The sequence below is a fragment of the Theobroma cacao genome, chromosome 8 (assembly GCF_053813885.1).
Source record: "Theobroma cacao isolate CCN51 chromosome 8, ASM5381388v1, whole genome shotgun sequence".
NCBI lineage: Eukaryota > Viridiplantae > Streptophyta > Magnoliopsida > Malvales > Malvaceae > Theobroma > Theobroma cacao.
In genome coordinates this window covers 28,878,014-28,950,102 of record NC_142646.1, presented here as the reverse complement: position 1 = coordinate 28,950,102, position 72,089 = coordinate 28,878,014, and the positions used below count along the sequence as shown (strand labels likewise).

Genomic DNA, 72,089 nt, shown 5'->3' with positions numbered 1-72,089 from the left:
CATATGATGTATACTATATTGCTATGTATATGACGTTGTCACATACTATATGAGTTGAGAGTGAGCACATGATGTATGCTATGTTACTGTGTATGTGATATTGTTTCCACATATTATGTGAGATGAGGATAACCATATGATGTAAGATATGTGTGAAACGTACGTGATGATGATTCCACATGTAATATGACAACGTATGAGTATATGCATAAAATGCTACACATATGAAAAATTTTGAATAAGAGTGATGAATTACATGACGAGTATGTAATGATTGATAGACTTTCATAAGATGAAAAGTTGCCCAAGCTAAAGGGGGGTATACCATTGACAACTATAAGTCCTAGGGTAATGGGGGCTATATCATTACCATTTCTTTATGAGAACAGGAGTGAGATGGTGATTCCATTCCCTTGTGTGCCATGTATGCCTAGGATAATGGGGGTTATACCATTATCAATTTCATGGGTAATGGAGGACATACCATTACAGATATATGCCTTATAGGAGATGGACATTCTCATAGTCATCGGCTAGAGTTTAACTTGTTTGTTGACTTGATGAGTGTGTAAGATGTTTATATGTTCTAATACTTGATATGTTAAAAATACTTAGAATGAGGTATCTAAGTCAATCATGAATAAAAGTTAAGGTGTAAGACTAATCTTAAGTAGAGATAGTCAAATGAGATGAATAATAGCTGAAATGATAACTCTATGAAATAAAGTTATTTTATCTCATTTTAAGCATTGAAATTGGCTAAATCTTTGAGATTTAATTAGGAATTCTTTATTTCTAGTTTGTTTCTTAAGTTTAGTTTTAATTATTTTAACTAGTTTAATTTTAGTGATTTTGGTTAAGTTTTGTGTTAATTAAGTTCACTTTCTTATGTGAGTAACTTAGTTTGAATGATTTTTTTAAGGTGCCGATGAAATGGAGTGCCAAATCATGAAGAAAAGTGAAGAAGAGCACAAATCAGAATGTCTGACGGTGCAGCTAAGGGAATTCTAGCATCATAGTGCTAGCATTGTAGCACTAGTGCTACATAGGACAACAAACAGGGCGCCGTGTTGCCAAAGGAGCAAGGTTGCGATGCCAATAAGTGATGAGGCAGCCATGCATTAGAGAGTTAGGTGCCGCAGCGCTGAAAAGTTGAGGCCTTGGAGCTCGCACGCTATCTTGTTCCAAAATTGATTCAAATTAGGTTTTTTGGTAGATTATAAAAGGCACCTTTGGTGCAATTTAAAGGTACTTTTAAACTAGGGTTTCTCTAAAGGAAAAGTAGCCACTAAGCATACAAAAAGGCAAGAAAGACTTTGAAAGATTGAAGATTGAAGATCTTACAAATCTCTAGTTTTCTTTTTTTCTTAGATATTCTTGTCATTGATAGTTGTACTTCATTGGATTATGTTTTCAATATTTAAGATGAGCTAAATTTATTTTTCTAGGATTGCAATTGAACTCAACATGTAGTTTGAAATTTTAATATTATTTCTTTCTTATAATTAATGGTGGTTGAGTTATTTATTCCAATTCTATGTTTAATGCGTCTCATTGAGTGATCTTCATGAAAATTGTATCTTTTAGCTTTCCAATAGTCTAAGAATCACATCATTTGGATATCTGAGTGAGAGTTATGATTAAAATCTTTAGCATGTCCGAACAAGGTCATGGTTCTGTGATCACCTTTCTTCACCAATTTGAAACTTTATTCCTTAAAATCCTATAAAAGCATAAAAACTAATAAATAGTAATAACGTTAAAGTAAATAAACCTAAAAATAGCATAAAATAAAATAACTTAGTAAAAGTAAACTAATTGGAGAAATAACTAAAAATAACTAAATCCTAATCTAAACTTAAGAACTTAGTTAACTTTTAATAACAAAATGAGATAAAATAATTCTATAAAATAGAATTATCACCTGTCTTCTTACAGTGTTCACAATTTGTTCTCCTGTTTGGATCTTGATTCCTTTCTCTAGCATATACTTTGAATGTTGTTGCCTCCATAATTGGCTTTGCCATTGTCTCACCTTTTCTGAACTCAATAAAGAATAAATAGTTGTTAAAGATAGTAATGGATTCTTACAAATAATATTCAATCTTACAACAACATAGGAATCATTCAATCTCATTAGAAACTGATGCAATTTTTGTTTTTTTCCTTCACCAAGACTCCATACGTATAACTCACACATCCTCATCTATGAGACTTGAAAAAACTTTCAAGTTGATCTCAAAATCCCTTCATTTTCGTATAATAAGTTGAGATTGTCAATTCACCTTGTCTAGCATTGCCTAATTTCTCTTTTTAGTTCTTGAATGCGAGGTCCACTTTCTTGTGAAAACCTTTTTCTCCAAATCTCTCCAAATGTTAGTGTCATAATATATAACACTATTATGTAACTTATTATTGAGTGAGTTTAACAACCATGCTAATATCATAGCATTACAAATAATCTAATAATTTTCTTTTGGATCTTCTTTTTTTGGTTTCAGTAATTTTCCATCCACGAATACCAACTTATGTTTTGATCTAGTGCATTGACAACAACTCTCCTCCATGTTGAATACTTGGACCCTTTTAGTGCATGAGATATCAAAAAACCACTTGATCTATCAGAATTACTCAAACGATAATATGGAGTGACTTATCATTCATGATTTTGATAGAAAATTTTATTTGAGTTTTTGTTGATTTTTGTACCATAAAAAAAATGTTCACAAGAGTGAACAACTTATCTTTGATACAATATAAAAAATACCAATGAATCGATTTTAGAATTAAAAAAACCCCTTTTTTCATTAACAAGATATATATATATAATTTGTACAAATTTTGTCATTTCCAAATATCTACTAAAATTTCTAAAAATATTTTAAAAATAAATATAAAAATAGTTAAATAATTTATCAAATATTGTTACTTAAAACACAAAAAATATTATTGTTAGAATAATGAAAATATTCTGCTCCTTTATTTAAGGATAATTAACAAATTCTACTCTAATTCGGGTATACCTTTATATTTCAAAATAGTTATAAAACCCAACCGTTTAAGACTAAATCTTTACAAACTACAACCATCTCATAAACAACTTACAACTAAAATTAAACAACTACGTATGTTATAAGAGTAAACTATCTATATTTCTATGGCATCAACAGTTGATGTTTAGGTGCTGGCCAAGGTAAACAAGATGCCAGGTGAGAGCCATTAGAGTGAGAACATTAAGAAGTGATGAATTTGTATTTAGCTTCTTGAGCCTCTCATTCAGCCTAGCCATTCTTGACTTAACCACTTCCGGTTCTGAACTGGTGGGTGCTGCTGAAAAGAGAGCCTCCTAGTTTTTGTAGCCGTTGGTTCAATAACACTTGGTGGTGGCTTAGTGGCCCTACTTCCCTTAGCAACAAAGTCATGATCTCTTCCACTACTTTTTTCCTTCTCCAATTTCATCTTCTCAAACATAACCTGCAACATATCACATCTAATATATAATGTAAAAAAGAAGCAGAATTGGTTAGGATAAATTACTACTATTGTTTAAATTGATAATATCAAGCAATATATATGCAATCATGAGCATGAGAAAGCAAGGTGCCTTTGTGGCTTTAGGCTCTAAATATAGTGCATTGACCAAAACCATTAAAAGGGATGACAACAGATTGTAAGCTTGAAACATCTCTGGCTTACTTGAGAACAATATTTTCCTTTGCCCTAAAATGTGCCCCAACAGAGCCAACCCAATACTATAAGCCATAGCCTTGAAGTAAATAAGATATATTTTGCTCTGCACCACCCTAAACTGCTATCTTAGCAACAGTCTTACCAAAATAGAGCTCGAAATGAACGTAACCCACACATTCATCCCATAAGCTGTAACTAACCCCAACAAGTTAGCCATGCCCATCACTGAATTCAACACTTCCATTAAGGTCATGTACTTCAGCCCATCAAAGAACTTGTTTGCACTAGTTTTCACCTTATTTTCCTTTCTAGCTTCCGCCATGGCCTTTTGCCTCACCTTTTCTGCTTGCTCTGTTATATTTCCCACTATATGCTCCCTAACTATCTTGGTTGTGTCTTTGGCTATTTTTGCAGTGTCTTTGGCCTTATCAATGGACTATTTTGTGTTCTCTTTAACATCTTGGCCCTTTTGTACAACTCCCTCTTTTGCTTTGCCTAAAACATTACCCACAGCCTTCTTAGTTTGATATGCTGTTCTTGCGACCTTGTCTTTGGCTTCATGTGACATCCACTTCTTTGGAGTAGCTAACTTTTCCTTGGCTCCATGTGCAATCTCTGAAACCTTCTCTTCAGCTTCACGTGCGGTCTCTGAAACCTTTTTTTTAGCTTCATGTGTTGTTTTCAAAACCTTTTCTTTAACCTTCTTTTTAGCTTCTTATGCGATATCTGAAACCTTGTCTTTAGCTTTACCAAAGGCAGTGGCGATCTTATTAGTACATTTCCCGAAAGCATCACAAATAAGCTCTTAAGAGTGTTTTCTGACGTTAGCTTTTCCTTGTGGTGAAATACCTTGGCCAAGGTTTGGCAACGCGGAGGTAGCTTTTTTGATAGTTTCCTTATCAAAATATTCCCTTGCTTCTTACTGCTGTTGCTGCTATGGCAGTAGGGCTGAGATTGAGACCTTGGTGTTACGTTTGCCATCTTCATTATATTCAACAACTATGATTGTATGGCCTTCTTTCATTATGAAATCTTCCCTCTGTAGGCTTATAGATGCCCAATTTTGGTTATACAGGAAAATTATATCAGGGATGTTTCAAGCATAGAAGAGCCTAGGGGCAATCTTGCTTAGGGTGTTCCAAGCTAGGGGTATTCCAAGTTGGAAGCGCCTAGGGGTGTTTTAACCGTGGAAATGCCTAGGGGCATTCCAAGCATAGAAGTGCCTAGGGCATTCCAAGTGCAAAAATGTTTAGGGGCGTTCTAACCACAGAAGCGCCCAGGGGCATTCTAAGCACAGAAGCGCCCAGGGGTATTCTACGCGCAGAAGCTCTCAGTGGTGTTCCAAGCATAGAAGCACCCAAAGAGCATTACAAGCACAAAAACACCCAAGAACAAGCATGGAACAACTATTTGTGTAGGGAAGTGAAAGTAACTCAGAACAAGTGGCAGGGTTCATGAGTTACCTTCACATTTGGGATGTTTTAGAGAATTTGGCTTGGTGGCTCAGATATGGAGATTGTTAAGAGGACTTCTTCTTAACATTTCCTTGAAGTACATGTGCTTTACCCTTTTTTCTTTCCTTAGTTCTTAAAAATACATGTGACGCACTATCGAATGCCACTATTTCATTTACTTAAAACTTATGCCCACCACTCAACTACATTGTCATCCTTTTAATATCCCATAAAATATTTTTCAATTGCTCTTCCATGATAAGCACGTTCTCCCATGATTAAACATGCTCTCCTAACTACTTATAAGAAAGTGCTCCTATTCAGTATAAATAGGAGGTTGGCAGGTAAGGAAAGAGGATTAGACACCTAGCAAAGATTACTCTAAAAGCTTTCTCTAGATTCTTTCAAGCATTCTTTCTCTTTAGCCTTTCCCATTTGCCGTTATTTGTCGCCTTTTCGATATTTTCCTATCCCTCACCACCTACCACCTAAAGCACTTACACTTCAAGAGCTGCTCCAGTCTTCCTTTCTACTGCCTCTAGCGCATCCCAATTCATTCATTACAACACGTCCTCTTTCCTTAACCAAAAAGAGCCCTCTATATTTTGGTAACTCCACTGCGGAGGTGTGATTGCAATAAATGAAAATTAGCTAGGAATTTTTATCTGAAGATATGGAGAGCTCTCTTGACAACTAAGAAATACCCATCCCTACTTATGTCCAAGAGCTCATGAAAATGCTTCAAGCCTCCCAAGAAAAGATGCCAGTCTTAGAAGAAAACAACAAGAGGATAATGGAGACCACTAACCAGTTTGCATCTTCAACTGCCACAACCTCTCAACCTCCACCTATGCCAGCAAAAAATGCCTCTAATGTGGTCAATAATAATGGAAACGGAGGAAATGGAAAGAGCAGTACTGACCCATTCCTCAATACCACTCATCCTTCTATTATAGGCAATCCCATCATGATAACTTTTGCCACTAGCGCACAAAGTTTTGTCATGAAAGAAGAACTGGAGAAACTGCTTGATCAAAAGAATACGAGTCTCAACTTATCAGAGTTTGATCTAAAACTACCCTATCCTGCTAAAGTAGCCGCTAAGCCATACCCTAAGGATTACACTAACCCAAAATTCAAGCAATTCAATGGCAAGATTGGTGATGCTAGAGAACATGTCATGAAGTTTGTAGAAACCTTGGGAGTTGCAAGCTTGAATGACAATTTAAAATTGAAGGAGTTCTCTAAGGCTCTTACTAAAAAAACTTATACCTGGTATATTAATTTCACTCTCAGCTTGGTTGACTCTTGGAACCAAATGTGTAGATTGTTCAGAGAAAAGTTTTTTTCCACTCAAGAAAATGTGGCCCTTATTGACTTGGGGAGAGACCATCAGAAGGTAAGAGAGGATCTTATGAAATACATCCAGCGGTTTAGGGAACGTGTACTAGATATACAAGATTCTCATGATGAGAAAGAGCTAGTCAAAGTATACATTTAAGGTATGTTTGATGAATATAGGGTGCATTTGGAAAACTTACCTTTTTCTACTTTTGCCACTTTAGTTGAAGTTGCACGACAGACCAATAATACGGTCCTTAGGCAAAAAAGAGTTAATCGTTTCAACAGGAGGAACACCTTGACTGTGAACCTAATCCAAGGAGGAAGTAGGGAAAGATGAGGACCTCGAGAAAACCTGAGTACAAGGCATCACAACTTTAAGAAAAGACAGGATGAAGAGATTGTTGCACTTTCTCCATTTTTAGCTCCTCTTGACAGAGTAAAGGCACTTTTTCAAGAATGGATTAGAGACGGGCAAATAAATTTGCCTTACGTATCAAGACCTCCAACGACAGAAGAGAAGTCCAATCCGCGTTATTGCGATTGCCATCACATGGTGGGTCATCCATTTGCAAAATGCAGAAACATGCACAAGATATTTCATAGAAGAACACAAGCAGGAGAAGTCTTGATTGGAAACAATAGAATTCAAAATAATCCACTCCCTACTCTTCAAAATGCTAGAAGACATGTAAGTGTAGTGATCGATATTCAGGAAGAGCCTACCCCACCTTCTAATCAAGAAGAAGATGCACGTGCAGCTACTATGGTTACCTTGTCCATTGCTAACTCACTCATGAAGACGCCTAACCGTAGACATTTATTTGATTAACTTGGCTTTTCAAATGAATCAAAGAAGAAGGCAGCCACAATGTTCGTACAAATAACTGGTTTATAGAATGGGGAATGCAACTTAATGGGACAACCTATGAAACAGATGACAAGTGGATATGAGAATGCCATAGTATTCACAAAAGCAGATATGTGCACACCACATCCCTATCACAATAAGCCACTCTATGTGGAGAGCAATGTCAATGGATACCCAATGCGAAGGACATTCATTGATGATGGTTCCTCGGTAAACCTCATGCTATTGTCTACTCTGAAAGCTATGAATTTAGACTTAAGGAGTTTACGCCGTCCTATGACTATCATTTCCTTCAACACCAAAAAAATTAAAACTTTGGGACAAGTCATGGTGAGTTTCAAGATGAGACCTATTCAAGACCAGATTTGCTTCCATGTTATTGAAGCTGATATGGCCTATCACCTCCTCATAGGAAGAAAGTTTATTCACACTCACAATATCATTCCTTCATTGCACCACAATATATCAAAGGTTACTGAAAAGCGAAGGAAATTTCCATTCCAGCAACCAAGGCATCATTTGAACGCCATGAGGTAAGTTACACTGAAGCTTCTTTTTTTGAGGAACTAGCAGAGGAAAGTGAAACTATCATAGCTAGACCTATAAGCATTCCATTTCCATGATGGGAAGACTACTCCCTGAAAGGGGAAAAAAACATCTCAAAGAAAAAGAACTGAGGAGAAAAGAGAAAACACTTTGAAAGAAAGAGAGAAAACTCCACTAGGATAAGTTCTTATGCTCGTGAAGATGGGATAATGGTTTACTATTTATGATGAGGCGCAGGGTCTGAAGAAGCATATTTTCTTGACCCTATATCACATGAACCACTTGATATACCACTATCTTACTTTCAAGTGGAAAAAGTAGAAGGGGAACATGAAAAATCACTTGTAACAGAATAGCTTCAAAAACAGCTAAAGTTGCACGGTAATGACCTAGAAGAGCTCAACTTAACTAGAGAAGGAGAGACTCCTAAACCACTATTCATGAGTAAGAACTTTTTGAAAGAGCAAAGAATATCAATGGTTCAATTGTTGAAAGAATTCCAAGATGTGTTCACTTGGACGTATGAGTAAATGCCCGGTTTAGATGAGAAACTTGTCACTCATGAGTTACACATCTCTTCTAGAACCAAGCCAATAACGCAGCATACACATGTATTTCACCATGAAATAGAAAATCGAATAAAGGAAGAAATTAACAAACTTCTTAAAGTTGGGTTCATTTAACCAATTTATCACCCAACTTGGCTAGCAAACATGGTACCTGTAAAGAAAAAGAACGGAGCAATCCGAGTGTGCGTGGATTTCAAAGATTTGAACAAAGCTTGTCCCAAGGATGATTTTCCTCTTCCAAACATTGATACTCTCGTGGATGCTACGGCGGGTCATAAAATGTTTTCCTTCATGGATGGATTTAGTGGATATAATCAAATAAAGATGGCACTTATTGATGCAGAAAAGACAGCTTTCAGAACCTCATTTGGTAACTTTTACCATACAGTTATGCCATTCGGGTTAAAGAACACAAGTGCAACCTATCAGCATTCCACGATAGTAATTTTTCATGACATGATGCACGATTGCTTGGAGGATTATGTGGACGACATAGTAGTAAATCCAAGAAAGCCCTGAATTATCTTGGGGACTTTTGAAGAGTGTTTAAGCGATGTCAAAAATACAAGCTACGCATGAATCCCTATAGAACTATTGTCCAATCACTATTACAGCAATTCCAAAAGGTGAGATGTGAACGTAGCTCAAGATCAACTAATAGACATGCTGATGCACTTATTACTCTAGCTTCCAAAATACAAATGCAAGAAGAAGATCAAAATACTATTTAAGTATTAAAGAGAGACTTCCATGTCCATCTAGTGAGCTGTTACAACCTCCCACTTATGAAGAAGAGGACTGGCATACACTAATAATAAGAGACTTGCTTATTCTAAGCTCCACTGCTATATCACGGTTAAAGTACTTCACTCTTATTCATGGTGTACTATACAACAAAGGAAGTAATGGAGTATTGGCTAGACGCATTTCCAAATGTGAAGTAGAGGAAAGATTAAAAGCAGTCCATGAACAATAGTGTGGAGAGGAAGGACCACCGTTGCATCGCTTACTCTAAAGAGCAAGGTATTTTTGGCCAACTATGTCCAAAGATGTGCTTCAGTTTCAACAATCTTGTCTTAAGTGTTCAGAACCTCTAGATGTGCATGAATGTCATTTTATAAGAAGTGCAGGCGATTAGCGAAGGCCTTACATTGACTTCTTTCAAAATAGACTCCTTCCAACAAATTTACAAGATACAAGACAAGTAAAGAGAAGAACCCAATGCTTCTTCTTGAAAGGAAATAAATTGTTATGAGTATCATTCGCGAGATGTTTTCTAAAGTGCATTTCTCCTGCTTATGTAAATCCCTAAATAAAAGAAGTTCATGCTGGAAGTAGTGGAGAGCATGAAGGAAGGAGAAAACTTTATAAAAAATTGTTAGATCTTGGATACTATTGGCCTATAATGGAAGCAGATGCAATGAATTGTGCAAGGAAATGCCATGAATGTCAAGTCCATGGCAATGCCATACATGCTCCAACTGTAGCACTCCATAGCATTATCACACCTTGGCCTTTCCACACTTGGCATTCGATTTGATTAGGCCTATCAATCCCCCTTCTAGGGGACATACATGGATACTTGCAGCAACAGAATGTTTCACTAAATGGGTAGAGGCTATTCCCTTGAAGAAAGCAACAACACCGACTGTGGCCAACTTCATTAAAGAAAACATCATATGCAGATTTGGAATACCCAAGCGTATTCTGTCAAACAATGGTACTCCATTTGTTAACTCTGATGTAAGGGAACTTTTAGCCCTTTATGATGTCTATCATGTGAAGTTAACCCTATATTACCCTAAAGGGAATGGTCAAGCTGACGCCACCAACAAAACTCTACTCAAAGTGTTGAGTAGAATGGTACATGACAATTCTAAGATGTGGCATGATGCTGTTCCTGTGACACTATGGGCGTATAGAACTTCCAAGTGAGCACCTACTAATGCTACTCCTTTTTCTTTAGTATACGGGATAGAAACTATTCTACTTGCAGAAATCCTAGTTCCATCAGCAAGATTGGCCTTGGATGCTAAGATGGACAATGATGCTTTACGAATGATGGAATTGAAAATGTTAGAGGAAAAAAGGGATAAAGCAAAGAAGAATTTCTTCACGTATTAAAGAAGGTTGGGTAAAGCATATGACAAGTTGGTAAGGAAAAAAAGCTTTGAAGAAAATGACTTAGTACTCCATGCAGCAGAACATATTAGAAGAGGAACATCAGCAACTAAGTTTAGTCTAAAGTGGGAAGGACCATACGTTGTCCATGAGATGAACGAGAGTGGATATTGCACGCTATTGAATCCAAAGACCAATGCTATTATAGCACCAGTCAATTTTCAATACATTAAGAAGTATCATGTATGACAATACTATCCACTATCTGTCTTCTTTAAGAATGATTTCTTAGAATAAGCTTTTGCCAATTGCCTTGTATTTCTTTTACTTTGAATGCATTATCAGCCGCAGCTTTATCGCTTTCATTTTGGCTGACTTGTGACATGTTAAAGTAAATTTATTCAAAGTAAATTCATTTTCAGTGGCAAGCTTTATCGCTTTTATTTTGGCTGCAATATTATTGTTTCACTTGGTCAAAAGTTTTCTGCTTAAAACTTTCACTTTATGATTCATATTTTAGCCACAAGCTTTAACACTCATAATTTGGCTTTATGTTATTGGCCGTAAGCTCTATCTCTCACTTTTTGGCCATGTCTGCTATTCACAAAAAGGCTGCAGCTTTAAACACTCACAAAATATGTCATTCTCCTTCTTATTAGGTTGAGGATTATTCTCCTTAATATAAAGTTGAGAATCCCTTTTGGTCGCACACAGCAATACTTGTGAAACACTCATATAATTGTAAAGAATGAAATACGAAACCAAGCAGCTCAATAAAATCATGAAGAAAACAAAGTAAATGTTCACTTTGGAGAACAAGTTTACAATATCAGAAAAAAAAAGAACAAAAAAAGGCTAGTTAAGTATGAAATTCAAAAGGCAGGAGGATTTATCATTCTCAAAATTGGAGAGGCTGTCTAATCTTCCTTGCAACTCCATCGTTCTTGCGTCAAGCTCTTTTATCTCAGCCTTTATGATGGGTTTGTCAACCTTTGTCATAATGTATTCTTTGGCCTTAGCCATGCAAGCATCAAGGCATTTAATGTGACAACCAGAGAGGAGAACATCTTCCATAAGGCCCACCATCTTCTATAATTCTTTGAGAAAAATGTTTGCCCATGGGGAAAAAGCAATCTCTAAAGCAGTACCCAAGCTATCTATGATGCCTTTATTCAAGAATTTGTGTTTAAAATGCCAAAATTCACCTTCTATTTTATAAACATGCTCCAATAGCTGCAAGTGTTGTGGCATGACTAGAATGCCATGAAAGTTTTCCAAATGAGTGTCAGAAGCATCATTTCTATGTTCTACCACTAAAAAAAAAAAGAAGATGGCATGCAGTGAGCAGTAAGAAAAAGGCATAATAATATTTAAACAAATGATATTTAAGTTATTCTAAATTCCTCTAAGAGAAGAGGAAGAATTGCGAGTAGAATCTGAAACACTCTCAGAAGAAGAACCATTGCAAGTAGTATTCAAAACACCCTCAAGAGAAGAAGCATCACGACTAACATTCGGAACACCCTCGAAAGAAAAAATGTTACGAGTAGCATTTATTCCAAAGTTGTTCTGAATACTGCGAGTAACTCCAAAAGTTTCCCTAGCAATGATATTTACATTGTTATGTTGAAATGTTCTAAAGCCAAACCCAAGAGCAATTTGATCATTTTGGTTAATGGCATTCACATCATCACCACTAACTCTAGTAGCATCTTCCACATCGTCATCACTAACTCCAGTAGTAGCATCCACATCACCATCACTGACTCCCGTAATGTCATTCACCTCATCTCCACCAACACTTTGTATAGTAGAGAGTAGGAAATCAGTCATATCTATCAGACCTCATTCTATAGCATTACCATCTACCTCTCCTCCCAAACTCTGATGTTCATGTCTGGGAAACCTCTCCTCAATTGACTCATCACTAGACTCATAGTTATTCGTGTGGTCACATGATTCTTTTTCACTTTCAGACTCTAAGATACCTTGTCCTTCCACTTTTGCATTTGGAATTGATTCGTCCTAAAAAAAAGAGAGAGTTCAAATATCTACATGAAAATGAAGTGAAAAGGGAGATAAAGAAAAACAAGAAATAAGCTTACTTGATAAGGGGTTTTGTTCCTCTTAAAGCGAATCAAACGAAGTGACACGTCATTATTATTGATGGAAGGAACATGCAATTGCACCTTAGGATCAGGTGCGACGAATAAAGTCCATTCTTTAAGATAATCTCCCCAATAAGCATACCAGCCAGCGGTATAGGCACCTATGCTGTCAAAGGCTAGAACAACACAGTTTTTGAATTTATCCACAATTCGATTGAGCGTATTAATAAGGAATACAAAAGTGCAAGAGGAGAAGTTTTCAACAAAAGGGGTTCTGGGGCTGGTTGATCATATCCAAATTGGCGCATTATTCTGTAAGAAGAATATACTTCGACAAACAATGAATCCCTATCAACACCTAAACTAGTCATCTTAATCATGGAAGGTAGTTGGGAAGAATGAACCCACACTAAGAAATTCAATCAGCGTGAGCTCCGTTTCCCAGTCTCAAATGGTCATATATCATAATAAATAGTTGGATCACTAAAACCATGGTTTGATCTCACATAAAACCTTGTTATAAATTGATCCGCCTCATCAAACACCTTAAGAATGTTGTCCTTGGAAATTTGGTCATGCCATGCTTGAGCTTTATAATTATATCTTAAAGTTATATTTGCCGGAGAAGACACAAGAGGCTGATATACATTAGAAGTGGAGGCACAACTATGAAATCTCTCGCATAAACACATCTAAATAAAAGATACATCCACATAAGTCAAGACTCTGTAGCGGCCAACTGATTTAATAGTCTTAGAATGATACAAGTCTAACCTCCTATACAAGGATCCTAGATATAATGGAGCAAAAGGAAAGCTCATACCCTTAGCAATTTTGATTGCATAAGAAATAATTGAGTAGGAGATTCCATCATCTAGACAACCTGGGAAGACATACCGAGCCAACCACATAATCAACAAAGCTACTAACTCATGAATGTGATCTGGATACTTAGGAGGACTACTTTCACCTTTAATGTTGAACTTCTTATAAAAGAGTCTTACCTAGTTAGAGAAGCGCACCACTTTGGAAGCCTTAACTTGGCTCTTAAATAAGTCGATAAAGAACTCCTTGACTTTTTTTCCCTCTTTAAAAGGTATAACAAAACGAAGGTCGTTTTTACCAATACAAGGAAGTTCCAAAAGAATGCGCACATCTTCAAGAGTGAAAGTAAATGCTCCCCAAGCAGTAACCATGGTATGTGAAAAGGTACTCCACCATGCAAGAATAGCGCGCCATACTTCAATTTTGGATTCCCTGTGACTGTAGAGTTTTGTGTTGACTCTTACAGCATTAAGGACTCTAGCATTGTTGAGAGCAGTCACACAAGTGGAATTCTTCAAGACTTTCTCTATCCATTCATCCTGACCTTGGACTCATAATGAGTTAGATATAAATTTAGAGATTGAAAGAGGGAATTCAGCACGTTCAAATATGAACTTTAGGACTGATGTTCTTAGAATGGAACACCTTCTATCTAAAACAACTTTGTTACAAATATGATCTTAATGATAGCCAGCAGATGCACATGGATGCTTATCTACCTATTGTGCATGCACTACTTCCCAAAAGTAGTCTTCTCCTCCTTCCTTGATGATACTATCATCCCAATTTTCTAGCACAAGAGGTACTTCACCAATTCTCCTTCCTTGCATTTTCTTAGAAAGAGAGGTTGTAGTAGTATTATTCATTTTCTTCCCCAAAACATCCCTACCAAGCTCACCATAGCAAACTTTTGCGGCAAAATGAGTTCTGGTCATAAGAAGAGGCAACAAAATTCCTACAAGCACAAATGATACAAAAACAACCAAATAAATACTCACGCATTACCATTCCTACTTATGCATTAATATCCCCTGTTTATTTATTTGTTCTTATTTGTGCATCATATTTTTTTTATTCCTTTATGCCAAACAAAACGAATAAAGACATATGTATATAAATCACTAAACAAAAAACAAGCAATAATAAATAAATAAATGCCCCTTATATGTTAAAATAAAATAAAATAACAAATTAGTATTCATTCTAATTTCCAAATCTTTCCTAACATTAAAGATGTTCATTTTCTGTGTAATTTTTTTTATATAATCTATAATCCATACATATATGCTAAAAAAACATTAGGGAAAAGCCTTAGAAGTTCATTGTGAGTTTTCACAATAAAGTTTTTCTTTAACTATAAAAAAGTATATATATATAATAAATAAGAAAAATAATAATAACGATATTATGCTCAATGATTACTAACTCAATATATAAGCATTGTCTTTCTTATTAGTATGAGCATCTTTTAATGCATAAAACTTCTTATAAGAATTTTTATGCAGGAGGCAAAATGTAGATACCCAATTCTAGTTATACAGAAAAATTACATTAAGGATGTTCTAAGCGTAGTAGAGCCTAGGGGTATTCCCGCTTAGGGTGTTCTAACTTATGGGCATTCCAAGCATAGAAGCGCCCAGGGCGTTCCAAACGCAGAAACACTCAAAGGTGTTCCAAGTACAGAAGTGCCTAGGCCTAGGGTGTTCCAAGCATAGAAGCGCCCAAGGGCATTCCAAACGCAGAAGCGCCTAGAGCGTTCCAAGTACAAAAGCGCTTAGTAGCATTCTAAGTGTAGAAGCACCCAGAAGCATTCCAAGCGTAAAAGCACCCAGCGGTGTTCCAAGTACGGAAGCACCCAGGGGCGTTCCAAGTGTAGAAGCACCCAAAGAGCGTTACAAGCATAAAAACACCCAAGAATAAGCATGGAACAACTATTTTCGCGAGGAAGTGAAAGTAACTTAGAACAAGTTGCAGGTTCATGAGTTACCTTCACATTTGGAATGTTCTAGAGAGTTTGGCTTAGTGGCTCAGATATGGAGAGAGTTAAGAGGACTTCCTCTTAACTTTTTCGTGAAATATATGTGCTTTACCCCTTTTTATTTCCTTACTCCTTAAAAATACATGTGACGCACTATCAAATTCCACTATTTCTTTTACTCAAAACTTATGCCCACTATTCAACTACATTGTCATCCTTTTAATATACCATTAAAATGTTAGCTTTAAAATTATTATAGTTTTGAATATGACAAAATGATGAAATTTGCTTGAATATTATTTGAGTAATCGTTGACAAATTCTTGAAATGATTTAACTCCCATGCATTTGTTTTTATATAAACACAAGCTTGACTCTTGAAGTTATTGAACTATATCTATAAGCTTGTATGACTTAAGTGTATGAGTGCTTATGATTCTCATTCATTAAAGTTTGATTTAAAGATTAAAAGAAAATCTTGATGCACTCATTAAGGATGAGTTTTGAATATCTTGTTTAATGATGAAAAAGAAAAAGGAGAGAAGAAAGACTAAATCAAATAGAGTTAAATAGGTCTTCATGTTTAATTAATGTGAGTGATGCTTAGCTAGGATTTTATTGAATATTATGTGCTAGTTATTATGGATATTCAATATATCTTGCTTAGCTACTGTGGGCATTGAATATCTTGTTTAACTGTTAAGGATATGATAAATAGTTTATTGCAAATCTTTAAAGAAAACTAGATGCATTGACTAAGGGGGAGCAACTCATTATGCATAAAGATTTAAAGCATTCATATTGAACATAGACATCGCACTTTGAATCTAGGAGTGTTTTGTCATCATAAAAAATAAAAGAAAGAGAATGTTGACTCTATATGTTTTTGATGATAGTAAAATATTCTCATTCATTTGTGTCTAATACCTTTACTTGAGTGTGCAGAAAATTAATATATGAAATTAATATATTAACTCTTCAAAGAGTATTTTTGAAAGAAAAAGAGGGATAAAATCAACAAGATGTAACTGTCTAACAAAGAGGAAGTTTATTGGTGAAACAAGGAAGAATGTTGGTTGATCAAAGTTTCAAATTGGAGAAATGGTAGGCTGAAGAGTTTGAGAAACAGAATCAACTTAGTCGACCAAGATAGTCGACTAAGTGCTCTCTGCCAAGATCTGCAAACCAGAAACATAATCAACTTAGTCGACCAAGTCAGTCGACTAAGAGCTCTTTGTATGTAATTTGAACTAGAGCACTACAAGACAGATTAACGGTTAGAACTCATCCTTAATTGTTTCCAACGGCCATAAATTGTCAAATTGCCATAAGAGTTGTTTCTCCAAGTATAAAAGGGTCTTCCAATAGTTCAAAATCAGTTTTTGAGAGAATCGAAGGCTTCCAAGTGATATAAAGCTGAAAAACCAGAAAATCTTCTCTGCACCTTACTGCATTTAAACGTCAATCTTTGTAATAGAGTTTAATACTTCATCTTGTACCATCTAGATCAAGTAAGTGATCATAGGTACTTCTTTATTTCTTCTCTTCTTGTACACTTGAGTGAGCGAGTCACTCTAAGGGATTTATTCAAGCTTGGATTGCTTGATTGAGTGTAAAGGTTCCAACTTAGCCTAGAAAAGTTGGTTATTGGATATTGGTTGATTCCGGTAAAAACCATTATTGTAGGTTGTGGTTGAGCCTTTGAAAAACCACTTTAGGTTTTGGTTAATCCAGTGAAAAACCATTGGTAAAGGTTGTGGTTGAGCCTTTGAAAAACCACTTTGGGTTTTGGTTGATCTCGTGAAAAACCATTACTAAAGGTTATGGCTGAGCCTACGAAAAGCCATTGTAAAAGTTTTGTGAAAGCTTGTGAATTCCACTATTTTTAGTGATTTGGTTTGAAAAATCCTTGGTTGAACAATCAAGTTAGTGGATGTAGATCTTGGACCGAACCACTCTAACTTGCTGTGCATTGTCTATTGTGTTTTTATTTTCTTTGTGCTAAAAATTAGTTCTTCATCTTATCAAGAGCTGATTTGTGCTATTCACCCCCCTCTAGCACATATTATTGGGACCAACAAGTGGTATCAGAACCTAACCCTTATTTTTAAGGCCTAACATCCTTAGGGTAGATCCTAATGGCTTTAGAAAATTTTGTTAATGTTGAGGGTCAATACATAAATATGCCTCATCTATTTAATAGATCAAACTATTCTTATTGGAGTACTAGAATGTCTATTTATGTTAGGGCTTATGACTATGAGATATGTGATGCCATTACCGATGGTCCTTTCATTCCAATGATTACAAATTCGGTAAATGGTGAGAAAACTCCCAAAGATAGAAATAAATGAACTGAAGTTGAAATGAGGAGAGTACAAATGAACTCTAAGGCCATGCACACTCTCATTTGTACACTTGATTATAGAGAATACAATAGAGTGTTCATGTGCAAAAGTGCCAAGAAAATTTGGTAAAAATTAAAAGAGTTATATGGAGAAACAAATATGAAAAAGGATTTGGAATACAACTCTTGTGAGAATCAATGCTCAACAAGCAACATGGCAAATGCAAACAAGGAATCAAGTGAAGATGAATACTCAAATCAAATTGAATTATGCTTCATGGCTCTTGAAGACATAAAGGTAACTTTTTCATCTTGTGAACTTAATTCATATGCTTTTGATGAATTGCATGATGCTTTTGAGGATTTAGCATTTGGGTTTGAGAAAATAAATATGAAGAGCAAGAAAATTATTTCCATACTTGATGTTGAAAATGAATTTTTGATGAAAACAAAAATTGACTTGGAAAAAGGATTTCAAAGCTTACCAAAAGAAAATTGATATTTTGGAAAATGGAAATTTTGATATGGAAATGAAATTTGAAGATTTATTGAATGAGAAACAAAAGGCTTTCATGAATTCCTCATTTTTCAAAATGACTAAAGGCAATTATTGCACATGTTATAGTTATTGTTCATATACTTGTCCAATTAAAAAATGTGTGCCTTACAAATTTAGACAAGTGTGGGTTCCAAAAGGAACTTTATGCAACGAGACTAACTTTCAAGGATCCAAAGAAATTTGAATACTAAAGATCAAATGAAAAATGCCTCTTGTAGGTGTGCTAGAGCAAGGATAAACAAGTCTTGAAGAATGAATGCTCTTGAGTCACACATAAAGGAAAATGGGTGATTTCTATGCTAATTTTTTTTTAAATGAGGATCTTGATTGCTTATTTATTGAATGTTTCATTCATTTGGCTTGGTTTCTAAAATTGTTTGCTACATTGAAAATCTTAGTTGCCTATTCTTGCTTGAATATTAAGTGCATAATTTTTTGAGCTTTATTGATCAATCTTGGCTATGCAACTTGATTTGATATCATACATACTATAAGTTGCAAGGACGTAAGAATCAAATGATTGAGTATGTACTTATATTTGATCTTGAATATATTATCAATTTGATCTTGAATATATTATCATTCTTGTTTTGAGAAAATTATTTTATTAAGATTGATTGATTATGGAAAATTGTTTCTATAAAATTTCCTCATGATTTATGACATTGTTTCTATACTACTTCTTTGAGGAAAAATGATTTTTGTGGATAATTTTGAAACATGAAAGGTTAGATAATGTGATAGAAATATGAGCATACTTGATGACTTACACTCACACCTATTCAAGTAGCCTAAGACAAGGAAAATTGAGTTACAAAAAAATTTGTCTTTGATTTCCTTGTGCTTAACATAAGTTGACCATTTGAACAATCTTGATTTACATTCTAGAACTTGCTTGAATAGTTCAAGATGGTTGACAACGAGCTTGAAAGTTTTAACTACTTTGATTGGTACTTTTAAAGCAAAATGAGCTTAAATGAGAAAAATGTTGCCATCCTTTAAGTTTAGAATGATTTATGAATTGAACAAGTGTCTTTCATAATGAAAATACTCATGACTTGTTCTTATTGGATGTGCATGCTTGCTTGTTAACTTGAATGGTCATAAGGGCATTTTTGGAACATAATTGTGTGATATTTGCAAATGACCCTTGACATGCATATACATGATTCATTATCCCCATTACACATTTCATAAATCATTTAGAGCATAATGAAACAAAATTGAGTGACATTGAGCTCATGATTTTTCACAAAACAAGTCTAATATTGAATGTTTCAATTTAAAAAGTTTGCAAAGAAAGATTAAATCTTTATCAATTGATTTTCTTGCGAAATCTTTTTATTCTCTTTGATTGAAATTAATTTTTTATTTTTAATGACACAGCATGATTAAGCAAACTTGATTTGATAGATTTATATAAATTGCACAAATTTGATGTTGCTTGGTATTTCTCTTATGATTGGTGAAATTGATTTAAAGGGACTTCTTAAGCATGATTTTGAGTGTGATAATTTAACATTAATGGAATTTTTTCAAGCAAAAGAACATATCTATTTGCAATGTTTGGCATCCTTGAGATTATAATGATTTCAATGATATATAACTTGAACAAGTATACCTTGTGTTGAAAATGCTATTATATCTTGTTCTTGTTACAAATGATTGCTTGAATAACCTCAAGAGCATTTTTGTCCATATGCTGAAAAATTGTAGAAAATGCTAAATTCGATGCTTATTATGCTTAAACATTGTTTAAATACTTGTTATACATGTTATAAGTCATAATCACGCATCATGATGTAAATTGAATATGTTTGAGCATATTAAAGGCATGATTCTTCAAATGAGCATTTCAACTTTTTAGCACTTGTGAACAATGAGCAATAAAAGCCAAAATTTAAGTTCACATGTTTTTCTTGAAGAATCTTTGATCATACATGTCTAAAACGATGTTTTCACATGGTTGAAATGAAATTCTAAATTGTTCTCACACAAATCCATGTTTTGAGATCATTATACCTTAGCATATTGCATGTTTTGCACCTTTCTTTGGATTTTCAATATGCAGGAATCAAGCATAATTGACTTTTCAACATTGCTAGTCGACTATTGTAGAACAAAATGCAAACAATGCTGCTAGACCCAAGGGATATGTAGTTGACTCTTGAGTGCTCTAAAGGCAAAATGGACAGGTTTTGAATTCCAAAATGTCTTTTTACTTTACATCTTGTCCATTACAATATTTTATTCCCTATATTTCCTTTTTCAAAGATGATTCTTGACTCTTAAAAACATGCAACATGAATACTCTCATGATCATTTGGTGTAAGTACATGTTTTTGAAATTGCAAAACTTGCTGAAAAATGGGAAATCCTTTTTGATGACATAAATCTATCTATTCCCAAGCATGACACTCATTTTGATTCCATAAATTCTCATGTATTTACAACGACAAAATAGAAATATGAGAAATTGTTCATCAATGCTTGAATTTGTTAATTCGATTGGATTTTCATATGCATATATAGAAAATATCTTCTTATGAAAATTAAAATGTTCAAATGCTAATCTAGGAACAATTCTTGAAATATATTTTACGTTTGTGCTTAAATGATTGTTTCAAAATTGATTTCTTTATTATGCATACAAACTTGATTAAGATGAACTCGTCAAACTTAATGAAAATATTCTTGGTTCATCTACTGTATTAGTCAAGACGCATGCTTATATGATTTTTTTTTATGCTTGACCTTAAGGTTTGAAATCTAAAACTTGACTTGAGCTATGCATTTGAATATGAATTTAATTGTCAAGTTTGATCATAGCATATATTGTGAGTTGACATAGTTGAAATTTACTTTGAATATGCATTTAAATGTTAACTATGTCTTCATTGAGCCTTAATGTTTACATGATTTAAAAATTTTGTGTGCATCCAACTTTAACTTATAGGTCACCATAAACAACTTGACATGTCAAATAAAATATGGCCTATAGCTCTAGTTAGCAATGAATGTCTAATGTGCTTGGATTAAATATCTCTTTCTTGAATCTTGATAATTGGTATTCATTGATGATTGAATGTTCACTTTGAATATATTCATGAGTTGAGTGCTCTACTTTCAATAGTCTATAACAATTGATATCACTCATGAATCATGAATTATTGAGAAATTGCATGTACCTTGAACTTCAATGGTTGCGTATTTTTTGAATGGGTATATGTTTATATTGAACTCATGCTTGCATTTTGATGAACAAAATTGGAATCATGGTTAAGGAAGATAGCCATGTTGTTTCTTGTTATCATGTTTATGTTTTTTTGATCATAACTTTCATACATGATTGCAATAAATGCAAAATGCTTTAGTCATGCTTCATTAATAATGATATGCCTTTTGTGAAAGTTCTTCTTGAATTGACAATTTCATATATAATATGGAGAATACATCTTGCAATGGTTGCTTCAAAATGATTTCGATGAATGACCACTTGGAATTGATTAGGAAGAATACTCACTAAAAATGCTTAATGATGATATTTTTTAATTTCTCCTTGAGTTGCTATTTTCATGTATGAATTAGGGAATTTCTTGGAAATGCTTGATTGATATTGCTTGGCTGATTGATATTGAGAATAAATAATGAATGCTTGATGATGAATGATACTACTTGATGATAATTGAGAATGATGCTTGAAGACTAATGATACCTTAGACATGCCTAGGAACTACTTTGCAAATATTTCTTGAAATGTGAGTATTCAATGTATATGTTGAACATTTATTCAAATGCTCATACTATTTTTTAGTTCCATGAATACTTGAGTATTAGGAAAATAAATTGGATATCCATTTGAATGCTAATTTATTCTAGACTCATGATTTCTCTCCTAATGTTTGATCTATTAAGGGTCTTTAACAATTTGTGTTGAACTTATGATTTCTTAAGGGGGAGTCAATCATTGTCCTTGATATCATAAGGAATTAAGATCTTCAACAACAAGGCTTGGTGAGAATTCAATATTTGGTGTTCTTCGCTACCGATAACATCTTTCTAAACACCAAAATTGATATTGTGTCTTATATTGCTTCTCACTTAAACTTGAATGTTGAAATGCATAATTGGTATCAAGCCTTAAGTTTTCTCAATTAGTGTCTAGCTTTAAAATTAGCATCAAGCTTTATAATTCTCTTCTTTCTTAAGCTTTAAATTGATCATATCTTTCTTAAATGTTTTGAGCCTTGAAGTTGATATGCTTGGAATGCTTAGTGATACGTGAAGTCTCTACTAGTGCTTTACCAATTGACATAATGAGCTTTAAAATGATTCCATCTCTCATAATTGGTATTGTGCTTTACAAAGGAGGAGATTTTACTTACATCTATCAATTGGTTTATTGAGCTTTAACACTTGGTATTGGAGTTGAAATATTGCTTATGTGCTTATTGAACATCTTTGTGCTTATCTTTCTTGAACTTCATAAATGTTATTTTTCTTAGTGACATGGTTGAGGATATTAAGTGCATATATATGATGACTTGGTGACTTTGTGGTTACATATCCATGGTCTGAACACTTATATTTTTGATGGATTTTGCTAACCATTATTTCTTGAGTTTAAATGTTTAATGCTCACTCTTCTTAACCTTTTTGATATAACAAAAAAGGGGAGAAGGTTTATGAGCAAATTTAACTTTATGTATATGTTGAGGGGGAGATTTTAAAATCATTTCAAATGCAAATTATGCTCATAGTTTTGTCATATCAAAAAGGGAGAGATTGTTAGCTTTAAAATTATTATAGTTTTGATTATGACAAAATGATGAAATTTGCTTGAATAGTATTTGAGTAATATTTGACAAATTCTTGAAATGATTTAACTCTCATACATTTGTTCTTACATAGACACAAGCTTGACTCTTGAAGTCATTGAACTATATCTATAAGCTTGTATGACTTAAGTGTATGAGTGCTTATGATTCTCGTTCATTAAAGTTTGATTTAAAGATTAAAGGAAAATCTTGATGCACTTATTAAAGGGGAGTTTTGAATATCTTGTTTAATGATGAAAAAGAAAAAGGAGAGAAGGAAGACTAAATCAAATAGAGTTAAATAGGTCTTCATGTTTAATTTATGTGTGTGATGCTTAGTTAGGATTTTATTGAATATTATGTGTTAGTTATTATGGATATTCAATATATCTTACTTAGCTACTGTGGGCATTGTATATCTTGTTTAGCTGTTATGGATATTATAAATAGTTTATTGCAAATCTTTAAAGAAAACTAGATGCATTGACTAAGGGGGAACAACTCATTATGCATAAAGATTTAAAGCATTCATATTGAACATAGACATTGCACTTTGAATCTAGGAGTGTTTTGTCATCATCAAAAATAAAAGAAAGAGAATGTTGATTCTATATGTTTTTGATGATAGCAAAATATTCTCATTCATTTATGTCTAATACCTTTACTTGAGTGTGCAAGAAATTAATATATGAAATTAATTTATTAACTCTTCAAAGAGTATTTTTGAAAGAAAAATAGGGATAAATCAATAAGATGTAACTGTCTAACAAAAAGGAAGCTTATTGGTGAAACAAGGAAGAATGTTGGTTGATCAAAGTTTCAAATTGAAGAAATGGCGGGCTGAAGAGTTTGAGAAACAAAATCAACTTAGTCGACCAAGACAGTCGACTAAGTGCTCTCTGCCAAGATTTGTAAACCAGAAACAGAATCAACTTAGTCGACCAAGTTAGTCGACTAAGAGCTCTCTGTCTGCAATTTGAACCAGAGCACTACAAGACAGATTAACGGTTAGAACTCATCCTCAACTATTTTCAACTGTCATAAACTGTCGAATTGCCATCAGAGTTGTTTCTCCAAGTATAAAAAGGTCTTCCAATGGTTAGAAATCAATTTTTGAGAGAATTGAAGGCTTCCAAGTGATATAAAGTTGAAAAACCAGAAAATCTTCTCTGTACCTTACTGCACTTAAACGCCAATTTTTGTAATAGAGTTCAGCACTTCATCTTGTACAATCTAGATCAAGTAAATGATCATAGATACTTCTTTATTTCTTTTCTTCTTGTACACTTAGAGTGAGTGAGTCACTCTAAGAGATTTATTCAAGCTTGGATTGCTTGATTGAGTATAAAGGTTCCAACTTAGCCTAGAAAAGTTGGTTGTTGGGTTTTGGTTGATCCCGGTAAAAACCATTGTTGTAGGTTGTGGTTGAGTCTTTAAAAAACCACTTTGGGTTTTGGTTGATCCCGTGAAAAACCATTGCTAAAAGTTGTGGTTGAGCCTTTGAAAAACCACTTTGGGTTTTGATTGATCCCGTGAAAAATCATTGCTAAAGGTTGTGGCTGAGCCTGCGAAAAGCCGTTGTAAAAGCTTGGTGGAAGCTTGTGAATTCCACTATTTTTAGTGATTTGGTTTGGAAAATCTTTGGTAGAACAATCAAAGTAGTGGATGTAAATCTTGCACCGAACCACTCTAAATTGTTGTGCATTGTCTATTGTGTTTTTATTTTCTTTGTGTTGAAAATTAATTCCTCATCTTATCAATAGCTGATTTGTGCTATTCATCCCCCCTCTAACACATATTATTGGGACCAACAAAAACGTTCTTCAACTGCTCTTCCATGATAAGCACGTTCTCCCATGATTAAACGTGCTCTTTTAACTATTCTTAAGAAAGTGCTCCTATTCAATATAAATAGGAGGTTGGGAGTTAAAGAAAGGGAATTAAACATCTAGCAAAGATTACTCTAAAAGCTCTCTCTAGATTCCTCTAAGCATTCTTTCTCTTCAACCTTTCCCATTTGCCGTTATCCGTCACCTCTTTCACTTTTTCTCATCTCTCACCACTTGCCACGCAAAGCACTTGCGCTTCAAAGACTGTTCCAGTCTTCCTCTCTGTCGCCTCTAGCGCATCCCAATTTACTCATTGCAACACGTCCTTTCTCTCTAACAAAAAGAAACCCCCTACAGGGGTAGGCGACTATACTCCTGCAACTGCCAGTGAACTCACGACAAGACTCAAAGCCAAAAGATTCATCATCTTTATCTTCTTCCTGTCGCAATTTCCTCATTGTTATGAGATTCTATTGGTTGCAAATCTCCATTTTAAGACTCAAGACAATATGCTTCCAAGCTCAAATTCAAGTTTAAGAAACGTTGTCCGCAGTCCACGTTGCATGCAGCGATTAGGAAATTGACGCGTTGCCACTGACTCAACCACGTTGTTTTGTACGTGGCTGCTTTTCGATGCCTTATAACTACACCTATAAAGAACAAAAAATTCGAGAAAAGCTAGACGAAGCTTGAGCCCAATGCTTTCAGGCGGTAAGCATGGAGAAAAGCCCTTTCTACTAGTTTTGTTCGGCCCCATTAGGTCCACTCTGTTCCAAATGAAACAAGATCCATCATATAAATTTTACGAAATTAAACTATAGAAAATAATGAAGTGCACGATAATGAAATGTCTCATGTAGACATTCATATGTGTAAAAAAGAAACATCAACGTATTTGAGTATTTAATTTATTAATTATTATATAATTTTAAAAAAATTATTAATGTTTGATTCAAAAATATTTTATAAAGTTTACATTTATATATTTTTTAATCGAAAATATTACATTTATAAATTCCTCTTGATAAAAAAAATTTAGAAAGAAGTTTTTGCCCTTTTTGTTTTTATGGTTTCAGGCCGTTGGATCTTGTGAGGTTCATTGAAGGTCGTTGGATTAAGAGAGATACTAAAACCCAAAACCCTCAGCCCTCTTCATTCTGCCACTTTGACAACGCTGGTTTATTATTGTGGTGAACATCCCCGCCGTCGTCGCTGGCCACCACTCTTTACTACGACCACCGCTGACACAGGTTGGTTGCTGCTTTTTATCCTTGTAACGGTATTAATTGTTTTGCCTTTTTGTAAAATTTCTTTGTTACGTCAATTTTCCTGGGATCTTATAGAATCCGTAAGCATAGTCCAGTTTTGGGTATTTCTCTCTTTTTCTATTTACTTTGTTCTAGTTCTCTTATATATGAATTTATCTCAGTTATTGGTCTTTTTTTTTTGAAGTTTTTCTACAAATTTGAAGAAAACCCAGTTTAGATTTCTTCGTTTCTTCGAATTTATTTATCTTTAGCTTCTGCCATTACTCTATCTTGAATTTCTGTGTGTTGTGGGTCTTCCTATTCTTGTGTTAAATGTACAAAAACGCAGAGCTAAAAGTGAAGGATACTTTGATGGTACTTTGGTTAATTGTGAATTGGTGATAGATATTAGATAATGCCTAATCTTGGTAATACATTAGGCAATGCACTTCTTTTTGTTTTGTATTTCTTTGTGTATTTGTCTCATCCCTCAGGCCATTTGAGGATTTTAGCTTGTTGTGCCTTTGCCTGTAGAACGTAAAACCCCTCACTGTATCATTAAACTGTATTCGATTACGAAGTAATTGTCTCACTAATAAAAAAATCATCTCTCCAAACATTTGATTTCTTTGCTCTAAACCTTGTAAAGGGGTTCTTCTGTGGTAGCGAGAGAGATAGTGTTGTGGACAAGTAAAACAGTATGTATTCGGAGGCGATGGAGAGAAAGACTGGAGTAGTCCTTGAAGTGCTGAGTGCTGTAGCTGGCAGTAATTGATAAAATGTAGAGAATAGGAAGCAGAGGAGCTAGAGCTAAGTAGAAGAGAATTGAGAGGGAGTGTTTAGAGAGAGCTTAGAAAGGAGTCTGCTGATTTGCTGCTCTTTCCTCCCAAAAAATCACAAATGAATTGTCACAGCGCCTATACCAAGTAGAGGCAGTTACCCAAACGAGCACTTATTATGACAAGTGACAAGAAGCCATTACTTTGTTCCAGCGGTTGGTATCTGTCATGCCATTGCTAAACTGTAATATGATATATGTCACCTTATGGATTCTACTTAATAAAACTTGAAAGAGATTTTAATATTGATCCAGTTTCTCTTACAGATTCAGTGTTGTCAATAGTGTGTTTATAATGGTTTGTTAGCGTATATCAATTCTGATTGTATATCTAGGCCGTACTTAAAATGTGCTACCACCTAGTTTTCTCTCTTAAGTTGTGCAGATATCCTGCCAAATCAGTGTCGAACTTTTGATTATAGACAGTATACATTTGATTGTAAATATTTATACTTTAAATGCCATATCAAGTTCTGGGTAAACATTGTAACTCTCCAATATTTCCTGGCACTTTACGTCCTTATTCTTTTGTTTTGATGTTATTATTTTGTCTTGCTGCATGATATCTAATACCTTCATTCTGCTGTTTGCTCAGTTTGCGGGTTTGGATAGCATAGAAGGCCAAAAATGGCAACTCAGCAAGAAGGAGAAGCATCTCAGCAAACCACAAGTACTCCAGCTACCAGTCTAACGGAACTGGTGCGGGAAAGATATCAGAAAATGAAGGAGCATGCTGAAACTTATCCTTATGTTTGGGCGTCGTACACACTTGTTTATGGTGGTTTGGCACTTTGGACTGCTTACAGATGGAGAAAGCTTCGCAAGACTGAGGACAGAGTTCGAGTCCTCCAAGAGAGACTCCGCAAACTTATTGAAAATGAGGAAGCTGCAAACTCTGCTAAATCCGTTTCAAAGGCTCCGACATCTGTTGATAAAACACCTAGGTAGTGCAAGTTTCTTTTATGTAGGAAAAAGAAATTATTCAGATTTGGACTGCATGACCGATAATTTTGTCAAATTACTGAGTAATGAAGATAGTGTAAAAAACTTTACATTATTATTATTTTTGATCACATTTATATTAATTTTCTCAAAATGGGGATTTAAGACAGTTTTTTCTTAATAAAATAATGATCAAATATATTTGTTTTAAGAGGAATTGCTACTTGAAGGTAGATATGAATTCTTATAGCACGTTAGGTTCACGGAATAGAGATAAATGAAATAGAATAATTATTGCGTGAGAATCGAATGAAGTGAGAATAGAATAGAATAAGTATTACGTAGTTTGGTATGACGAATGAAATAGGACATGAATAATTATTATGACTTGTTGCAATGTTTGGTCGGTAACGATAATTTTGAAATAAGAAAAGGATAGAAAATAAAAAAATAAAAAATATCTTTTATTATATATATAATTATTTTATTTTATTTTAAATATTAATATTTTATTTATAATTTAATCATGAATATTATAAAATATTAATATTTTATTTATAATTTAAATGTTATAATGATTATTTATTTTTAAATTATTTTATTTTAAACATTAATAATGTATAATTTATTTAAAATATTAAAAATGGATAGTTCAAATGTTAATATTTTATTTATACTTTAATCATTAATATTAAATGTTATTATGATTATTTATTTTTATTTTGTTTTATTTTTTAAATATTAACAATTTATATTTTATTTATAATATTAATATTTTATCATTTAAATACTAATATTATTTTTATAAATTAATTATTAATTTTTTAAATATTAATATTTTATTATAAATTAATTATTAATTTTTAAATATTAATATTTTATTTATAATTGAAATTTTATTATGATTATTTATTTTTATTTAATTTTATCTTTTAAATATTAATAATTTATATTTTTTAAGATATTAATAATTGATTATTTAAGTATTAATATTTTATTTATAATTTAATCATTAATATTATAAAATACTACTATTTTATTTATAATTTAAATGTTATTATGATTATTTGTTTTTATTTTATTTTTTAAATATTTAATAATTTATAATTGATTTAAAATATTATTAATTGGTAATTTAATTTATAATTTAATTATTATTATGATTAAAATATTAATACTTTTAATTAATTTTAAATTCAAAATATTTTATAATATATAATTAATAACTTAACCTTTTATTATAATAAGATTTATTTTTCTCTATTTGCATTTTTCTTTTTTTAATTTAAAATTCACTTATTAATTTAAAAATTAATATTTTAAAATATTAAATTTTTATTTGTAATTTGAATATATTATAACTAAAATATAAAAAAATATTAATAATTTTTTAATTTTAATTTTAAATATTAATTTTTTAAGTTTAAATTTGTAATTTTTAAAAATAAATAAGTACATTTTAATCTAAAATGTTTGAATTTTATTTCCATGAGTGTGAAATAACTAATATCATGAGAGAAGATGGAATTAGCTATTCCAAGAGCAAACCAAATAAGGGGATAAAATTTTGTAAGGAATAGAGGGAGAGTGGCTTAGCCATTCCTCAAACCAATCATGACCTTATTTGTACTTGGTATCTACATTAATGAAATATCAAGGAGTCTCAAAAACTACCAAAAAATCTGTAGATTCTGTATAATGACACCAGTGTGTTTTTTGAGAGCTCTTTAACTTGATAAATTTTTATAGACATGGGAGGATGCAAAGAATCAATAAGCAATGAAGTTGAGCAGATACCCTGTCTAGGTTTTCTTATATACACGGAAATACATGCATGTATGTATTTATATATATATGTATTTATATATATATATATATATATATATATATGCAGAGAGAGAGAGAGATTCATTGAAGTAGACAAGTAGACTAGTGATAATTATACAATTTGAAATTGTTCTAAAACAAATTAACCATCCAATGGTTAGTTGAATGTGTCCTATTTTGTGGGGGAGAACTTGGTTGCCTTTGGGCTTTCCTGAGTGTCTATGCTTTGGGTTTAGCTATGTGCTTTTCATTAATCACACAACTATAAATTGTAGCATTTCCACCTAATCCCATTAACCAAATTGAATCACAATCCCTTCTGCCAACTCCCTTTTCAATTATGAGTTGACATGTGAGAATCATAAGGTCGGATTAATTGAGTTTGAACTTTGAAACCATCCCCTCATTTTAATGCTATTCATTGAAAGCCTTTGGCTCAAGCAACCCTAGAGTTGGTAGCGCTCCAAACTTTCCTGACCCTAACCTCCTTCCCAATGAGGTTATTCCACCATTTGACAATTTAATTTTTATTTTGTCACAAGGACTTCCACTTTGTTTAATTTACATTAAAAAAAAATGAAAACTTTTAATTACATTGTCTTGTTTTAAAAAGAAATTTGAAATAAATTAATTATTTTAAAATTTACACTAAGATATAAATATTAAAATCTAAAATTATTTATGTCGAGATAAACGACTTTTATCGACAGAGCCAATCTAGGTGGTGTTGGTAATTAGTATTAAGACACTATCTTTGGAAAAGCCATTACTTTGTTCGTATGTTGACTTGAGTTAATTATTTGGACTAAGACTACCAAAAGTTTGTGCTATGTGTGTCGGTTTGTATGTGGTGGAGCCACCCAATTCAAATGCCGAGAGCGTGTTTTGAACGACTTTGAATAAAAGAATTTGGATACAAACCATGACCTGGATTCCATTGAAATTTTCAATTCCCTGTCTTTTTCTTTATTATCTATCAAAAAACATGGATGGTTGCATTAATGTTGGATAAGTAGTACTGTACATTATTTTTATTATTTTTATATAAATATTATAAATTTCACATTAATAAAAAATGTAATAAGTCTTGACTTATAATTAGTAAGAGTTTTTTTTTTTTTACATAACGAGTTGAACATATAGTCCCATACTCAACTCTTCATTGATATTAAAACTCCATGAGAGACATCAAGATTGAGATAGATCTAGATCAAGGTAGATCAGTCTTTTTTATGGATAAAAGAATTAGTACAACAAGCACGTTATACAATTAAGTGAGATAAAATATGATATATTCCACGTTAATAAGAGATAAATTTATAAATAAGAGTTTGTCTTCACTTAATATACATATTTTTTTAAATTAAAAATATAGACGATAATACAAGCACTATCCGTAAGGATAAAATATTGGGATTGTTTCTTTTCGAAAATATCAACAATGAATATTCCGCCCCATGTCCTCTCTTTGCCATTCATCATCGGCTAGCAAAAGGGTATGGGGATCATCAACTTAGAGCCTACATGTTCTTTATCATTTTACAAATTAGAGAAATACTCAAGTGTTCCTTAACTTGAAAAAGTTATGCTCTCCATCGGATTGCATAGAGCAAAGCTATGTTCTATTATTCCAGTATCTTCTTTTTTATGAAGTCGCCATCTTTGTAAAAAGGGGGGTATATAGAAAGAAAAAAGAAGCCAAAAAGGTGGCATGTGCCTTTCCATGTGGGTTCGATGCTACAAACAAAATATATAGGAATGGTGAAGAAAGCAAGCACATGCCTCTCCTAAACCTTCATTCTGGATCCCAATCTATGTTTTTTTCATTTATTATTCTCAATTATTATTTTATTTTTATTAGCAGCTTGCACATGGTTGAACCATGTTTGACAAGCTCTTCCCACCCGCCTCAATCATCAAAATATTGAAAGAAGAGAGAGGAAATGGGGAAAATGTAGAAGAAACAGAACAATTGTCAATTGTCATGTAGGTTTTAGAATGTGATCGAACTAATAAATAATTTAGGTTTATGAATCAGACATGTGTTCAAATATTGAAGTAGTATATAACAAGTTAACAAGTAGCTTATTTTCCATTTAGGCAATTTGGTTACTATCATGAAAGGAAAACGACATAGTACCTAAAATTATCTCTGAATTATTAAAGAGAATTTAAATAAATTTGTAATTTTTTTATTATTTTTAATTAAATTTTTATATTTTCATTTTAAGTCAAATAAACATTTATTGACTAATGGTTGATTAAATGTTGTTAATGAAAAAAATCATTTGTCATTCTATACTTACATGATATTGATTGTGGCATATTAACGTATCATAATAGATGATGATATAATATGCTAATGCGACATGTTAACATGATCATATTATATTTTCACTTTCAATATCAATACCACGTGAGCATAAAAATAACATTAATTATTACGATTGACGATTTGAACAGGGTAAATAATTCAGCTAGGAGCACGCAATTTTTTGGATAGCTTGAGTGTGACCATTAATGGAGGATAGAAGCTATTAAGACAATACCCAAAGATCCCCACATCGAAGAATAAGGCACTTAGGGGTTCTCTTTATTTTATTTTATTTATAATTAGCTTTATTTGTACTTTTTCTTTCATGCTATTTGTGATCATAAAGATCAAAGTTAATTTGAGCTTTGGCACTCAGTAGCAAAATTTACATAATTTTTTTTAAAAAGTGATATTTTAATTAATAGTAATTAATTAATCATTAGTTATAAGAGTTTATTTAATTTAAAATAAAAATATAAAAAATTAATTAAATTTAATAAAAGATTAAAAATTTATTTAAAATTTTTGAATAATTTAAAAAAATTTATAAATATTATGCCCTGTATATTCTATTTGACACCAAAGCTGATGCTCAAATTTCCTTGAATGTGAGATAAAAATGGAATGTGAAGAAATCATGTAGCATCCACATGTCTGTGTCTAAAACCACCAATAAGATGAACAGAAATAGTTTTGAGCATGTTAAAAGAGAACAAACGAGTAAGAAAAAAAAAACCCATCATTTTTATAATCCCTCTTGGCTTGTTGAGTTGAATCCAACAAAAATTGTAATGCTTAATTCAATATTTATTATGTTGTAGGGACTCTCAATAGAAAGGGACAGGAGAGAACAGGTTGGGTTTTCTATATTTTTACAAAGTTCAGTCAGAATGTAGTTACTTGCTTAACAGCCTGTTGTATAGTTGCCCTTGCCCAATCAAATAACTGCATGTCTTTCATTACCAATTCATCAGTATTAGAAGATAGGACAACTCTTACAACAGGACAATGCTCTCTCCATCCCTCATTTGTTTCATTTATTTCTGATCCCAAGCAACAGATAGTGTAGAAATTCAGCTTCTTTAAAGCCATGTATATCATGTCTATTTTTGTATTTGAGTAGTTCTTATCAGATTGCTAGAGAGAGATAGAAGATGTCTCACCACCAATCTATGTGGTAATTTAAGGGTAAACCCCAAAATCATTAGTAAAGGATAAGGTAGTTTTTCCATGTAAGATCCTTTTTTGATTGAGTTGTAGGACTAGACACTACCCTTTGGCTTCATCATTACAAGATTGTGATCACAAAATGAAAACCATATTAAAATTAAGATGCCTTTTGAAAAAAAAATAAAGTTTTCCTACATAGGAAATGATTAGGCTAACTTGATAAATATTCTCAATTGTATTTTTTTAGTTTATGCATCGAATTATACACTTTAATAGTTATTATAATATAACATACATATGAAAATTATGAATATGATAACTTTCTTAATAAGAATATCTTAAAATGATATTTCCCTTATAATAAATATTTTTGGCTTGGGTAGCAATTAGCAAACTCCTATGTTTTAACTTGCTTTTATTGTCCCTTGGAAAGTTGATTTGGGCAAAGAGAGTAGCCATTGGTATGGATCCATGAATAATGGGTTAGCTAGGGGTAGCTGCCATTGCCTATGAAAGAGTCAAAAACCCCATTTAATCAAAATGTTGAAAACAGTCCTTCCCTGTCCCACCTTTTTCCTTGGACCATGCTACATTTTCCCATTTATGATCTGCTAAGCCTTCCATTTTTTTCATGGTAAACTGACGTGAGTTTCATCTCTATCCACTAATCTTAGTGAGTTTCATCTCGATCCATTAATCTTTTAGTCCAATCACATCACTACACACACAGTCTTGACCTATTTTTCATTTTGTTAGGTATGCATATGTCGACCATCCCATTTTTTACATCATTATTGGAAAATTTGTAATTAACATAAATCTTAAGACGTCGGCCTGTCGGTCGGTCCAAATGCAAATAAACGAAAAATATCTATGAAATTCATCTTTTATTTTTTTTAAAAAAATATATGTACGGGAGTATTTTTTTTTATACAGAATGGGGTGATTACATGTTTTAATTATTCAGAAGAAAATTATATAGAATTTACAACTAGGGAAAGAGATTGTGCACATAATAGAGATCAAGAATGTGCATGGACTATTAATTTTGAGCAAAAGATGCTATGTTTTTTGTGCTATAGTAGTACCGACCATGGTATCAACTTTACCAATAGATTGTTGTATGTATTATACCAGATAGGCAACTTTGGAAAAAGGCAGGGGGACCCCTCGGACACATCTTCTATAAAATAATGCAAACGAACAAGGATCAAAAGAAAAAAGAAATTGCGAAAAGGAGGGGAGAGAAAGCAAAAGGTGATGCCACGTTAAGTTGCATTCTACCATCAAAAGACAAAGCAATATCCTATTTTGAGGGGTGGACATGACACACAGTTCTTACTTCTTAGCCTCGAAGGTAGATGAATTCCCGCTCTTTTACCAAATCTTCCACAATGTTCATGCCACCTCATCATCAATGTATCTAACATTGAAACAGTAAAATTTATAAATGTGAATGGATATCTTATAATTGGGTATTCTAAGTTATTTGATTTAATTAAAGAACATTCAAATAATTTATATTTAAATTCAAATAGGGTTTGAATAAAAAAAAAAATTACTACCCGTCACGGATACTCCAAAAATAACAAAAACTTACCTGTTGAGGTGGTAACAAAACTGGTTCTTAACTAAATAGTTTTACCACCCCTTTTGCATTGTATGAGGTAAACCAAACCTCGTTGGTTGAATTTAGAAAGAAAGAAATGGGTTGAAGTTGAGGGTGCTTAGTCGTGATTGTTGACCTTTTTATTGCTTTGTCCGTTTCGTATTGTTTGAACCTTTTGCAGGACATGGAATTCTCTCAGGAAATAGTATGACCGACAATTCATAGGCTAATACCATCAAACAAGAATCATTCTAATTTCCCAGCAACTTCATGTATGTGCAGATAAGAACGCAGTACCTCTTAATAACTAACAGATAAATATAAAGCAATTATTGTGTATTATAATTGATTCAATCCTGACTCATTTTAGTTTTGAAAAGAAGGGCAGACTAATGGTGTGGATGGGAGTCTTGAAGGAGCAGCAGGGCCAAGATGAAGTATGAAGTGAGCTAGTTAGCTCATTTTGTAATGCGAAGAAAGAGAATCAATCGAAATCTCTTTTATTAGGCAAAAGCAGAATTATCAAGTTGCTGACCTTTTAGGCCAACGACTTGACAACCTCCACAGGGGTATTAATAATGGATCAGCCTGTTTCCTTGAAAAGGAGGGATCCTACTAAAAGGGGAGATTGCTTTTGGTGAAATTACTTTTGCAGGTTTCATGAATGAAGTGATCATTTTCACCCTTCGGAGAGAAAATCCCTACCACCTAAGCATTATCTCCATCAACACCCCGCATTGGAATTGTTGAAGAAAACTACATCCATATGCCCAAATCTCTCTCTCTCTCATTAACAAACAAATGTGCCCACCAGAATCTCTCTTTATCAAAGATATAGGGGCCACCTCACTTACCACTCTCTCTCTCTCTCCCTCCCTCCCTTAAACATATGTTTCTGTCTTCATACTCCAAAATGAACATCTCATCTCCACCTTCTAGTCCGCTCTTCCCCACGTCTGTTTCTCTCCCTCTCCTACCACCGTTTCTACCTTCTTCTTTACTTCTACTCTTTCTCTTCGCTTGTTCACTTTAGATCAAAATTAACCCAAAAAAGAAAAACAGAAAAAACCTCTTCCAACATTTCCTATATTCTTGCAAGGTCATTGAGCCCTCGAAACTACCACCCATCTTACCATGAGTAAGCTTGTAGTGGAAATACATGATGCCTATGATCTCATACCCAAAGATGGTCAGGGTTCTGCAAGTCCATTTGTAGAAGTAGAATTTGATGAGCAACGTCAAAGGACTCAAACCAAGCACAAGGATCTTAATCCTTCTTGGAATCAAAAGCTTGTTTTCAATGTAGACAACCCCAGGGATCTTCCAAACAAGATCATTGATGTGACTGTGTACAATGATAGAAAAGGCAGTCATGGTCACCGTAAGAATTTTCTTGGTCGGGTCAGGATTTCAGGCGTTTCTGTCCCGTCGTCTGAAGCTGAGACCAGTATCCAACGCTATCCGCTTGATAAACTTGGCCTTTTTTCTCATGTCAAAGGTGATATTGCATTGAAACTTTATGCAGTGCATGATGGTGCTTCACATCACGCAGAGCCAGTACGTCCTACTCCTACAAGCATTCCTGAAAATGAAGAGAAATCCCCGTTTCAAGAAACCCAATTCCAGGAAACTCCATTTCAGGAAATCAACACCAATAATTTTGATGAAGAGATCAAGGCAGAAGAGAAGAAGAAGAAAAAGAAAAAGAAAGAGCAAGAAGTGAGGACCTTTCACTCTATAGGGACTGGAACTGGGGGTCCTCCTCCGGCTGCTCCGACTCCAATGTCTGCTGGGATAGGATTCGCAGCAATGAAGGAAAAGACACCGATGGTGGAGACTAGAGCAGATTTTGCCAAAGCAGCACCGCCGAGCGTAATGCATATGCAGTTGCCAAGGCAGAATCCTGAGTTCCTGTTGGTGGAAACCAGTCCGCCTTTGGCAGCGCGTTTGCGATACAGAGGAGGTGACAAGACTTCAAGCACTTATGATTTGGTGGAGCAGATGCGTTACTTGTATGTAAATGTGGTTAAGGCAAAGGATCTCCCTGTTATGGATATTTCAGGAAGCCTCGACCCTTATGTGGAAGTGAAGCTTGGGAACTACAAAGGCCAGACCAAACACTTGGAGAAGAATCAAAACCCGGTATGGAACCAAATCTTTGCTTTCTCAAAGGAAAGGCTGCAATCAAATCTGCTTGAAGTAATCGTGAAAGATAAGGATTTTGGCAAGGATGATTTTGTTGGGAAAGTTGTTTTTGATGTATCAGAAATACCTCTTCGAGTTCCACCAGATAGTCCATTGGCTCCTCAATGGTACAAATTGGCGGACAAAAAAGGGGACAAGGTTAAAGGGGAAATCATGCTGGCCGTGTGGATGGGAACACAAGCTGATGAGTCATTTCCTGAGGCATGGCACTCTGATGCACACAGCGTTAGCCACTCTAACCTGGCTAATACGCGATCAAAGGTTTATTTCTCCCCCAAGCTGTACTACCTTAGAATTCATGTCATGGAAGCTCAAGACCTCGTCCCACATGACAAAGGCCGACTCCCTGATCCATTTGTAAAGGTAGTGGTTGGTAAGCAGGTTAGACTTACAAAGCCAGTACAGCGAACTGTAAATCCAGTTTGGGATGACCAGCTTATGTTTGTTGTCTCTGAGCCTTTTGAGGATTACATAGATATACTTGTTGTCTCTGGCAAGGATGAGATTCTGGGGAGGGCGGTGATTCCACTTAGAGATGTGCCTCAAAGATTTGAAACTAGTAAGCCTCCTGATCCCCGCTGGCTTAGTCTGCACAAGCCTTCATTGGCAGAAGCGGAGGGTGAAAAAAGGAAAGAAAAATTCTCAAGCAGGATCCTCTTACGATTTTTTCTGGAGTCAGGGTACCATGTTCTTGATGAGTCCACACATTTCAGCAGTGATCTCCAGCCATCATCGAAGCACCTTAGGAAGCAAAACATTGGAATTCTGGAACTTGGGATTTTGAGTGCAAAGAATTTACTGCCTATGAAGATTAAGGAAGGTAAGATGACAGACGCATATTGTGTGGCTAAGTATGGGAACAAATGGGTTAGAACTAGAACTCTTCTTGATAATCTGTCTCCTAGATGGAACGAGCAGTATACTTGGGACGTTTATGACCCGTGTACTGTAATCACCATTGGAGTGTTTGACAATTCCCACGCCAATGGAAGCAAAGATGATGCAAGGGATGAGAGGATTGGGAAGGTGAGAATCCGGCTGTCAACACTTGAAACTGATCGCGTATATACTCATTACTACCCTTTGTTGGTTCTCACACCTTCTGGTTTGAAGAAACATGGGGAACTTCAACTGGCATTGAGGTTCACTTGCACAGCGTGGGTTAACATGGTGGCTCAATATGGGAGGCCATTGCTTCCCAAGATGCACTACGTGCATCCTATACCAGTCAGGCACATTGACTGGCTACGCTACCAAGCAATGCACATTGTGGCAGCAAGACTGCAAAGAGCAGAGCCTCCACTGAGGAAGGAGGTGGTTGAGTACATGTTGGATGTGGATTACCATATGTGGAGTCTCAGAAGAAGCAAAGCAAATTTCTACCGCATAATGTCAGTTCTTTCTGGGGTTACTGCTGTTTGCAAGTGGTTTAATGATATCTGCTACTGGAGAAACCCAATCACAACCTGTCTTGTGCATGTTTTGTTCTTGATACTTGTTTGTTACCCTGAACTGATATTGCCCACAATTTTCCTCTACCTATTTGTGATTGGGATATGGAACTACCGGTTCAGATCAAGACATCCACCTCATATGGATGCTCGGCTTTCACAAGCAGACAATGCACATCCAGATGAACTGGATGAGGAATTTGACTCATTTCCAACATCCAGACCGTCAGATATTGTAAGAATGAGGTATGATAGGCTCCGAAGTGTTGCAGGTAGGGTACAGACAGTGGTTGGAGACTTGGCAAGCCAAGGGGAAAGGGCTCAGGCAATTCTAAGCTGGCGTGATCCAAGAGCAACAGCAATCTTCATCATCTTTTCCTTGATCTGGGCTGTGTTCATTTATGTTACTCCATTCCAAGTGGTGGCCGTTCTATTTGGGCTCTATTGGCTGCGCCATCCTCGCTTCAGAAGCAAGATGCCCTCCGTGCCTGTCAACTTCTTCAAAAGATTACCATCCAAGTCAGACATGCTACTATGAGAAGAAAACTTCTCTCATCAGTTTTATCATTCGTTTAATCAGTTTGTGAATAAAGATGATTCAGTAAATAACTTAACAGATATTATAGCAGAAGATGAGGGGAGGGAAAAGCAACTATGCACTTTCTCCCTTGCTCCACTACCCCATAATAGAATCTCACTTTTCCTGCTTTAAGCTCTCAGCATTCTTCAGATTCATCTATAGAACCCACCATTCTTTTTGGCTGTAATTCAACATTTTGCAGAGCTATGATCTGTGTACTTAATCAATGTAAGAAATGTCCAGAAGGGCGGATGAAAAGGAGTGTAAAAGGACAAGGAATTGTCAGCCTATGTCTGCAACTGCAAGTTTTTACAACTGATTATAGGATCAAAATGGTTAGGAAGAAAAACATATCATTTAACAATTTGTTGTATGACTCTTGCAACAATTCGTGTGCAGCAAAATCTCTCAAACCTCGTTGGTACTTGCGTCAAAAAGTTGCTTTGGTACATAAATTCTGACATGGAAGATCCTCCAAAACCAAAAAGATTTGTTCAAAGACTGTTCATTTGGACAACATAGTCCTAAATTCTAGATGTATTATTACTGCAACAATAATAAAAAAGCTGACAAGGATTCCAACAAGAAGAGCCCTATCAACAATACCCCAGCCGCCCAGGGCCCAGTCCTGCTTTTTTCTTAGCCCCAGGGCAAGGCCATTCTCCACCTTTTTGTGCACATGGTTCCTCCGCTTCCTCAGTAACCAGCCAATCAGATTTTTGCTGCTTCGATCCTCCATCCAACTATCATTGCTGGAAACGGTGCATTCTTCCAATATAGTCTGTCCTCCGCAGCTGTTTGGTCCACAAGAGCAAGGTTCTGGCTCTTTTGAACATGCACCACTGTCAAACTGATTGAAGCGGGTAGAACATTTCTCCTGATTACACACCTTCTCAGGAGCCATTTTCAAATTTACTTGGGTGAGAGTCTCAATCACTTCACCAAACACCGACCATCTTCCCACGGATGTTATTTTCACAATAGCTGAAGTACCCAACATACTTTCTGGACCAATTACAAGAACCTGAACATATCCCTTGGTATGACCAACCTTGGATAACGAAGTAAATACGAGCTAGATATTAGCACACACCAGACAAATCATTTAGATAAAAGCACAAGTTCCAATAGCAATATCCAGTTAAAACTTGAAGCATGATTGGTTTTTAACAACTGGCTTCATAAAAGGCAAACACAAGCTAATTATTAGCATGCACTAAAAAATACATTTAGATAAATTCTGAGTGCATAAAATGCCAAGTACTAATTTGAAGTATCTAGTAAATCAGTATACCAAGAACTGGTATTAAACAGAGAAATTATACAACTAGCTTCAAACAGTTGATAATGAGAGTAAGAAACAGAGATGATAGACAACACTGACCAAAATGCATTAACATGAGAAAGGAAAATTTCTCACCTCACAGACAATACTTACCAAAATGCATTAACAACAGAAAGGAAATTTTTCCCAACTCACATTCCATCAAACCCGATAATATAAAAGGAAAGAAAAATGGGAATGCAAAGTAAATCACTTAAACGCTGAACTGCCTTCCAAGGGGCAGTTCATTTCTAACAAAAAAGCAATCAAGTTCCATATAGAACAAGACACCAGGACCATGAACACATTAATATGCCATCAAACACACACAAAAAAAAAAAAAAAAAAAAAAAAAACCCCAACTTAACAGCTGAGTTTTGGTCCACAGCCATGGGACAATAATTCTACTTTAAAGCTGAAATTTAGTCGTTTAAATTAGTGCCACAACACTTGGCCAACACACACACACACACACATAGAACTAGTGCCACAACACAGGATGAAAAGGAAGTACAGAGAAGTTGCGTAAAAGATAATTTTACCAGCAGCAAATACTCTTACCAAGTGAATTCCATCAGCTGCAACTTCAGTAATCCATATTCTTTCAACTCTGCCTTCCATACCGATATATGGTGTAAAAGCTTCAAAAACAGAAGTTAATTCACGGCTCCGATTCTTCACAATAGTACTTGGGACCTTTTTCATCCTTGCAGCAGGTGTCCCTAGTTATAGAAGAATCAAACACATTAATTTATTAGCTTACTATAGATAGGAGCACATAAATTACTAGTATTTGCATTGGCTGAGCTGCCAACCATCTAAAGATGATTTGTTTAAACAGCAGAAGTTTAGAATTATAGAGTTAAGCTGTGTCTTGAATCTCAAGTTTTTGAGCTGATTTGAAGCCAATTTGGCAGTTGGAGCTTCATTTATTAACCTTAAATCAGTTTGTATTTCAAAACTTTTACTCCCAAACTCTAGATGATTTACCATCTATTTCTCACAAAAGAGAAATGCCATAAGTAGTTCTAAAACAATTTACTTGTTTAGAACAATGCCAAATCTAATGTCTTGTTCCTTCAATTGGGTGCTGGTATTGGGTTTGTGCAGGGTGATTATTAGAACAATTTTCACATAATTGACGTTGGTAGTTCTCTCTGTTGCATTTTTGTCATTAAGAACACCTTGCCTCCATGACTTAAGGTCTATAGAACTTAAAGCTAAATGAATGTAATCATAGAGTTAGTATAATCTTTTGTTATCTTGAGCAAAAGCTATGGCTATAAGGTATTCTCAGAAAGACTACCATAAGTTATAATCTTAAAACATCAAATTCTGCTAAAATCCAAAATATATGTGATAAAAAGATTTGAATTAAATTACTCTGTCCGTGCAGCTGTTCCAAGCAATGCAAAACATTGAAAGAAACTTTTTCTGCTTAATTACTATTCAAGAATTTGTTCGTCTTTAAGTTCTCAAGTAGACAAAGAAGCAGCCTAGGACATTAAAATATAGCCTAATTAATCGCCACAAGAACACAAGTGCGTAAGTGGAGGCCGGAGCCATGATATATGAATATCCAGGCAGTTATGAGCTCCCATAGAATATAACAAATTAATACACCATGCAAGTTGCCTCAGACAAAAAAAGAAAGCTTAGTGAAATAAACTTGACAACAGTAAAAATAAGTACAAAAGTTGTTATGAAGAAGCTGCAGCAATTATACACAAACAACATACCTGGTCTAGGATAGAACTGAGATATATGAACTTGTGGGAACTTGTATTCCTTAATAAGGTTGACTGTTTGAGCAAAATCTTCATCAGTTTCACCTGAAATGACCCAAAAATGAGTATCATTTAATCAAAGCCATTCAATTAAATCCTTAAATAGCTTATCAAGAGTAAATGTTCTGATAAGATCCTCAAAATATATATGAATGAGATGGAGGCTTCCTGCCCATTAGAAACCTCCATGGGCCTGTTTCTGGAGGGCTTGGACAGAGATAAAATTTGGGCCCTGCCCTTAAAGAGCATTCCCAAGCCCAGAGGCCGGGAGTAGACCAGTCTATAGGATGGCTGCCTGCCCAGGCCTCAAGCTCCTCCCTCTTCCAGGCTAAGATTTTAAAGCCCAAGCCTAAAATGAAGTCATTAAATAGACAATGTATTTTCATTTACATTTAATTCAAATATGTTTTAAAATATTTAAAAATGAACTATCAATATAAAATTATTTTGTACTGTTTTACTGATAAAAGTTCATGTTCATGAGCAGGCCAGGGCTAGCTCTCAAAGGTTTGGGCCAGAATGAAGTTTGGTCCATGAGCACCTCTAGCCCGGGGTTCTAATATTAAGGTAGAATTTCATTTAAATTGATATTATCATTTTTAAATTTGATATTATCCTTGATAAACCCAGCCCAAGGCAGGCTAGGCTTCGCAACCTGGGCAACCATGCAGCCCCATAAAGAAGACTGTGTCCTGAAGCATTTCCATTAGTAGAAAACTCAAATTAGTTCTGAAATGATGAGAGATGCTTTAGGGCCCATTTACTTTGAAAATTATTCAATATTTTCAGCTGCACTTTCACTCTAGATACATGCAATGAATATTAAAGTTGAAAAATAAAACTCTTGCTGTTCTAATTTAAAGAAATTGTGAGAAATACTCCTTCCCATAAGCCCAATTCAAAAATGACTCCAATTATAATTTTTAACTGTTTTTAGCCAATTCTTGACATAACTTGACCATTGTGCCCTTTAAACCATTTCCTCTAAATTAAATGATCCTGGTTTTCTCTATCCTACCATAAAGATAAAAATTCCAAAATTAAATCCTAATTTCTTTATCTCGCCGTCCAGCTCTCCAACGCCATTGAGGCCTATCTCGCCATCCAACTTTCTCTCACCATCCCAAAGAGCAGAGATGACATCAAGCTATGTATTTTGGATTTATTTGTTTATATTATTTGGAAGCTTAAACCTAGCTGCGAGTGGCAAAATCAATTAGTAATTAGACATTTTGTGAATATTTTTTAAGCATTACTTCACCAAATATTAGGTATTATGTGACTGGATATTAGGCATTGCATGGCTGGTTGTTATATATTGCGCAACTTAATCATTATGTGACTGATTTTTAAGAATTGCGTGACCTGTTTATTTGGCATTATGTGACTACATATTAGACAATGCGTGACTGGATAGGAGGCATTGCTTGATTAGGTTTTCGGAATTGCTTGAGTAGTTTGCAGGCACTTCGTAAGTAGTTTTCAGTCATTGCGTTACTTTATCTATCCTACTGCTAAAGCTGAATATCTAGTAATTCAATCCTTTAATAATCAATTCTGTAAAATTAAAAAAGAATTAGGAATGCTTAATAACCAATTCAGCCCCCTTAATTCCACTTATGTCGATGCAGAAAACCATCCAAATTTAACTAATACAGAACTCTTAAATTCTCTTTAAAGCACTTATTACATCGATTTATATTCATAAAAAAACAAGCCTAAGACCATTGAACACTTTTTCCAAGAGTCAGCATTCATGCCTATAAATAGAAGGACCCTTGTCCATTCCAATCAAAATCATCTGAATTAAAGTCACAAAATCTCAAACTTCTCATGGCTTCTAAACGTTCTAAAGGGAAAATCGGAAAAAGTGATGATTCTGAAAAGGAAGATATTTCTAAATATGTTGCAGCATATATGGGAAAATTGATGGATGTCATAGAGAACATGGAGGACCTACGTGTTTTGATCAACAAGGTGTTGGTTAGGACAAAAGTTCTAGAGACAGAAATTCTGAACAATAACAAGATTTTGGCTGAAATTTATAAAATAATTGATGACATTAAGAAGAAATGAACCATGAAAGGTACATAATACATGGTACTTATGATATATCGTCTACTTATTTTCAGTTACATGAATAAAAATCTTGATTTATTACATATTTTACATAAATAGTAACTGCCATTAATTTTTTTATGCTCAATAACTTATTTACTTATTATAATTTTTTTATTTTCTATTTATATTAAAAAAGCAAAGGTGTTATGATAATAGTTGAAATATTATTTTTGTTAGTCATTGTGTGAATGAATATTAAGCATTGTGTGATATTCCAACTATTGACAAAAATGATGCAGCCACGCAAAAATGTTCACCCACATATCGACTTTACATAGTGACAGAAATGAACCAATCACGCAATGCCTAATATCCATTCACACAATACCTAAAAAAAATAATATTCTAACTATTGTCATCACACCTTTGCATCTCTTTTATAAATAGAAAATTAAAAAATTATGGTAAGTAAACAAGTTATTAAGCATAAAAGAAATTAATGGCAGTTACTATTTATATAAAATATGTAATAAATCAAGATTTTTATTCTTACAATTGAAACTAAGTAGATGACACATCATAACAACCATGTATTATGTGCCTTTCATGGTTCATTTCTTCTTAATCCCATCAACTATTTCATAAATTTCATCCAAAATCTTGTTATTGTTAAGAATTTGTGTCTCTATAACTTTTATCCTAATCAACACCTTGTAAATCAAAACACACAAGTCATTCTCCATGTTCTTAATGACATGCATCAATTTTCTGATATATGTTGCAACATATTCAAGGATATCTTCCTTTTCAGAATCATCACCCTTCCCGGTTTCTCCTCTACAACGTTTAGAAGCCATGAGAAGTTTGATATTTTGACTTTGATTCAAATGATTTTGATTGAAATGGACCAAGATTCCCTCTATTTATAGACATGAATGCTGACTCTTTGAAAGGGTGTTCAATGGTTTTAAACTTGTTTTCTACTGAATATAAATCGATACAATAAGTGCTTTAAAGATAATTTTAAAAGTTCTGTGTCTGTTGAATTTGGATGATTTTCTGTACTGACATAAGTGGAATTAAGGGGCTGCATTGGTTATTAAGCAGTCCTAATTCTCTTCCAATTTTACAAAATTGATTATTAAGGAGTTGGATTACTTAGATATTCAGCTTCAGCAGTAGGGTAGATAAAGCAACGCAATGACTGAATACCAATTATGGAATCCCTACAAACTACTCAAGCAATTCCTAAAACCTAGTCAAGCAATGCCTTCAATCCAATCACACATTACCTAATATTCAATAACGTAATGCCAATAAACGGTTCACGAAATTCCCAAAAACCAGTCATGCAATGCTTAAGTCACACAATATATAATTACCAGTCATACAATGCCCAATATCCAATCATACAATACTTGGTATCCTATGAAGTAATGTCTAAAAAATATTCACGAAATGCCTAATCACTAATTGATTTCGCTACTCACAGCTAGGTTTAAGTTGCCAAATAATATAAACAAATAAACCTAAGAACCCAAAAACCATACCTTGATGTCATCTCTGCTCTTTGGGCGAGATCGACCTCGATGGCATTAGAGAGCTAGACGGCGAGATAAAGAAATCGGGATTTAATTTTGAAATTTTTATCCGAATAGCTGAATAGAGAAAATCGAGACCATTTAATTTGGAAGAAATGGTTTAAAGGGCATAGTGGTCAACTCATCTAAAAAATTGACTAAAATCAACTAAAATTATAATCGAAGTCATTTTTGAATTAGGCTTATGAAAAGGGACATTTCTCACAATTTCCTCCTCTAGAAAACCAAACACCTAAATTTAATTTTCTTAATGTTCCATTAAACTAGAAAATGTTTTCATATTTAGTTAGTTACCTTATTGATCATATTTTATAATTATTATTATTTTGAAACATTAACAGATCATATTTAGAATAAGAGTGCAGATAGATAATGGAAAATATTTTCCAAACCAGACAGGACCTTAGTTCCCTCTTATGCACATCTATATTATACTATATATCTCACAAATTCACTGTTTCCATAACAGTGTCTGCCCTTTGTTTCTATTGGCCAGCTGCCCATTGTCCCACTTTTCTTAGGCCCTGTTTTGGGTAGCTTTAGTGCTTTTAGTTATGTACTTACATGTTTTCTTACCTTGTCCATTTAGCCCTTCTCTTGCTCCATTTTTTAAATTCATTTGTAGGTTTTTTTTTTCTCATTTTCATTTAGTCTCAATTTATTTGATTTACACCAACTTTCATTTTTTGTCTTATAACAATTTTTCCTCTTCATCATAATTTGATTTCTCCATTTCCAAAGTTAGTAAGTGGATTTACCAATTTCTATTGATTTGAGAAACATAATATAAGATTTACTTCATATTTTTTTATAGTTTGGAAATGACAAATGGTATGTAAGTATTGAAAATTGATATGCCTTAACAACTTTTACATGAAAGCAAATAATATATTATTATTTTTGTTGTAATTTTAAAATATTTTATTGTTTTAACCCTTGAATTTCTTGTTACTTTAAAATATTTTAAGTGCAAAATTTTGTATTGGAGTTGAATTAATCATCAACTACTTCTAACTTATAAATTATCATCTAATCAAACATTCAAATGTAAGACAATTTTATCCTACAAAAAAACAATTAAGTTATTTTTGTAAATTAATTATCTATTATCTATATTTATACGTAAAAGATTGCTATTTATTTATATCATATTTATTCTTAATATTTTTTAGTGTCATATAAAATTAAAAAGATAATTTTACATGCCACATTGCATGGGCATTGGTCCTTCTTTAGTTCTTTTTACTAACATCTTTGCAGAAGACAAGAAAAGAATATGACATGCAAAGGCCCTAAATAACCTTAGAGATTTTCAGCACTTTATGTGTGTGTGTGTGTCTATGCGTGTGTATATGTGGCATGCATGCATCAAGAAAGAAAGAGTAAAGGGCAACTGGATCTGCATACTCACCAGGAAATCCACATATTATATCAGTTGCGATCTGCATTCCTGGCACAAGTTCAGTCAAGGTATCTACCACAGTCCTAAACTCGCTCACAGTATATTCCCGATTCATTGCCTGAAACAATCTAAGACGATTATAATTTAGTAGAAAGTTCAGGCATTCACCTTTAATAAGTATACATTTTTATATGTTTATTTTACTAACTAAATAACAACTTAACGTCACTAGCCAAAATGAAGAGGCAGTTATAGGACCAATGTTGGACTTACGGTCAAGATGGCATCACTCCCAGATTGAACTGGCACATGAAGAAAGGAATATACACACGGGTGACGTAAAACATCTGCTATCTCTTTCAGGTGCTCCAAGATAAAAGGAGGATTGGTCATCCCAATTCGTAGCATTGTGTTCCCATCAGGAGGAAGTTCCGCAACAAGGGCATTCAACAAAATTGGTAGGTTAACCCCAATGTCACGACCTACAAGATTTTCTAACCTATAAGCACAATCTCTGTACATATGTATTCCTATATATGTATGCAACTACAATCCTTAAAAATGTATGAATGTATGTATTCAAAAACTTCAAGAATATTCTTAACTATAGATCCTGTCGAAACAGGACTTTTATATCTAAAGTTTCTTTCGCATTAAGGGAAGACACAAAAATAAAATACCATAAGCTCCAGTATCTTCACTGCTCAACCATATCTCTTTGACCCCATCAGCTATAACAGTTTTCACACGCTCAACCTGCATTGCACAATGTTAGTAAGAACAGAACCAAACAATCATAAATATGTAGTCATCCAGCTTTGTAACTTACAAGACTGTCAATAGTGTAGCTCCCTAAATGACCACGAGCATGCTTTGTCTTGCAATAAGTGCAAGCACCTAAACAACCAACATTAATTGGAAGAATCTCGACAAACTTGTTCTTTCTGACCTGATACAAAATAAACAACATTGAGTTAAATTCATCTCCAGATTAAAAAATGCCATCCTTATGCTAATTGGTAATTATCTATACTTTTATAATTGAAAAAAAAAAGCCCTTGGCAGTTTTTAATAATGAATTTAAGTACTAACCCTAAAAACCTAACCATTAGCCATTAAACACCATTTTCCATGTAAACACTGTCAAAGCTAAATGACATATGGTACTAATAAAATAACAAAAATTAAAAAAATTATAACAAATTTCTGTTACTTATATCACTATCACCTCATTCTCCTCAATTCTCTCTCCACTTCTCTTGCAATCTCTCCCTCACTAACTTTTCATTATAATTGTATTAATCTAATAAATAAATTTATGTGTTTATTTATGTGTTTCACCTACGTTAGGTGAGTGGTATTAGACTACTCAGTAATTAAAGAAACACAACCAATAAAAAAATTACAGGAAATCAAAATGCCAACAGTATATTAGAATAGGAATAAAAGAACTCAATGCAAACAAATTGCAATAAATAGTAGCATCCACAGTTCATACCTTAGGAAGGTCCAGGCCTGGCAAGGTCTTGCGGTTCATAAGCCGCACCTCATGACCTTTCAGGGTCTCTTCTACAACTTCAACCACGCGGTCAATTTGCTGAACTCCAACTATGCTGACCCCCTCTAGCTCTTTCAGATCTCGACTTCCTTGAGGAACACACCCAGCAACCACCAGTGGCTTTTTTGCACTCTTACATTTTGTTATTAGAGTGTTCATAGCTGACTGACTTGGAGATTTCACTGTGCATCTGCAAAACAGATCAACAAAGATCATTTTAATTGTTAAAAATAGTGTTTGAAGGGGAAAAATGGGAAAAGTGTGTCGAAGAGAGTGTGTAAAAATGACAACCATTAGAAGAAAAAGAATATAGTGGAGTGAAGAAAGAGGTGAGATAATTGTTCAAAGTTAACAAAACCTTAATTAATGCAGAGAAAAAGATGCAACACAAAATATATATAGTAGGCTAGATGGCAGGGACCTCCGCAGTATGGTTACAAAGTTTTCTCCCCCACTCCACACACCACCCCCCACCCCTTTTTTATTTTTCTCCTCCTTTCTTTTCAATCTCCTTGTACATTTCCAGTGGGCTAGATAGAGGAGGTAAAACTTCCTAACAGTAATCTACAAATACATGAGTGTAAGATTTAGTTACGTTTCCTATAATATTAACAACAGCTTTAGCAGCAGGCACGCTGCATGAAAAACTGGAGATCCAGACAATATCAATTAGGTAGCTTCTAAGTTGATATACCCAAGAAATTTTAACATGTTATTTATCTTGGTAGGAAACTTTTGGCGGCAAGGAGGGTCAACCAGCCATCTATTACTAGTGAGTATCACAGGAAAAGGCAATGTCCAAGATAGTCAAAGTTGTCAAAACTTACACTCTCTATCTTCATTAATACATCAATTAAAGAGATTAACTGACTGAACAATATTTTCCTCTAACCTCCATAAAAGGAGCTAGCCATATTCAGTTGCATATGCAAGTAATAAAGCAGCCTAAATGGCTGTAAAGCTGCTCATTCTCACTCAACCTCCATTGTCAGCTGACTCAGTGAGGAAGACTAACAAAAAGGCATATGTGCCAAACATAGGAGAGGTCTAGCAACATGAAATTCTAGGAATGCAGCAAAGAAACAGCATACTCGACAAGCATTATTAAGAAGTACAATATGAATGAATGTATGTATGTATATATTTGCTTGAAAACATGTCTCCTAGGGCTCGTTCAAACTATTATATCTAAAGCATTCCAAAATTTTCCCCACCTCCACCCACCCTTTCATTTATTCTCTTTTCCATATTGCTATAAGAATTCATTCCCACATCAGCAAATTTGTGTGCCCTTAGTAAAATTTGGTTAACCATACATCTTTGCAGAAATAGGCATTCTGCTGATAGTCAATTGACTGTAACGTATAACAACTTCTCCCTATAAATATTGATGTTTAGGACACATGTGGATGTTACAATCTTACCCAACAAGTTTAAATCTTCCATGGACACTTCCAAACTGTTTCGGCTTATCTCACATATCAGCTCGGAGTCATGGAATTCTTGTAAAAGAATGTGCAAATAGTTATTATTTTTATGGTTCTTTCACTATATGTAGTATATACAAAGGAAGAATACAAAAACTTAATAGTTAAAAATTCCAATAAAATGTCATATAGCTATGTTCTCATGTCCTAAATTTCGGAAGCTGCACGTTTGACGCCCTCTGTTTCTGGAACAAACCACAAGATCATGTTCATGCTCATTGATCAAATTTATTTTGTCTGAGAAGGTTTTCTGGATAAAAGAAGAGATGCTAATTTGCAGCAACTTTCATTCTTAAATAGACAACACTTTTACTTTAGATGTTTGGATATCTATCCACTTGATACATGATTGATGCATCGTAAAAAGGAGTACTTCCCCTTCTTGTTCTACATTAATCATAATTGCATGAATCTGATGTTATATTTTTTAGACTACATCCAAAAAAGAAAAATTGCATAAATTGTATGATTATTGCTGTGGGTAATTTCAGAATATTATAGCACCAAGGGTCCATGTATATTAAAGTTTTGAAGACAAATCTGTAGTTTTTACTTATCTTAGTCATTCCTTAGTCCTTGTGATGCCTCTAAGTAGAATAGACATATGAACAGGACTCCAGCATAAGCAACATATCTTGATGAAATCACTGTTTATCAGGAGACGCAGGCAGAATCCAAATCAAGTAGAGGATGAAAAGATATTGCAAATATTGATGCCACAATATCATAGCAAAAGAGAAGCAGCTATCCTTGGACATGAAAAAGGTTCAAAGGCTCATGCTGGAGATAATAGATGTTTCTCATTGGATGATGCCTGCTGTTTGTTTGATGTCAGACTAGTTCAGGCATCTTATAATCATCTCATGACTCACAAGTGAAAGTACACAACAAGCTTTTCTATTTAACTCTCCAAGAAATGCAACTTCACATTAAAACGGGTTATACTCTTTAAGGAAAAGCACTCAATTTAAACCAGAAAACTCTCCAAGACATCTTCTGCTTAAATTCTGATATTTCCAATAATTTTTAGCAATTAAAAAACAAGTAAAGAAAAATTAGGCCTATAATGAAGTTGACATTCATGAGCAGAAACCAATAAAGCAACACTAATTTTTATTATCTAGTATCTACAAGGTGACCAATCTTCATCAGTCCTCTTCACCATGAATGAGCCAAGCCGGCTGAAATTTTTAAAAAATTAAAATTTTAAAATAAAATAAGGTCATATAATCCTAGATGTGCTGAAAGTTCATATTGGAAACAGTCCTCAAGCCTTGAAAGCTTGTCAGCCTTCGGGTTTTACTGCAGCATCATTGTTATTTAGGACACAGAATGACCTAAAAAAAGAATTTTTTTGCTTATTACTTTATAGAGCCACTTATGTGTCTTATCTTAATAAAAGTACAACACACACACACATGCACAAGCAAAAATATCAGCAACATTAAATATGTCAATAGGTATAAAAATCTGTATTGATTTGAAAACATGATGGAAATTCAAAGTAAAAATTTGAAAATTTTAATATGTAACCCATAAAAGTTTGGGTCTTCTACTTCTTATACCCTTGTGGTTATGGAGAGACGTACAAGAAATAATAACAAAAAAGAAGTGTTAGATATAAGGAGCAAGTTCAACTATTTAAGTTAATCAGTAGTTTCTGGGAAATTATTAGAAAGTTTTAATAAGTCCAAAAGTTGTACCTAGTCAACATTGTTGATATTTCCTCAAAATGTCATCAATATTTTGGGACACATCATAATATGATGAATATATTATGATTTAATATTTCCTTAATATAAGGATACATCCACTCATATCCATAAGACACAAATAGTAGAGGAATATATATCGAAGCCATGAAAACCTGATATTTTGATGATTTCGTATTCGTTAATAGCATGATACACATGCACTTAGGATTAGTGCCAAAAGAATACTAAAGAGAAAAAGGGTGACGGCAATCTAGAGAAAGATCATAACAAATTAAAATAATTCAAGGATAGAAGCTTTACGTATTTATAAGCCAAAGGTCTCCCTCCTCAGGATTGTCAGATATTGCATAGCCAAATGCTGAAAGCTGACCTGCCATATATTCGCTGTCACTCTGACAAGAGGTCAAAATATCAGAAAAGCTTATAGCATAAATCAAATTGAAATTTACACTTAGAACCATGCATAAACATGAAGGAAATGGAGAAATTGAAAGATTGAATAGTCTTTAAGATAGGATGGAGTGGTATGAGGGCGGTTTGAGCGTCGAAGGAGTGCATTCTATAGTTATGATACCAGGTCCGTCGTAGGAATTCAAAGGCTTGTCTACGGTAGTGATCGATTAATTTCAAAGGGAGGGCTTCACAGAAGCTGTCAAGAGTGACTAGTTTAGGGTAGAAGGGGCATGCTCAATACATAAGGACTAGTAGAGGCAGTAGAGGTTGCAATGCATCTTGATTGTTGTCTCACTGACAAACGTTGAAGTTCACATATAACATTAGGTTTGCCAAATAGTCAATTATTATTACTATCTCCAATATAAAAGATTTAAAACTAGTAAATAACATGATATATCACAAAAAAAAAGGAAAAAGCCTTTGTTGGTTAAAGTAACAAGGTTTTCTCCTCATCTTCAGTGGCTTTAAAGTTTGGACCTCCTCAACATGACAAAATCGGTGCTTTGTAATGCACTAATTCCCTTGATTAAAACTCACAACCAAGTCAACCAAAATAGTTTAAAACTATGTTTAGTGGGAGGGAAAGATGAAGGAATGAAAATACTGTTTCTTTCCTTACCTTCCTTTGTTTGGTAGGAGGGAAAAAGGAATAGGGAAAGCAAATTAATGGATTTGTACCTTTCGCTTCCCTCGAAATCTAATTCTCCCAAATTGAGAGGAAAACATTCTTTCTAATCACGGTAATCATTTTATTTACAATTTTAACCCTCATCTCTTTCTTTCCCTCTGTTTTCCATCTTTCATACCAAACACAATGAAGGAAAAACAACTTTCCTTCCTCTCCTTCAGTTTTTCTTTCCTAGCCTCCTTCCTTTCCCTCTATTTCCCTTCCTTCCTACCAAGTATAGTGTAAATCTTGAAGCAACCACATGCAAATCCAAAGGTTTCAAAATTAAAATGATAGCAATAACGTAGTTCCACTAATGATTAGTAATAAAAAAAAAATTCAATTTCGTACGACATAAGAGCTCAAGGTGGGGTTACTATTATTTCAAGCGTTTATATTCCATATATTTCAGTCAAGTCCTCTGGATAAGCATGTAAGACACAAACTCTTGATAAATCCAAGTATTTAAGGGAACAAGAAAGAAAGAGCTACCAGGAATTTTACATTCAACTATGCACTAGAATATAAATATCAATGAAGTTCATTGAGTTGAACACAGGTTATGGTCTTCTTTTAATCTAAAAACTACCCATTAAACTATACATCAAGAGAGAGCACTTGCCTGGTTATGTGAGCACCCAAAAGTCTTGATATAAATAGTCTGCAATAAAGAATTAGAAGAAAAAGGGAAAAGAATCAACAACTATTATTAATGGATAAACATAATCATATTAAGAAGTAAGATGGGACCTGAGTGCCAGGGATTTTGGGAGGGAGTAAAGGAGTGAGAGGGTCATTTGTTTGAGAAATCTTGTTGGGTTTGTTTCTATGCTTCTTCCTGGGATTAACTCCAACCGCATTCAAAGGTAACCTGAACCCAGGAGGAGCTCCGCCACTGCCAACCAACAAATCTTCTATGTCTTCCATCTCCTTTGTTCGTTGCTTTCGACTTCAGTTCAGGGGCTGCAATGGAAAATAGAGGCAAACCAGGTTTTTCTGGCAGACAAGACTTCTTATTCCTCCCTAGTCCTGTTACGAAAGGAGTACTGCTTCGGATTGCTTTACCCTTAATTCCCAAACGACCAAATGACAGAACTTGCTGGGCTTCTTATGTTTCGTCTGGCTGAAGTGAAAGATCAAATCAGCCCAACCATGCGTTGGCTGATATTTGACTACTGATGCTATAGAAGATGGCAAGGCTAACTCATGGCAATCTAAAGGGGCCAGCGGGAAGCCCATCCTTGCTTAATAAGTAAATCAGAGAGATGAGCATTTGATTACATCAATCAATTAATCCAAATCGACTCAATTATAATAAAAAATTCACAATAATTAAAATCGACTTATCTCGGTCGATTCTAATTATTTGTAACACTTTTTCAACAATTTTCAACAATATTTTCAAAAAAAAGATTAATCAAACGTTACCGAAAAGTTTTATTTCTCTTTACCCTCATTCACGTCGCAAAATATACTAATATTACAAAGCAAATGACACAACATAGTTTCAACGGAGCCACTATGGATAATTGGAGATCAAAACTATGTATCATTTTTGTAGAGAATTTAAGGTAGCATTTGGTATCTTGCTGGTAATGTCATTGTTGGAAGATGACATTGTAGCATTTGGTATATATAAAAAAGTACTAATTAAAATCTTGAGAAGATCACAATATTTGATTTGAAAGCACTTTATTTGAAATATTACGTTAATTCATAAAATTATGCTTATTTATGAAAATATAAAGTTGGGTAAACTTACATTCTTTTTAATGTAAATTTTTAAGTTTTCAAACTTTATCCCTTAAAATAATAAATAATAACATAACAAAAATAACATTGGATACTAATGATTTAATTATTAAAATATATAAAGTTACTCAATTTTTATTTTTATAAATAATGCCTATAAATATTAAAAAAATTATTTTTTTAATCATGCCTAGAATTATTACAAGAACAATAAAAAACATTATCCAAAGAGTCTTCTATTTTTTTTCCGTATTTGAACTTCTTTGGCTAATATGTTTCTTTTATTTTTTTTAAAAAATAAATAACAAATGATTTTAATAATGTTAGTAGTAGTAATATCTATAAGTATGGTAGGAGAAAGTATATATTTTAAATGATTAAATAAAAAATTAAAATAATAAAGATAGATTAATTTAATGAGTTCATTGCAAATAACAATCCAAAAAACTTATAAAATGCTAATAACTAATAATTACTTATCTATTGCTAAGAGTGTATTTGATTCGTAGAAAGAAATAAAAAAGAAATAAAATAGTCATTTCGTAAGAATAAAATAACAAATGAAATACCTTTCTCGGCCTTTTGGCTAAGATCAAGTGTAGTATCTGTTCTTATAAGTTTAATATCTGATACGTGGGCCATTGGTCCACACGATATTAAATTAATCTTTTTAGGGGGAGAACCCATCTACAGTAGCTTGCTACTGGGGTTCTCGTGTGTCGCCCAAACGTTGCACTACAGCTTGGGCCTGGCGCACCCCACCAAAAAAAAAAAAAAAAAAAGAGTAATTATTATATAATTTGGTACATGAGAATAAAATAGTAAAAAAATTATTATTATAAATTATTTTAATATTTAATTGACAGGAATAGTTAATAAAAAACAATTTAGTTAATTGTGAATGCCACGTATTAGATAGTAATTGAAAAAAAATAATAATAGATCTCTCCGCTTCTAAAAGTAACGGAGAAGATCATTTCCATTTATAAAATTTCTTTGCAATCCAACTACAGTTAGAGATCCTGCTTAAAGTCTATGGGAGCACCATCTTCGACTTCTTCCCTTTCTTCTTACTTGGAACAATTCTTCCCTCTCCTTGCTTTCTTTCCTTTTCTTCCTGTAGTAATGATTATTATATATATAATTAATTATTACGAACTACTGAAGTAATATGTAAACGAACGAGAGAAAACCAGACTCAAGCGTTTGGCTAGAACAATAATTAGATATAAAGATCGAAGTCGAGAATGTTAAAGGAGATAGTCACCTTTTCCTGTTTCTGAAACCCCATCAAACATATGAATCAGGTTATTGTATGAGTTTTCCAAGAACTTGTGAGTGGCTTCCCGCAGTTGTTGAGCATCTTCACTATTAATGTCAGGTGGACTACACTGCATGTTAAGAAGATTATCGTAAGCTTCTCTGAAGAATTTTTCAGTCGCCTTGGCTTTTTCTACTTCAAGTTGGTCCTCACAAATCTTTGCGCTGTTGGACAAGGCTTCTTCTACGTACTCCTCAAAATCAAAGAGCTGAATCTGCACATTATTATAACAGATTATAACAATAGTAACAAAAGGATCAGTTTCATAAAAAAAAAAAAAAAACGAAGTTTAAAACATTGTTGAGCTCACCAACGAACCTGCCGTAGCAAATTTGGGTTAGCTCCGTTTCCATATTCTTGAGCTTGGTTTTGAAGAAAATACCTCCAGTCATTGTTATCTATGTCCACCAGTGTTTGGTTCTCGAGAAAAGACCTTCATTCAAAGAGAAAAAAGAATTCAACTCAGTCGAATATATAGTGCAACACAGTGGCTAAATTAGGGTTCTACTAACAGGGAGAAAGGAAGTCTGGAGATGCTGGAAGCTTACCTTTGAGAATCCATAGCTAAATTAGGGTGCTATTAACAAAGAGAAAGCCTAAATTAGCGTTCTACAACGGTGCTTCCTCTTCTTCTGCGCGGGAAACACTAAGACGAGATTGTTATATAGACCCAATATCCTAATTCCTTCATAGTTAGGAAAACACTGACTCTACGTTGAAAACTGGTTTCCTCCTTCAATTTGGATTTGGCTTCAGTTTGTTATTCTCTACCTTGTTAAGCTTAACACCAATATTAGAGTAGGAATCTTTACTTCCATATTGTAGTTATTTATTTCCTGATGTCCCAGGCAAGAATAGAGAGAATAAGTAAAGAAGGATTACAAAAAAAAAAAAATTGAAGTAATAGAATGAATTTGAAAAGCTCAAAAGAAATAAAAGGAAAAAGGAAAACATAGAATTAAAAAAATTGCTGCTAGTCTTTTTTCTTTTCATAAAATGATACCTCAGTATAAAATTCGATTTATCAATTTATATTTTTAAAATAAAAATCAATTGTAAATTGTAAAATAGGAAAGAGAAAAATAACAAAAAGCCTATTCTCTACTCATTGAAAAAATTTTTTTTTCTCACAATGCTAAAACTTACAAAAATTTCCAACATGACCTTGAGCCATGAGATTTATAAATTTAAAAGTGAAATACAATAAAATCTCTATAAATTAACACTCGATAAATTAATAACTTTAATTAAATAATATTTTTAATTGGTCTTGACTTGGGATTAACGTGATAAATTAATAATTCATTAAATTTATAAGATAATATATTTTAAAAAAAAAGCATAGATCCCACCTGATATATAAATTAATAGTCTATTTATACATCAAAGTTATAAATATGTTTGATTTAATTGGGAGGTCTTTGTAACATATGACTTCAATATTACTTATTTTTTCTTGAAATTGATATCTCCTTACACCTCATCTCTAGCTTTTCTTAATACTTAAGAAGCTCTAGTATAGTGTTCTTGTATTGTAAGAGAAAATTATACAATGTAATTGTTGCTTTAGGTGCATCTTTGCGTGAGACAAGCTCTAATACAAAGCTATCATCTTCGACTTCATCTTCCTTGTCATTTCTCATGACATTTTCAATAATTTGCTCATCATGAATAATGATGATTCATAATTCAAAAATTAAGTATTATCCGAATAATCATAATGCACAATACATGTATTAAGTTTAATGTTTTGAAAATAAAAAATACCTTGATAAATTAATTTTTCATTAATTAATGTATAAATTAATAAATTATCACTACAAGAAAATTTATTTTTTTAGACGGAAAAAATTTCGTTGGAAATTTCCAACGAAATTTCGATGGAAACTTCTTTTGACTTTTTACAATAGATTTCCAATGAATTTTCAGCAAAATAATTCCAATGGATAAATTCCTTTGGAAATTTGTCGGAAAATATTTTGGCACGAACAAAATTTATTGCCTCCAAACTTTCCAATGGAACTTCGGACGAATTTCCATTGAAAACTTCCAACGGAAAATAATTTGATGAAAATCTGTTGGAAAGTTTAAGGTGCCAAAAAAGTTTAAAGCCCGCTAGATTTTCCAATAGAATTTTTCGTTGAAAAATTCCGTCAATATTACTATTCTTTAAATTTTTTATTTAAAATATATTAAGAATTTTCTAAACTTTTATTAATCTTTTATAGGAAATATATTAATAAATTTAAATATATACATATTGAATTTTATAATATTAAAAATATAAATATGTTTTCTTTCATAAAAATAGGTGATAATATTCAACAATATATTAAACAAAAACTAGTAATAGTTTATTAGTAACTTTATTAACTTTATGTATATGATTACATTTTAATAACTTTATTAGTAATTATTATCTTGGTTTTTATAACATATATATAATAATAATAAAGTAATACATATAAATATATATTATATAAAATAACATATTAGTGATTAGTGATGGATAAGGACTGTAGATATCAAATTTCGGGTTGAGTTTAATTATTTTGAGTAAAGTCCTAACTAGGACTCTTTGGTTTAATTAGAAAAAAGTCTTAAGTTAAGTGGATCACTAGAGTTTATGATTGAATAGGACACAAGCAGTAAAGAAATACTTGAAATGGCTGTGGGATGTGAATGGCTAGCTTCTTGCAATAGACAGAAAATCGTGGATTGAAAGTTGTTATGGTCTAGCTGTATTAGTGATAATTGGTAATTGTAAATCAAAGATGGTTTTATAATCCTTTAATTGTATTATAGGATGGGGAATTATTATATTAGATACCTAATATCCTTAAATTGGATTTTTTTAATGCTTTGGGGCTGTTTCATGTTTTTATTTTTATATGTAATTTATAAAATCCAAAGTTATTTTGACTTTGGTATCAAGTAATAAATTGCGTACTTTTCAAAAAAAATTACTTATGCTTATTATAAATAAGTAATTAATATTTTAGAAAATGATAAATTTAGTTAATAATTAATAAATATTATATTATAAATAAATAATAAAATAATATTAATTTTGTTTATAATTTAATAATAATAATAAATATGTTACATTATACATTAATGTCTAATATGTTATGAATATCAAAGATATTATTATTATTAATTATTCATTACATAATAAGTTTAATATAAATATATTAAAATTTATTTATATTTAAAATTTATTTATTAATTAATAAAATATAAATTATTTAAACTTTTGTTGATATAGAGACTATAGAGACTCGAACTTGTGTGTGGATGAAAATGAAATGGGCTAAAAAATATAAAAGGGGTCTAAAGACTTATTCAATAGACTAGATTTAAGCCCAACACCCTTGGACTTTCCATAATAGGCATTCATGGGCTAGAGCCCTTCTCCTTTTTGCTAGGCATTCTTTCTACTAAATGATGTGCCGCTCTCTTTTTCTTTCTTTCCTTTTGTTTTTTTTGTTTATCAATCCATTTTCCCTCTTTCCAAAACCTAGAAACAAATTGTTTCTCCTTCGTCATCCCCATCTGCTGATGGGCTTTCTACGGCCTCCCTTCACTTCTCCTTTCCTTTTGAACCGAACAAAAAGCTCTAAAGAAGCTCTAAAAGATACCAGAACCCGAAGCCAACAACTCCCAAAGAAAAACTTAAGCCGAGCTTCCTCGACTGTAAACCCTCCAAACTTTGGATTGAAACCTTTTTCCTTTTGTTTTTGTATGATTCTTTTACTTTAATTTTTCCTTTTTGTGTTTGGTTGACTGTGGTTTGAATTGCATAGTTTTCTAGGGTTTGTGATCTTGTGTTTTGCTTTGTCTTTTCACAGGGATTTCTCTCTTTTCGATTTGGAAGGCAGTTGTATAAGAGAGAAACGATTCATACGTAAATCTCTGTGAGTTTCTGTTTCTTTTTTGTTTCTATTTTTTTTCATTTTTCTATTTTTAAGTTTCGTTTGGTATATCATCTTATTCATGAAAATAATTGCAAATATAGAATTAGGGTTGGTATATCATCTTAATATAATTTTTCTATATTAAGAAATTAGAGGAAGAAAGTGTGAAGGCAAATGAATGTTGTTGTTGAGTAATGGGATGGCTTATTTTTAATGCAATTTTTTTTCTTTTTCTTAAGAAATGTTATCACGAAGTGCTCCCTCAGTGGAGACCCAAAAAAAGTGGGTAGTGATGGCTTAATCACCTTGGTGACAAAAGCCTTGATTAAAGTGCTTTTTTACTTTTGCCACTGCTTTTTCCCCTTTATAGGGTATAGAATTTGGTTACAAAAAAAAAATGATATTAATTTGATAAACAGTTAATATGGAGAAAAAATGAAATAAAAAAAATGAGTGGGGGGGACTTGTGAATCAGTATAAAAGGACTAGACATTCTGTTTGTAATGAAACTTTGTTGTTTCATACATGAAACAAAATGCCCAATATGTGATCATCAAAATGCCTATCTAGACTTTATTTATTTATATGATTTTAAGGCAATATTTTTCCAACAAAATAGAACATTAGATTTTAACCAAAAGTAAAAACCTAATAAAATCTATGAGCAACCCAAATGAAGATTGTCAAATAAGTGCAGGCACCATTTGCCATTCCATTGACAACTGATTCTTCATGTATGAAATAAGGATTCTTAAAAATAAAAACAACTATAATAATAACGATAATGATGACTGTGGATATAGCTTCAACATCAAATCTAGAAAAAAAGTTTATGGACTAACAACTTGAGCCTTTCAAATTACATTATTAACTGCAAACATTCCATCTTAATTTAGTAAACAAAATACTGATAATAATAATATTAAAAAGAAAGTTGGAAAAAGAGATGCTGAGGCTAGCGATAACCATAACGTTTCTAGGGTCGAGGTTGGTTACAACCACATTTTTTGTTTTTTGGGTGTACTATAAAAGCTTATTCTATGATTGGTGGGGTTTAACTTTTGGGTTTAAACTACAAAGAATTGTTTGCGGCTGCTTGAAGAGCATTTATCAATTCTTGAATGTGGTTGTGAAAGAGTTAATGGTTTGTTGCAAGAATGTTCTTGTTGTATTTTTAGCTAGGTTATTGGTTATACACACAATTTGGTCATATCAATTTTTAACTAGGAATGTTAATACTATATCAATTGATCCTATCACTTTACCAACTATTTAGGGCTTGATTAATAAATACACACAATTTGATCAGTTTTTGGTCCTAGCTAGCTTTTGTTTTTATGCTGCAACGTTTGGATAGGTTGATTATTATATATCTCATCATTTTTCTATTAAGATAAACTAAGTACCAATTTATATATATATATATATATATATATAATTTGATGGAGAGTAATAATTGTTGTTATATAAGATAATATATCAAAATTGGATGAGACATTAACATTCTATTTGAATAGAGACAAAATGCATGCAAGAAATTAAAAAGAATGATGGAGAAAGGGTTGTTTTACGTTTGGGGTTGAAAGAATGTGCTATTCATAAATGAAGGGAAAAGGAAAGAAGATGCCTAATAATCATTTGAAATGGATTGGCAATTTCGAACTTCAATTCTGTGTTTTCCATTTTTTTTCTTTCTTTTGCTTTCTCTCACGACCACAAAACAACGTGGAAGAATTGATCAAATCATCACCAAGATCAAAGAAAATGCCATTTAGATGATGCGGGCCTGGCATCCTTGAAGATCAGTTTGATTATTGATGGGCTAAAAGCCTAAATCTCTGCTGCTAGTTGACCACATTGGACCACAGGCCTAATTCCAAAACCCAACCATTTGGAATTAGGAGGGTGACCACTTGCTAATAAATAATGGTCTATTCTCCATTGTTAACGTTTCTAATTGTACCATTAATTGTATATCCTCATGATCATGCATCTTTCCATTTTTGAGATTATCATTTTTGAAATTACTGTGATAGCAACAATCTTTTCAAGTCATTGGTTTCATCCAACAAATGCTCAAGGATAAAACATCATTTACCACTCAAACTATATTTATTTAATTTACATAAGGTGACATTTGCTATGCAATTATTATACCTAATTCATGGTACTAATACAAATATAAGAGTTAGCTTGAGAATTATATCAAATTATCTTATTATACAATATAAAAATCAATGAGTTAGCTATAATCATAGAGTTGATCTTTTTGTTTTTGGATTGATCTGCCAATTTGTTGGGGTTTTGTGGTGGATGGTATTAATATTAGGGGTTGACCCTCTGTTTTGCTAGATGTACATTGTCTGGTGTGACTTTGTTTCTAGGACAGAAGTGTGATGACCGGATGATTGCTGTTCTTGAAGGTAGCATTGTTTGAAAACTCTTCTATGTTGATTGTATGCTGATAAGTATTTGAGATTAACCGTTGGTTTCTGCTGAATTGCCATGATGTTTTTAGTCTGCTATTTGTGTCAATAGAAGTTTGTTACCCTCACAAATTTTATCATAATAATTTTGGGTGCTTGTCTATACAGTCTTCCTTCCTCAATAAAAGTCTTGATTTTTTTTAAAAAAAAAATCATATAAACATGATTAAATTGAAACGAAAAGGACATTGCTCACCTAAAGAATGTAATTTCACACGTGGAAGTTGTTTTTCATACTATTAATATAAGGCAAAAATTAAGTATTGAACTATCTTGAATTTCTCCATTACCTATTCATCCTAAATGTAGATTTAGACAAATCTCATATCACTGTTAAGGATTACAAAAATTCAAAATTAGAATTATACTTGTAATCCTTCTCAGTCACAAAGCAAATCTTGTAATTTGTTTCTTTTTGTTTTAAATGTTAAAGAGGAAAAATGTACATATAATGTTGCTATTGTGTTGGGTTAAAAAAAATGAATAAATCAAATTCTTTGTAGTTTAACTCAATCATCATGATTAAGACTCTCTTAATTATTCTTTTTTCTCTTGAAGTTCAACTGCATAACATCTATATTTTTATTATTTTAAATTGTAAATCATAACCACACAATCCTCCTTTTAAGGGAAAAGTTTGGATTATAGGAGAATTAAAATGTTAAAAGAATCAACATAATCTATCATTAAATTACTAACGAAGTTCATATTTAAAGGATGTTATCATGTGATACAGAAGTTTTTTTTTTTTTTGGGTGGGGGGGGAGGGGGTTGGATTGGTGATTGTGATCGGGCATTTTATGATTGCTTGATGAACATGTGATTCTCTGAGAAAATGTTAGGCCACCATTGAAATAAAAAGTCACCGACCACTTATTAAAATCAAATCTCAACCAGAATTCGATCTACATATTTGGACTAAAGTAATTGGAGGGATGAAGACTAAAAGCACTCACGTGTATGGGTCTGGTACTGGAGTGTTTGTTACATCTTTACTTAGTGGAACACACCGCAATGTAGCAACATTTGAGTCAGGGTGTGGCCTTATCAACTCAAACACTACCAATCCTGTAATTGCATTGGAAGAAAAAGTGAAAAATATATAAAAAAAACTTGGGTAAGATACGTGAGGAAATACGCGAAGAAATTAAGAATGCAATGGTAGAAAACAGGAGTGAATTTATGGCACGTAAGGAAACAATGATTGTGACTAATGCGCTTTCGAAACAAGGAAATGCGGGTACTTCAACTTCAAATCTTGACAAGTAAAAATGTAACATTTCATGATATGATGTCTCTTTTTTGTTGTTAAATTTGGATGCTTTTTTAGTATGGGCATGTAATAGCACATTAGCTTTATATTCATATATGTTTGACATTTTTAGGTATTGTATGTTTATGACGATTTTTAATTGTATGAATTTGTCTTTGAATTTTAGTTTTTAATGTGTGTTTCTCTTATAAATTTTGAATGGTAATTGTGGAATTGATAATTTATTATTGAAATTTTAATTGGTAGGTTTCGTTGGAAAGGCATTACCAATAAAACATTTCATTGAAAATTAGTGAAAGAATTTCTATTGGAAATACATCACCAATGGAAAATTCCATTAGAAATACATCACCAACAAAAAATTTCATCGAAAATTTTCAACGGAATTCCATTGAAAATCTACGATACAGTTGACGGATTATGTGTTTTTCCAACGAATTTTTTCGATGGAAATTTTCATTGGAAATTTTCAACAGATTTTCAACGGATTGTTTTTTCGACGAGGCTTTTACCGACAGAATTTTCAACAAACTTTTTTATTGAAAATCTGTCAGAAAAAGGTATTTCCAACGAAATTTTAACTTTTTCCAACAAAAAATTTTGTCGGAAAAAGCTTCTTTGTTGGTAGTGTATTAATTTATTGATAAAATAATATTTCAATTGATTAATAAATTTTCATGATCCCAAAGGTATTAATTTATAAAAGTCTTACTATAATATCTCTAAATGCAAAAATGAAGTTGCATTAGATTATAAATGTCCATTAATATTTTAATAATTGAAGTTAAGGTTAAACTAGTGGAGGAGTTGGTTCCCAATACATACAACTAGTTCAACTAGGCGGTCCAATTAAGAGGTAGTGTTATGTTAAAAATACAATTTTGGTATTAAATATTTATCAGATGCACAATACTAAATTAAAACATAAGCTTTGACACATTTTCCACATCTTTAGAATTGCTAATGACATCAGGGGTAGACTAAAAGGTGGTGACGAGGTGGCAAATGCAATCCCTCAATTTTATTTTATAAATTAATTTTATTTGAAAAATGCTGAAGTTTTGCTCCGAATCAAATTATTGACCTAATCCATGATCTTGTATGTTGAGTCTTTAATCACTTTTCATGCAAAAATTTTAAGTTTGTCACTAAGTGACATAGTTGATAGTCTTGCGAAAGGTGGTGTCCAATGAGTATAGGATTTGTTGTTTGTAATCAACTAGTTTTTCATCTATCACTGTTTAGAGATGTTCCTTGAACACAAGAATTAGTGAAGGGACTAATATTTTCGGGTTGGTTGTTATTTTGATCCTTAGTATACTGGAGTTCTTTTTCGGCATTGTATGTAGTATGCTTATCTTGTTACGTACAGATATAGGGGGCTTTGTTACTATGTTACGATCCGCAGATCCATGACCAATTCAACCTGCCATTATCGACCCAGAAGCACATATGTCTGCTATCCAGCTCACAATCATGATTAATGCAAAAAGTTTATCGAGGAGTACAAGCAGGAAAACCTCGACAAGAGGTTCCCAAACAACCCCAGCATCAAGGTGGTCAGGCCACAACAATAGCACACAAGCTAGCAAGCAGCACAACCTGGAGCAGTTCGACAGGCACAACATGCCAGCACGACGCACCAAGCCCACACATATGCACAAGATGTGCATTCTGCAAATCCATGTGCTAGATGCATCAACAGACTTGGGCCACAAGGGTAGTATAGCACACAACCCCACAACAAACGTTAGCACGCAGGGAAGCCACGTAACACAAGGCCCCACAGTAAGGGGCAACGCATATCTAAGTCTAACACACTACAACCTTGCATGAGGGGGCTGCGTGCACATCAACCTAGCAATAATGGGCCGCGTAATAGAAACCCGAATGGGGTATGCAACACAAGGAGCCCGTGCACATGGGTCGCATGACATCAGTAATGCGCATGGGCCGCACACCATCAGCACCCGCGTGCTAGACCCATAAGCTTATAGACTTTACATGGGCAACGCACTACACAGCCCAAAGATGAGGGGCTATGCACCACAAGGACATATACATGAGGAGCGCCCACTCACAACAAGTCTAAACCAGGCACAAATGAGTGCCACGCATTAGGCCAACCCATCCAAAAGCCGCTTAGCCATGGAGCTAGATCCCGAGGAAGATTACACTTTGGCGGGCTTTACCTTGGAGGACTTGACATGGGTGGGCTGCATGCTAGCTAGCTTACCCCGTGAGTAGCACACTACCAAGGCATAACATGCCAATCCACAATTGCACAAGGCCAAAAAGCTTTGCTGAAATATGGGTTACCTACAAGCGAGCCATCCGCACCAAACCAGTAAAGCGCTTCCTCAGTTCGCACGTAGTGGCAATAGCAGCCTGCACATGGAGGCATAATGCAGCCAACTTAGTAGCCAAGCAAGTTTCTAGGGATCCTAGAATACTTGCCAATTTTCCTCAGTTGTGAGATTACTTGCTCACCAAGTAAGCTTAATTTTGAGACTTTCTTTTCATGCAAATTTAATTTACTTGCACATCGGGTTTAAGGTCAAGTAGATTATTAGCACCTTAGTGAATTTTTGTAAGGCATCAAATTGCCGAGTCTTATTATCAAGCAATTTACTTTATACTTAGATCTTACGTACTTTAATTTTTTCTCATTGGAGTATTAATACTTATTTATTCTCTCCAATCTCTTTATCCATATTTCTTTACTTTACGTTTTTGAGCCAATACTCTAGAAACCACGTTAAGGCTTGCATAATCGTACGAACACAAGACAATAACGTTGCACGGAACTTGGCTAAAGTTCCAAGCCCGTGACATATTGAGTCTTTTGTCCTCTCTGATCTTGTGGAACTCAATGTACTTAAGCTTACAATTAAGAGAAAATTGATGAAAACAATTGGGAATGAAAAAGGTTCTTTGAATAGGTCATATTTATACTTTGAAGTGTGAAAATACTCATTTGCCCTCTTTTCTTTTAAAAAATTTGCATCATTTATCGATAGATTTGGCTATTTATCAATAAATTGGGTTCTAGAACCTATCTATTGATAGATGTTCATCAAAACCCTTTTTTGAGTTTAATCTATCGATAGATTCTACTTGGAATGCAATTTGGATGTCCTTAGTATGTCCTAAGCTTATTTACATTTAATACCATTAAATAAATGTCCTTATTTTTATTTCTTTCCTTTTTGCTCTCCATTTACTTAGGATATTTAATGTAAATAAGCAAACAACCTCCCATTTGAATTCAATAAAACTATATATAAAAAATCAAATTCAAAGAGCAAAGAGAAATGATAAACTTACTAATCCAAGAGTTAACTTGGTTGAAGCAAATGAATTTGATGAAATAATTGCTACGATCATTTCTCAAGCAAATATGGTGGCCAGTGTGAAGGAATGAGTGGTAGACTTAGGTGTTACTAGGCATATTTGTGCAAACAAAAATGCCTTTACCTCTTATACTCCAATAAAAGAAAGAGAAGAGATAATATATCTTAGTGATTCTTGAACCACTCAAATTCTAGGTAAAGGGAAAGTCCTTCTCAAGCTCACATTTGGCAAGACCCTAGCTCTAAATGATGTTCTCCATGTTCCTAATATAAAGGCAAACTTGGTTTCTGTGGCTTTGTTGGGCAAGGTTGTGATGAAAGTGTCATTCGAATATGACAAGATTGTAATGACAAAAAAAAAATGTGTTTATGGATAAGGGATATTGTAATCAGGGACTTTTTGTATTTAACATTGCCAATGTTATGAATGAAAATGCTAGTTCTTCTGCTTACATGAGTGACTTAATTAATTTATAGCGTGATAGATTAGGACATGTTATCATTCATTATATTAAGAAAATGCAATCATTAAGTTTAATTTCTAGTATTAAAAATGTATGTTTTAGTACATGTGTAACATGTGCTGAAATAATATTGTCACGACCCGGTACTCTCCTCGAGCCCGTGACAATCGTCTCGTTGTCCCAATCGACACTCATTACCCAGAATGTCAACCGGAACCCTGCAAGGCTTTAATATTAGTTTCTCTTTTCCCCGGTGAGCAACCGTTGCCAAATATCATGTTCTAAAAAAATTTAAGCTATATCCAACTGAAATCAATAAAATAATGATTTATGTCTCACAGGGGCATTTTGGTCATTTTTCTTCAAAAGTTTCAAAACCAGTTAAAAATATAGTATGCAAGTATAAAACACATAATTTATAATCAAAAATAAATTTAAACATCTAAAACTTTCATTTAAAATGAAATTATAACTATTTGAATATATTAAAGATATAGAATAAAATATTCAATTTTCTCATAAAACAATATTTTTAGAACATTGCATAATTAATTTTTACAGCAAAAAAGTAAAATAAATTCATATATATTGTAATACAGATAACCAAAATATAAAATTTAATTTACAGTGACACGTGGGCCCACGAATGACTAAAAGTATCAAAAGAAATGAACCTACAGTTTTTAGACGTGGCAAGTCCAACTGTAGTCCTCGCCGATATCAGTTATCTACAATCTATTCTGAGCCTAAAATGGGTGGAAAGGAGGTTGGTGAGATTATGAAATCCCAATGAGTAAACAAATATCATTTAAAATATCTAAATGTGAGTAAAAAGAGACTATTAAAACATTTCATCAAACTGTAATTTATCATCTTTCAACTTATTTCAACAAAATGAAATCAATTTATTTAAATCAAGTAATTAGTATGACTTATGAATTTTTTAAAAGCTTGGCTCATGCCAAAAATTATTATCATACTCAATTATTTGGGATACCTTGGTCGAGGGCTATCTCAACTGAGTCCGCTAAGGCTATTAGAAAGTCATGTACGCATAAATCATGTTTTTATTTTGAAAACATAGTCATTCCTTGGTGTTGGCCAAGTTCCCCCTCAAGTGGTGGTTTGGAGTGAAGTGAACTCTAAAAGTTATACCTCGGGAGTTACCCTACTCGCCTCTCCAACTGAGGTAAAATATAACGGGGTTTACTGTGCCCCTCTAATAGGCTAGTCCACGAAAACCGGCCTACTGCAGTAAGCTACATCCACCATACAATAAAATTTTGACAGCATGACAGGGCTAATATATTACTACCCAACCTGCAAGGGTAAAATAAAATAATTCATATAATTCATAAAACACAGCCCAGCCAGTCATGCCAACACATTAACATAAGCCATCAATTCCAATTATAAATTTACAACATACCAGTGGTCTCCAATTACTCTATTTTTCAAAATTGTTATTTCATTTCAAGACAATTTATAAAATCATTTTATTTAAACATATTTTATTTATAAAACAAAAAATTTACCATTTAAACTCATTTTCATAAAATTCCACCAAAACCGATTAAAAACATACTTTAGATAATTAAAATGATGATAAGGTTACTCATAGTACTAGGAGTTCGATATACTCTTATTGCCGGTCTTTAGGCACAATCTCTTTACCCTTGTTAGAGGGCTCACTACCTATACATCATACGTGACACAAATTTTAATAAATTGTGTCAATATATCATAAACTATTTTAGGCTCTATAAATCTATATGAATGCACGAAATGTGATGCAAAATGTCCGAATAGCCGTTTAAATACGGTATTCGACCTAATTCGCACTATTCTCGGTGTAATTGGTTAAAACTTCCAATTTAACTCCAAATCAATTTCTTTCACTTTCTACACTCCAATAATACCTAAATCACCTCAGTGACTGCGAATGAGATTCAATTTATTAGTCCCGGGTTAATAATCACACATGTCTATACATTAGGTAAAAATTCAGATTTTCACACCAAAATTTTCCATTTAGTTTCTAGCCTCACCAAACATCAAATATCACCAAAATATCATAAAATATCATTAATTTCAGCCACAATATCCTCTCTAGGAAATTCGGCCATTGATGGTTGATGGGGAAAATGAATTCTTTTCTTATTGTTTTGTTTCTAAATATGCTAAACTAACTAAAAACACTAACATAACTTAAAATCAAATCAATCTAACATCTTTCTCTCTCCATACCCATTTTGACCAGCCATGAATTCACCATGAAAACATGAAATCTAACCATGAAAAATGAGGAGAAATGCATGGGAAAGGTAGATCACAAGTCAAAATCAAAAAATTTTACCTTTGATTGCTTAATCCCTTGAAATCCCACACTTTTTCTTCAATTTTCCCACCTAGGGTTCTTGTTTTTTTTGTTCCTTTCCTCCTTTGTTCTTTTTTGGCTGGCCATATGAATGAGAAATGGGCTGATTTTGTATTAATTTTAAAGCTAAATACTTAATGGTTATAAATATGCCATGTGTCACCATTTCATTGGTCCATTTTTATTTCTTAACTATTAAGCTTTCTCTCTCCACCATATAAATTTCTTCAATTATCCATGATAATATTGGCTAAAATCCATGTGCTGGACAAGTGTCTTGGTGGTGAAAAATTATTGTTTTGCCCCTAGGGTGGTAAAATTACCATTTTACCCCTATGTTTCGAAAAATACTGTGATTATAATTTTTCACTTCTCAACCTCAAATCATACTCCAATAAGTCAAATATGATCAAAATCTTTCAAAAAAATTCCCATCTTGTCCTCGAGTGGCAAAATTACCATTTTGTCCCTAGATAGTGAAATTTTCGATTTGACTCCAAATTGATCCTTGAACCCCAAATCACCATTCTAAGTCATTATGGGACTTTAAAATTTTCAATTTCACCCTAAAATCTCTATTTGATCTAGTTCGAGGCTTAAATCAACTTTGTTGTACCTCTAGGTATAATACCGACTTTTGTAAATTCTTCGGGACTCTCCTAACATGCAAACATGCTATCCATCACATGTATGTCATGACAAGTATTTTATAAGGTCGGGCTTTATAAATATTGACTAAAAAAACTTGTACTTTAGTAAATAGAGAATATGAATTTTTAAGTTTAATTCATATTGATTTAGGAGATTTGAAACAAACTATTACTAGAAGTGGTAAGTAATATTATGTTACATTTATTGATGACTACTCTAGATTTACCAAAGTTTATTTACTTAGGCATAAAGATGAAGCTTTTGACATGTTTCTTAAGTATAAAGCTAAGGTAGAAAATCAATTGAATAAAAAGATAAAAAGAGTTAAATCAAGTAGTGGGGGTGAATATATACCGATTAATGATATTTGAGAAAAAGAAGAAACAATCCATGAAATTACTCTTCCATATTCCCTTGAATTTAATGGTGTAGCTGAAAGGAAAAATAAAACATTAAAAGAAATGATGAATTCTATGCTTGTTAGTTTTAATGCAAATGAAAATTTGTGAGGTGAAGCTGTCACGACCCGGAACCTCCCTCAAGCCCATGACAATAGCCGCGACGTCCCGATTGACACTCATTATCCGGAATGCCAACTGGAACCCCGCAAGGCTTACATATCAGTTTCTTTCCTTTCCTGTGAGCAATCATTGTTAAATATCGAGTTTTTAGAGAAAATATACTATTTTAGATCAAAAACAATCAAAATAAAATTTTCGCCACACAGGGGTATTTTGGTTATTTTTTTCACAAAAATTTTGAAACTGGCTAAAACATAATATACAAGTACAAAACACATAATTCATATTCAAAATGAGTTTAAAAGTCTAAAATCTTCATTTAAAACGAAATTACGGTTATTTGAATATAATAAGAAAATAAAAGAAATATTAAGGAAAATATTCTATTTTCTTATAAAACAATATTTATAGAGTTATACGTGAATAATTTTTATAGCGTAAAAGCTAAATAAATTTATACATACTGAAATACAGTAAGGCAAAATATTTAATTTAATTTACAATAACAAGAGGGCCCCCGAATAAACAAAAGTAAAGAGGACTGTGAACCTACGGTTTGGAAAATGCAGATCCAATGGTAGTCCTCGATGAGATCAGCTATCTACAGTCTATACTGAACCTGAAATGGGTGGAAAGGAGTTGGGTGAGATTTTGCAATCCCAATGAGTAAACAGACATT

The 72,089-nt window shown here is 33.3% G+C and overlaps 5 protein-coding genes and 1 non-coding gene across 6 annotated transcripts; 4 read left to right on the top strand and 2 right to left on the bottom strand.

Annotated features, from left to right (window-relative positions):
• Positions 1 to 3,163: 3,163 nt before the first annotated feature.
• Positions 3,164 to 5,701, bottom strand: LOC18593020 (late embryogenesis abundant domain-containing protein / LEA domain-containing protein). Its single transcript, XM_088809287.1, is given in 4 exon segments — positions 3,164 to 3,342; positions 3,345 to 3,474; positions 3,605 to 4,736; positions 5,646 to 5,701. Coding segments are annotated over 4 exon segments (1,497 nt in total).
• Positions 5,702 to 5,937: 236 nt separating this feature from the next.
• LOC148761313 (uncharacterized) lies at positions 5,938 to 6,645 on the top strand. Its single transcript, XM_088809286.1, has one exon. The coding sequence runs from the start codon at positions 5,938 to 5,940 to the stop codon at positions 6,643 to 6,645; it is 708 nt and encodes a 235-aa protein (XP_088665412.1).
• A 19,519-nt stretch (positions 6,646 to 26,164) lies between these two features.
• On the top strand, positions 26,165 to 28,298 carry LOC18593019 (uncharacterized). Its single transcript, XM_007020023.3, has 2 exons — positions 26,165 to 26,304; positions 27,735 to 28,298. Exon 2 carries the CDS (start codon positions 27,767 to 27,769, stop codon positions 28,085 to 28,087), a length of 321 nt encoding a protein of 106 aa, XP_007020085.1. The 5' UTR covers positions 26,165 to 26,304; positions 27,735 to 27,766; the 3' UTR covers positions 28,088 to 28,298.
• Positions 28,299 to 35,579: 7,281 nt separating this feature from the next.
• On the top strand, positions 35,580 to 39,369 carry LOC18593018 (C2 calcium/lipid-binding plant phosphoribosyltransferase family protein). Its single transcript, XM_018125551.2, has one exon. It carries the CDS (start codon positions 36,136 to 36,138, stop codon positions 39,193 to 39,195), a length of 3,060 nt encoding a protein of 1,019 aa, XP_017981040.2. The 5' UTR covers positions 35,580 to 36,135; the 3' UTR covers positions 39,196 to 39,369.
• Positions 39,370 to 39,631: 262 nt separating this feature from the next.
• LOC18593017 (Methylthiotransferase) lies at positions 39,632 to 54,396 on the bottom strand. Its single transcript, XM_007020021.3, has 11 exons — positions 54,046 to 54,396; positions 53,918 to 53,956; positions 52,473 to 52,564; positions 48,911 to 49,160; positions 48,242 to 48,361; positions 48,093 to 48,168; positions 47,686 to 47,894; positions 47,422 to 47,530; positions 42,301 to 42,393; positions 41,123 to 41,283; positions 39,632 to 40,288 (listed from the first exon to the last, which is right to left on the bottom strand). Exons 1-11 carry the CDS (start codon positions 54,220 to 54,222, stop codon positions 39,743 to 39,745), a joined length of 1,872 nt encoding a protein of 623 aa, XP_007020083.3. The 5' UTR covers positions 54,223 to 54,396; the 3' UTR covers positions 39,632 to 39,742.
• Positions 54,397 to 55,612: 1,216 nt separating this feature from the next.
• LOC148761312 (U2 spliceosomal RNA) lies at positions 55,613 to 55,809 on the top strand. Its single transcript, XR_016028119.1, has one exon. It is a non-coding gene; the product is annotated as a U2 spliceosomal RNA (small nuclear RNA).
• The last annotated feature ends 16,280 nt before the right edge of the window (positions 55,810 to 72,089 follow it).

Excerpts from the sequence above, each read along its gene's own strand:
- LOC148761313 (XM_088809286.1), top strand. The coding sequence starts at position 5,938 with ATGGAGACCACTAACCAGTTTGCATCTTCAACTGCCACAACCTCTCAA.
- LOC18593019 (XM_007020023.3), top strand. The coding sequence starts at position 27,767 with ATGGCAACTCAGCAAGAAGGAGAAGCATCTCAGCAAACCACAAGTACT.
- LOC18593018 (XM_018125551.2), top strand. The coding sequence starts at position 36,136 with ATGAGTAAGCTTGTAGTGGAAATACATGATGCCTATGATCTCATACCC.
- LOC18593017 (XM_007020021.3), bottom strand. The coding sequence starts at position 54,222 with ATGGAAGACATAGAAGATTTGTTGGTTGGCAGTGGCGGAGCTCCTCCT. Across the intron at positions 53,957-54,045 it reads CCAAAATCCCTGGCACTCAG|ACTATTTATATCAAGACTTT; the intron begins GTCCCATCTTAC and ends TCTTTATTGCAG. Across the intron at positions 47,895-48,092 it reads TGAAGATACTGGAGCTTATG|GTCGTGACATTGGGGTTAAC; the intron begins GTATTTTATTTT and ends AAAATCTTGTAG.